Source organism: Xenopus laevis, chromosome 2S, assembly GCF_017654675.1.
Source record: "Xenopus laevis strain J_2021 chromosome 2S, Xenopus_laevis_v10.1, whole genome shotgun sequence".
In the NCBI taxonomy this organism is placed as follows: Eukaryota; Metazoa; Chordata; class Amphibia; order Anura; family Pipidae; genus Xenopus; species Xenopus laevis.
The window spans coordinates 16,585,003-16,657,091 of NC_054374.1; the positions used below are offsets into that span (position 1 = coordinate 16,585,003).

The window sequence follows — 72,089 nt, forward strand, 5'->3', positions numbered from 1 at the left end:
TAGAACAGGGAGAAAATGAAAGGTAAAGAAGGAATATAAATCTCCAGTGTAAATACTGTATATATGCACTGGTGCATTAATAAAACCTGCTCTGAATGTATATATGGCCCCTGATGCTATGTCTTTCAATATTAGGAGCCTTCAATAACTATTCAAAGGCCAAGTGCTTTCATATACTGTAGTTAAAGGAACTCCAAGGTGACTTCCTATATTCTTATAAAAAAAGATACATGGAGAATGGGGGTAATTCATGTAGACTCAGGGAGGAAGGGCAAGAGCATTAAGGGTCAGAAGAGCATGCACCTTAGTATTCATACAAAGAGCATTTGAGTCTGGCTCCATTCTGCGGACAGAAACATTTGTCCCGAGGTGAAGGGTGTGGCCTCAGTGGATGCAGGCCAGCCCTGCCCTTACCATAGGTCAGGTGGAAAGTACAGGGCTCTATTGCGTCCATTGCCAGCAAGTTAGGGGACAAGTAGGAAGCCTCCCCACCAAATGTAGGAGGTGCTGTTTTCATGGGGATGGCCACAGGTCACTGAGCTCCATTTCGAGGAGGCCATGGGGACCGAGATTTGCACACTGCCTTCCTAGTCATAAATGACCCCTTACATCTCCATACTTTAGTTTAGAATATAAGAGGTAGGTATTAAAAAGCAGCTCCCTCACCTATAAAATGTATCAGCCTTCTGTCTAATGGGTTTCTATGGTCCTAAACATCTATGATGACCTCGAATAGCCTAAAATATACAAGCAGCAATAACCAGTAGAGCAGATGGGCCCCAAATTAAGCTTTACCCCTGTCTAAGAGCAAAAGATAAAGATTTCATAGAGGAAGAACATATCATTAACGAAAAATATTATATTGTAAATATCTTTCATCCTGGTGTGATAAACACATTGTTTAAATATCACCATATATTTTAAGTTCCTGTATATTATTCATATACATCAGTTGTTAGTGCCCATATAATTTCACTGAAGCCGAGGCATGTTATTTAACATCAGATTAAGCCACAGACCTGTATCTGAGTGTAAATAATTATACACAAAGCAATAGCTGCCAAACATAACTGCAGGTGTGGGTCCGGGACAGGCAGCTACACTTAAAATGACATAAGTGGCTCCAGCGGACGGCAAAGCTTTTTCCATTAAAAGCGGAGGGTCACGGTGAACAGACGACTAAGGCACGGACAGAAAATAACACCCCTAGCCCAACAATTGAAGTGGCCGAAGTGATGGACCAGTTGTATGTGTCATTAGCAAAGAAAGAAAATGCTGCTCTGCGTTTGAACATAGCAATTTGCTGTACCGTTCCAGTAAAACTTCCGAAGGTGTTCTGGCTCATTGGAAGAACAGGCTGGAAAGTGTATGGATTTGATGGGTTAAATGGCTCCATTTACCTTCCTTTTCCTTCAAGCGATGAAAAAGCAAGCATCCTCACTTTATAACAGGTAGCCATGGAGTTCAAACTAAGGAGACGATATGGAAGTCTGAAATCCATGCACTTTATAAAGTCGTTGCTAATAGAACCTTCTCACAAACAGATGCCATAGATATCCAAGCCACTTATACCCTTAATGGGACTGCACAAGGCAAATCCATTATAGAAAATGACCTTGGAGTCCTTGTAGATGATAAACTTGGCTGTAGCAAGCAATGCCAGTCAGCAGCATCAAGGGCAAATCAGGTCTTGAGTTGTATTAAAAGGGGCATAGAGTCACGGGAGGAGGGGGTCATTCTTCCACTTTATAGAGCACTGGTAAGGCCCCAACTGTACAGTTTTGAGGGGAAACTTACTAGAGCGAAGTGACTAATTCTGGCAAAAATTCGCCAGTGTGACGTCATTTCTGCACTTTGCCGATTTACTAACGGTAGCTGGCGTAATTTTGCCAAGGAGATAGACTCTGGAGCAACTTCACACTCTAACGCCAGGCGAATTTTCGGTCTGGCGAAAGAGCGTTACTACGCAAATTTTTTAATTTTACTGACCGTTATCTCTATCGCCAGACTTGCTTTCGCCACCTCAGACCAAGCGAAGTGCAATAGAGTAGATAGGAGTTCTCAAAAAAAAAGTTGAAAAAAGTCCCAAAAAACGTGATAGACTGAAAAAGATTGTACATTTTTTTTTGGGGTACCCTCCTTCCCCAATACATTTGCTAACAAATGGCACCTAAACTATACTGTGGGTACATATGTAGGGCATTATAACAACTTTATTTTATTAAGTTCCCTGGCCTTGTGTAGTGTAATGTATTTGCTGCAGCATATACATCCATTGCACTTTAACTGCACGCTGTATGCTAATAAGCCAACGCTAGCCTAACTGCCTAATTTGGTACCCTGAGCGCAACTTCAGATCTTCATGAATTAGTGTCGTCCAAGAGAATTTACGCCTGGCGAATTGCTGTGATGTGCGCGAAGCCAGCGCTGGCAAATTTTAACCGGTTAGTGAATTTGCCCCTTGGTCTCCATCTCTCAAACAGGACATTATTGTATTAGAGAGGGTACAGAGAAGGGCAACTAAGCTGGTAAAAGGTATGGAAAATCTAAGCTATGAAGAAAGACTGGCCAAATTGGGGATGTTCAAGCTGGAGAAGAGGCGGTTAAGGGGTGATATGATAACTATGTATAAATATATAAGGGGATCATATAATAATCTCTCTAATGCTTTATTTACCAGTAGGTCTTTCCAGCTGACACAAGGTCACCCATTCCGATTAGAAAAAAAAGAGGTTTCTCCTAAATATTGGGAAGGGGTTTTTTACAGTGAGAGCTGTGAAGATGTGGAATTCTCTCCCTGAATCAGTTGTACAGGCTGATACATTAGATAGATTTAAGAAGGGGTTGGATGGTGTTTAGCAAGTGAGGGAATACAGGGTTATGGGAGATAGCTCATAGTACAAGTTGATCCAGGGACTGGTCCGATTGCTATTTTGGAGTCAGGAAGGAATTTTTTCCCCCTCTGAAGCAAATTGGAGAGTCTTCAGATGGGGTTTAATTGCCTTCCTCTGGATCAACTGGCAGGCAGGTTGAACTTGAGGTTGAACTTGATGGACGTGTGTCTTTTTTCAACCTAACTTACTATGTTACTATGAATAGCTTCTGATGAAGTAACTAGCATAGTCACAAAACGTGCCGAGCCGTGCACTCCCCTGCCCTATCTCCAGTTTTTGACATGTTACATGTTTTTAATACAAGACTCAATAAACTTGGATTTTAACCAATGCTCTTCATGAGACATACCATGTGACCGATCTGGAGATCCCCAAGTGTGCTTCTTATTGTGTTCCTTCACAGAATAGCTTTACAGGCTACAGACAATGTTTTTCATCTATGGATTGACAAAACTACAGACAATCGCTGGAGGGTGCAGAAAACCACATGGCATCCCCTGGGTCTCAGGGCTACAGAGATGATGTATTTATTTTGTGAGGCCCTTCTGAATCCCTTGGGTGGCTTTTTGCATCTTTACAGTCTCCATTGGTGCCAATGGCCATAACCATCTAGGAAAGTTTGAGCCTATGGTAGATCATTGAAATCGATGTCCCAACCTTGTTTGGTTCCTTAGTTTAGAAGATAACTGATGCACACAAAGATAGGACATAATGTAATAACCGCTGCCAAGGTTAAGTAACTCGTAGCAACCAATAGGATTTTCGTTTTCACATGGCACAAGTAGATTCCAAAACCACCTGACCAAATTCAATTCACCCCGTTGCTCGCAGGTCAGATTATATTAAAATGATGTCATACACAGGTCTATGGAACCCTTGACTAGGGGACAATTAAAATGTATTTGAGAACAGTATCTGATAAGTCCACTCTAAGCCATTTGAAGACCACCATCAAAATGTTCTATATTGCCCTAAAACTCCCTGCAAATAAGATACACTAAGGGGGTTTAGACTGTTTATGGCCAGCAGCTTTGAGAAACAAATTTTTGGCCAGGGAACCACAGAATGGCAGAACCACATTCAACAGATCTGCTCACAGGCTGGTTATTGAAGAGCATGGGAAGTAGCAGGGGAAGCAGTGCTGGTTGATTCCTGTTGCCAGGGACCTTTATAACACCCAGACACTAGTGGGGGGCTCAGGGGTCATTTTTTTAAATGAAGCCTGAGTGCATGCTTCAAGTCACTCAAGTGCACAAAAACAAAAAAAAGTAATTTAGGGTGCAATCCAAACTCTCCTTAAAAAACTAATAGTCCTTTGAAATGTAAAAATTTCTAAACCCCCAGCCAGAAGTCCTGTGCAGGTTGCAGGTCTATTTTCTTATACCCATACCCGCTACCCGTAACTTGAAACCCTCAATTTTGCTCCACTGATCCGCTTTCCGACTGGACCCACAATAGGCCAACTAACTCCCCGACCCTGGGACACTTTAAACTGGAAATGATGTCACTTTGGACTCCAGTACCAAATGTTGACAAAAATAGAAGAACAACTACCAGAACCACAGGGAAGCCCAGGGCTTCAGGGACTTTTTGCCCGAAACTTGACCACTTAGCGGGTATGCAGCGGGTAACGCGGTAACCTGCTGCAAGACTCTATTATAGGGGTAACGGTCTGCAGGAACTTCACCATAAGCCAAGGGAGAGTCCATTTTGTCCTCAAATCCCCCCTCCCACTAGAAGGCCTGCAGGGGCAAAGGTCCTCTTTTGTCACAAGGACCAATAAGATAAGTGTAAGGGCAAGTCTTCAACCCATGGGTTCTACAGTGGACTGTAGCAGGGCCAGTGTCAGGGGTAGTTACCTAATTACCAAACCCCCCCAATCATTAGGGCCACAATCCATAGGATAACACTATCCCATCTGTGAAAGTTTAGGTACCCCAAAAGCAGAAGGTCTGGGGCGCAAGCATCTCAGGCTTCAAGCTCTGAAGCTCAGGGGCCAACAAACCAAACGTGTGTTCAGTTTTAAAGCCTCAAACAGAGGATATATATTATGTAAGTGGATGGGCCAATAACACTATAATAGCAGACAGATATACAGTATTACTCAAGAGAAAAACATGCCTCCCAATATTTCATTTTTTTTCATAAGAGAAATTACGCGGGACATGCTTGTCTTTCTGCCTCCCGATGTTGTTCTTCCGTGACCTACGAGTAAAAAATTGTAAACATACTTTAACAAGTAAAATGACAAATATCTAATTACACTGCTGCCATGAAGCGTGCGCTCCAGCTCCCTGCCAAAAACTACACCCGAAGTTGAATATCTCACAAGGGTCTGATAGATATGTCAATTCAACAAGAATTTGCTCCCGTCCTGGCGCCTTCATTTCTGCTCAAATCACAGCGCCAATTATCACAGAAACGGAATGAAGCATTTTTTTCCCTGAATACTTTCCCCTGCATATTTAAAATGTAATTATGTAAAAAGCTATAAAAGAAAGGCTTCTAAATGACTTAAAGGGGAAGTATCACTTTCGGGCAAGGCTGTTGTTTTCCAGGCCGGCGTGTTTATCCGGCTCTATTTAAAGCATGCAGCTATTTTTCTGCATAATTCTACACACTGAATATTTTATATCCAAATTACTGCCCTGCTTGGTTTACAACATTTATAATTTAGCTTCGTTTTTTTGCAATTTAGATGCATTTTCTTCCTATACAATTCTAGCCATTAAATATTTTATATTCAAACTACTGCCGAGATTCTTACTTAGCATTTGGAACAATTTGTCTGTGATAACACAGGCCCTGGCCTGCAGTCAGTCCTTTAGAGAGGTGGTTCCCGTAACGATCTGAGCCAGAATATGAGACCCAAAAGATCCCAATGCAAACTTGACCAGAGCCATGTAGCATATGGGATCAACAAGTCCTTATGGGCAAGGGCCACTCCATTAAGCACTCAGATTATGTAACACTATACAGTGGTGTAACTAGACATTACAGGACCCCACAGCAAATTAATTATAGGGGCCCTAGCGAATCCAGAGATTGCTCTTTTTTTACCAATATTTATATTGAAATTGCTCATTATTTAGGCCCCTTGTACCTCATGGTCCCCCCTGCAAGCACAGGGTCTGCTTTCTCTATAGTTACGCCCCTGGCACTATGGGGAGCTCATTGACCATTTTGTTGTAACTTTATAAGGTATTAAGAGAAACTCTGCTTATGGATTAAGGTGTCCATAGTGGGTCGGAATGCTTTAACCTAACCAAGGAAATCCTTTGGCTGCATTATTTATAGCCAAACCCGACCCACATCCCTTTACCTTAGAGGTATACAGGGTATTAGCAAATGCATCATTGAAGAAGTGACTGGTTTTGGGCCGACCTGCACATCATCATGAAAACCTAAGGCCAGGAGTTATGGGCACGTCTGCAAATGTACATCTACTTTTAGTTGGGACTGAGTCACATTTGTCACTTCTGCTTTAGGAGCTGCAAAAGTGAGACATCAGAAGAGAAAGTTCCCAGCTCATAATGTTTTATGTAACCGGTGCGGATCAATGGTTATAATTTATTCATGGCTTCTATCATCACGTTTCCTCATTCCACTGGGACTGTTTGTCCTACAGACTAATAAAAATAAATAAAATGATTGCACTTCTAAGTCCCCTCTACACCTTTCCCCCTCCCCACCTCCAAACCATGCCATGCACTAAAAAGAACCAAAGTTCTACAGAAGGAGCTTGAAGTTATTTCCAGAAATATAAAAGTTGTGGAACTCCAGCTGATCCCTGCGTGTGGCTAGCACCATCACAGTACTCTGAAAAATCACCCACGGCTTTTTTATAATGCCCACAGAGAGAGGAATGGCCTTTGATGTTTTTCAGCCTTATATCTTGGGCATTTTAAGTCTTACAATAACTTTTGGCCGCATGTAAGGACGTATATATCTAAGGTACAGCATGAACCATTTGTCTAACACAAGTAGGTAATGTTCCAAATCTATGTACCACTTGGATTCCTAATAAGGGCACCATTTTGTGCCTAATGTATCTCCTGCTGGGATATCCATCGTATCACGGATGTATGCACCACTTGTATAATGAATGTATCATCTGCTTGCTTATTGAATGCATCTGCCTCTTGGCCACCTTTGTAAGTGCAGTCTGCCTATTAAATCTATCCATGGCTTGAGCTCCAAGATGTATGTGCCACTAGAGTAACTAATGCAAATGTACCACTTGTGCATCTAATACACTCTGAAGTCTAAATAAAATCAACAACCATGAGCAAATGGTACTGATAGCATGGGCGCAGGCTGGGGAGAGGGTTTGAAGGAGGTGCAGATGATTTGTACCCTCAACCCTCACCTCTTCATTGTGCTAGAGCTGGCTCCATAACTGCAAAGGTTGCATAGTCTGGACCATATAAGTTTTACAGCCCAATAGTCAGTGCGGCTATGAGTACAAAAAAAAACCAAAAAACAGTTTGCAGATGTTTAGTATATTTGGCACACCTACATCTTATGTATAATCAATAGCACAGATCATCTTACTAGTTTATGTGATCTTTTCCGCAATCTGTTCCAGACAGTGTGATGAGCCTGCATGAAACATTTTATAGTTAAAACGGAGTCACATTTCACTTGCCACATAACAATAATAGGTGAAAATTAGGCACCATCTTGAGAAGCCAAATTATTGGACATAAGGGCAAAGCAAGTTAACTGAAACAGTTCCGGATATAAGAATGGTATAGAACCTTAAGGTGGCCATACACAGGGAGATCCGCTCGTTTAGTGATGTCGCAAAACTAGAGAATCTCTCCCCGATATACCCACATTGATGTGGGCGATATTGGGCTGATCCGATAGTGGGCCCAACGATCGGATCACAATGCAGTCCATACGGGCAGTCGGATCGCGGGACTGCATCAACTGACAGATTTCTTAACCTGCCCGATCGAGATCTGGCCAACTTTCTGGTCTAGGATATGATCAGCTCCTCCCATAGAGAATAACAAGTTACATATATTAGGGGCCATTTGCGACCTGCAAGTGCAGTTTATCAAGTGATCCTTCAGGTGAAATCGGCATGTTCTTCATGTGCTTCAAAGTGTGCAATTGAAGCTAAAGTTTGCGTCACTGAGACAGCATCACTTTTGGCATCATAATGACACTTGCCGGATTCTTTAGACATTGCATCCATAGATGGAGGTCACAGTGGAAACTTCTGGAGTTACTTCAACCTTCAGCCCTTGTGTCAACAGATTCATTTGCACACAGTTTTCAGAACAAATGGGCACACAAGCAACTACGTGGAAGTGCAAGTGGCAACTGTAGATGCAAGAAGTAAACGGGATGTCGATGAAGGTTTTCAAACATCCATGTCATGGTATATCTAGTAGAAGTAAATCTAGAGCAACTGGACTTGCTGAATAATCATTGAAGACATATCACTACTCATCGGAGCAGCTTCTTCAGTTCAACTGACTGGTACGGGAAATCCTCAGCATATAAACTCGTCCAATAATCCAATCACAATGGTGCAGTAAATGGGATGTCTATGAAGGTTTTCATACATCCAGGTCATGGTATATCTAGCAGAAGTAAATCTAGAGCAACTGGACTTGCTGAGTAATCACTAAAGACATCTCACTACTCATCGGAGCAGATTCTTCTGTTCAGCAGACTGGTACGGGAAATCCTCGCCATATAAACTCGTCCAATAATACAATCACAATGGTGCAGTAAATGGGATGTCTTTGAGGGTTTTCATTCATCCAGGTCATGGTATATCTAGTACAAATAAACCTAGAGCAACTGGACTGTCTTAGTACTCATTGAAGATGTTTCGCTACTCATCCGAGCAGCTTCTTCAGTTCAGCTGGCTGGTACGGGAAATCCTCGGCATATAAACTCTTCCAATAATCCAATTACAATGGTACAGAGTAACTATCCAATGAGGTGACAAGTGAAACTCACAGTGGTTGTGAATGCTGTGTAGTTACGGTGATAGAATTACCACTGAGTCATGCAACTCAAACAGGCAGGTGTTACTTGTGAGAGTTGCAGGGTAAATAGGATTTTTATGAGCAATGGCTGTTGGTAAATTATTTGGTTGCAACTACTCTTGTGTTTGCAAATAACCCCTATTGTGCATCAGTCATTAAGACATAATTCTGTGGAACTGGACACCCTGGGGGATTCTGGGAGCTGTGGATAGTGGGGGGGATTTACCTGAAGGTCAGTTTAGATTTGGGGTAGAAACTATTTGGCTGGGTTAGGTTAGTGGGGGCTGATCTCAGCCTGCATAAAAAAATATGGGGGATAATCAGCCTCTACACTTTCTTATTTGCCTGCAACCGTAAAAAATCCCATCCATCCATGCACAGGCAAACACAGCGGATTGAGGCAACGAAGCGTGAGAATTTGCATTTCTTTGCCAAAATTCGATTTGTGTGCCTGCTCCCGGCGGACACAATTGTTCCAAATGCAGGTGAAGGAGAAAGCAGCCGCCATAGAAGAGGCTCATTCTCTGCCAGCTTTTTTAATGCCGGCCGGTATCAGCCCGTGTCCCTAACCAAGATGCCATTGCATTTACTATCCTAGTGAATATTTAATAATTCACAGTAAATACATGTTCTACTTGGCAGTTTTGCGCCTGACAAAGTGTGAACACAACTTTACAATGCAGTTCTCTGTTGCAAAAGGACAAAACATGGATTTGCTATATCCAGCGTAAAATTGTCGAATTGCAAAGCAAAGAAACACAGAATCACCACGTCTGAGAATTGAATAATTCAATAAGTGTACAATCCTATATAAAAGCATCTGGTTGCAGCAGAGTAGAAAACAGCACTTTGCTTAAATGCAGTGTCATCTGGGAATATCTCAACTGTACAATGGGCCTTTGTAATTACACCGAACAGAACACAAAGCAGATAACCGCTATTTGTAGGAACCCGACTTTGATCATATTAAATAGCACCACTTGAAGGTGCCATACAAAAATCAATGCAACCAACTGGGTTTTAAACCGTTCGATGAAGGTTTCAAATGTCCATTGTGTTTGCTCAATTCAGTTAGCCATGTAAATTTATATATATATATATATCAGGGGTTTTTTTCTTTCAGTAATGACAGTTATTTAATTTCCTGATACATATGTACCTCTTTTCTGTAACATGTGAATAAAGCATCTTGAATGATAAGTTTATTTGTGGTGATTGCAGAAAAATTACAGTGATGACATAATTATCAGAGAAGGTGGAACCAACTATGGGAACTTGTCCCGAGCATCTTATATACTTCAGCCATGAAGAACAGTTGCAAGAAGGAAAAATATATGGTACCAATCAAATATGTTTGTTGCTTGAGCAGGCAGTGCAACAAACTATTAATGGCAGTGTCTGGGAAGGGAATATGGCATAATGCCTATAGTAGCAGTGGGATAATAGTGTCTGGGAAGGGAGTGTGACTGTGGGATAGGAGGTATAGTAGGGAGAGATGGTGTCTATAGTAACAGTGGGATAATAGTCTCTGGGAAGGGAGTGTGACTGTGGGATAGCAGGTATAGTAGGGAGAGATGGTGCCTATAGTAACAGTGGGATAATAGTCTCTGGGAAGGGACTGTGACTGTGGGATAGCAGGTATAGTAGGGAGAGATGGTGCCTATAGTAACAGTGGATAATAGTCTCTGGGAAGGGAGTGTGACTGTGGGATAGCAGGTATAGTAGGGAGAGATGGTGTCTATAGTAACAGTGGATAATAGTCTCTGGGAAGGGAGTGTGACTGTGGGATAGCAGGTATAGTAGGGAGAGATGGTGCCTATAGTAACAGTGGATAATAGTCTCTGGGAAGGGAGTGTGACTGTGGGATAGCAGGTATAGTAGGGAGAGATGGTGTCTATAGTAACAGTGGATAATAGTCTCTGGGAGAGCTGGTTTATTCCTTACCTTTAAATGATATGGCAAAGACAGTCCATGGAATCTGCGCACTGGTTCTGATGGATGTTTGCAAGGGAACGAGCTGCTGTCACCTCATACTGCTGACAAAAACTTGTTCTTGGAATGTGAGGTCCTTCGGTGAGGTCTACAAAATCACATATCTAAGGAACATCATGAACACGTCACATAGATAGTCATACAATGGTTTTCATACAGCTTAGAATGTAAAATTGGAAGCTTATAAAAAATGGCAGGTGCCTTGACATTATCGAACATAAAAAACCAAGAGGGTTATTGTTAACGCTGGGTCGCAGGGCTTTCCCAAAGGCTATAAAGATGTATGACTTGGAGATTATACCTTCTGTACAGCAGCTGCTTTTCTTCAAGAAAAAAAAAACTGCCTTCCTATAACAACTTATGAAATGTAGAAATGATGGGACATTTCATACTGACAAAAGGCTAAGTGGCAAGCGAAATACTTACAAATAAGTGGCTTAGTATTCTGATGCCTTAATCCCTACCGGGAGCATAATGTACGGAAGATATTGCGGAGGGAGAAGGACAAGCCATTGCTTGGAATTCACTGAACTGCTGTTAATGTACAAATAAAGGCTGCTTCCCTGTGTGTGTGTGACAATTTTCCTTATTATCCCCCATTACAGAAGATGTTTCCAGTAAGACCCAGTGGAATTACCATGTCACTAGCTGTAGTAGCAATGGCCTGATAACACACAGAGACACGGCTGATACAAAGGAATAATACTGACCTGTGAACCGTCACTCGTCCCTGGGGGCTCTGCGCTGCTTTTTTCTTCAACCAGGATCAGTTTGTAACTATATGGGGGAAAAAACACATTGCCACTAGAATAAAACAAAAAACGATGTGCAAGCCCTACGTTCAAGGGAAAATTCTATTTAAACCAACCATTCTATTGTGCCCCATTCCAGTCTGGAATTATAAATGCTACTTCCCTGATTTTTTTTTAGACCCTTTACTATTCTTCTTCCTTTCAGAATTCCAGACTGCTGCTCCGGTTATTTAACCTTGGGCTGCAATTAGCAGGTAAGGTATGGAAACCTAAATTATGGAAAGATCCCTTATCTGGAAAACCCCAGATCCAGAGCATTCTGGATAACAGGTCCTCTACCTGTATAATGAATTTGAAACAACGGCACCACCTGTTGTTCACATCGGCCAACTGAATGCTGCAGAGAAGAGTCGTAGGGCATTTTCCTGGTCAGTTCTAAGCAATAGGGCCCATTTATGTCCGCTACTGCGGTCGTACTCGTGTAAATTTCCCTGGTGTCCGTAAAACCCCATGGGACAAATTTACTAAAGGGCGGAGTGACTAACTATGTCGAAAAGTCGTGACGTCAATTCGGAATTACTAACGGTCGCAGGCGTAACATCTCTAGTGAAGGAGATAGACTCTAGCGGTACTTCGCTTCCTAATACCTGCCGATTTTGCGCTCAGGCGAATGGACGTAACTATGCAAATTCACTAAGATGCAGATTTTACTGAACGTTACCTCTTGCGCCAGACTTGCCTTCGCCATACTAGACCAGGGGAAGTGCAATAGAGTAGATAGGACTTTCTCAGATTTCCCAAAAATTCCCAAAAAACGCTGGCGTCTTTTCCTTTTTTCAGGGTGATAGGATGGAAAAGAGCGTAAATTTTTTTTAGGGTAACCCACTTCCCCCCTACATTTCCTAACATGTGGCACATAAACTATACACTGGGCTCATGTGTAGGGCAATATAACAACTCTATTTTCTTTTATAAAGATTTCCCGGGCTTGTGTAATGTAATGTATTTGCTGCAAAATATACATCCATTCAACTTTAACTTCCCACCGTATGCAAATTAGGCAACGCTAGCGCAACTTCGATTTGCTTGGCGCAGTAACGCTAGTGAAACTTCACCAGCGTTCGCCGCCCTGGAGGCAACTTCGGATTTTAGTGAATTAGTGTTGTCCTGTGAATTAAACCCTAATAATGAATATGGCTAAAAGTGCATATTTTATATAGTGAACTTATTGCACCAGCCTAAAGTTTTTAGTTTCTCAATAGCAACAATGATCCAGGACTTCAAACTTGTCACAGGGGGTCACCATCTTGGAAAGTGTCTGTGACACTCACATGTTCAGTGGGCTCTGATTGGCTGTTGAGAAGCTAAGCTTAGGGCTCGTCACTAATTATCCAGCAGAAAATGAGCTTCCCCTGTAATATAAGCTGATGCTACAGGTTTGCTGATTATTAAATTCTGATGCTAATTGCACTGGTTTCTGTGCTGCCATGTAGTAATTATCTGTATTAATTACTAATCAGCCTTATATTGTGACATTTCTATTCTATGTGTACTGTATATTGTGAGTGGGTCCCTAAGCTCAGTAAGTGACAGCAGCACAGAGCATGTGCAGTGAATCAGCAGAAAAGAAGATGGGGAGCTACTGGGGCATCTTTGGAGACACAGATCTTTACTGCTAAAGGGCTGTGGTTGCCTTTAGCTGATACAGAAACCCAAAACATAATGTACAACATTTCTAGCTACTTCTTTAGTTAGGCTTTAGTTCTCCTTTAAACAAACGCTCAGTTGAAGAACTTGTCCATTACCGTATGTAATAGAAGTTTAGTTCTCTCTGCCCATGCAGTTTCCAAATAGCGAATATACTTGGCGCAGTAATACAACAGTTTCCAATATCCTAAACTGCGGAACCGATTAAGGATTAATTTCCGAAGCCTTGCAAAATCCAATCTTATAGATCGTGAGAACATTAGCAGTCATTTGTAGTTTAGGTGCAAATCGGTTGGTTCTATTCATGCATATTTGCATTACGGCTAATCATTCAGAAATGGCTGATAACACAAATTAGAAACCATCTGCAGCTCGGAATATTGGGGAGTAGCTGAAATGTGGACGTTGGAGCGTGCCGAGGATTGCCACGGTAAATTTGCCACTCGGCTAAAAGCTGCAAGAGTTTCATTCCGACGGCTTCTGCTGAATTGAGGCAGGCAGGAATCAGAGGGGGTTGTGAGGAAAGTCAGAACAGAGATAAATATTTCATATGGAAAGAAATACATTTTGTGTTCATTTCGCTTGGTTTTTGCTACATATCGTGTTAATCGCCCAGAGCGCTCGTGAGAAAATCAACTCCCTTCTATTTCAATTTTGTACAAAAAACGTAGTCAGGCATCTGCAGTTCTGCACCCAACCACCATAGACGCCAAATATAATGCAGGGAATTAGGGACTGTGCCAAGCGATAATTTGCAATAAGTCTTCTGACTATTATGCATCTTTACATCTGAAAATTCTAAATGATATCAGGCTGTGGGGTCACTGACCCCAGCAACCAGGTTAACAGAATAAAAAGGAAAATCAATCCAAAATGGTGAGACGTTATTGTTATTATTTTATAATACACAAAAGCCATGAATATCCTGTAAATTATATCCTTATAAACGGTGAGTTCTGATGTCATCAGTTATAAACGGTGAGTTCTGATGTCATTTCTGTCACATGACTCACTGAAACTTCGGCCTCGTGTTTTTATATGGTCATGAAACTCCTCGGTAACTTATAATATCCTTATATTTTACAAGAGGGGGTACTTTATTCACTATATTATTAACATGTAATTTTAAATCGCCAACATATTGCGCAGCGCTGTAAAATAAATGTGCCTATACAAAGAAATCACACAAAGTACATACATGGAACATACAGAGTCACATGAATAACAACCAGTGCTGGTACAAAAGGTGAGGGAGGCCAAAGAGCTTACAATCTAAAGGGGAAGGGAATGAGACACAATGTGTGGGAGTGGGTAAGATCAGAAATAAGCAAGGTGAGAGATGTAGCATATCGTATTACTTGGTAGCTAAACAGAGTGAGGTAGAGTCCTGCAGTGGATCAGGTACCCACGGGTACCAGCAAAAAAAGCAGGCACTCTGCGGAATGAGGGGAGGATTTTCAGGTGCGGGTATAGATGCGGGTTTGCGGGTCGTGGGTCTGCAGGTCGCAGGTCTCATCTTAATTTTTTATCTTATGTAATATTGTCTATATTTTACTCCTTTCTACAAAACTTGGTTCTGTCCCGCCTACTTTGATGACGTCACTTCCTGTTTGCAGCACCATCACTTCTTGTTTGATGGTGGTCGGCGGGTTGGGTTGCGAATAAGGTAGTTGCGGGTCCGAGTAGTGGAAAAAAAGTGGGTAAATATGCGGGTTGCAGTTCGGGTCGCGGGTTGCAGTTCGGGTCGCGGGCTGCAGGTTCGGGTCCAGGACTCTAGAGTGAGGGTAGACAAATAAGTATGTTTTAAGAGATCTTTTGAAAGCAGAAAGGTTGGGAGAAAGTCGGACAGACTGTGGGAGAGAATTCCAGAGGAGGGTGCAGCCCTTGCAAAGTCGTGAATGCGAGCATGTGAGGAGGTAACTAGAGAGGAGTTGAGGAGCAGGTCAGTAGAGGAGCATAGTAATCGGTTGGGTGAGTATCTAGAGTTGAGTTCAGAGATGTAGGAAGGGGCAGAGTTATGAAGTGCTTTAAATGTCAGGGTCATTAGTTTGAATTTTAACCTGAAAGGTAGCCAACTAGTCAATGCAGGGATTGGCAGAGTGGCAATTATAAGTTATATACAAATATCAGTGTTTACATCACTGCAGGTTATATTTTTTACCCATGATGCATCATACTTTCCCACAATTCCAGAGCAATTGCCTAATGCAAGTATGGCTGATTCATGGTTGATTCAAACATGAAGAGGACACAGTTGCTCTAAAAATCTTTGGTTTTTGGAGATCACCATTCTTGGCAAACAATGACAAAATGAGATTTGCAAGTAACTTTAAAGCATGGCATTGTTTATGCGCAACTGCCCCTTAAATTTCATGACCGCAAATGCCCGTGCAGGTTGTAAAGGACTCCTTATATGATCTCTATAATTCTAGCAGAGTCGCGCATCAGAAAGCAGACCTATAATGGACATAGAACACATGAAATCTATTGGTATAAAGGGATGAGAGTCTGCGAATCCTCCTCATATTTCATAAGGAGAATCTCAAAAGACCAGTAGATCTCACACCATAAACTAAATAATAATTCAATTGAAAATTAAGAGATAGCACAGAGCTCCACCTAGTGGCCGAAAACTAAAATGAAGAACGGTATAGAACATACAATTGAACAAAAATGTATATTTTTATTAGGGATGCACCAAATCCAAATGTATATGCAAATTAGGGGTGGGAAGGGGGAAAGAAATGTCCTTGTTTTGTGACAAAAAGTCACGCAATTTCCCTCCCAGTCCCTAATTTGCATATGCAAATTAGGATTTGGTTCGGCCAGGCAGAAGGATTCCGCTGAATCCGAATCCTGCTGAAAAAGGCCGAATCCTGGCCGAATCCCAAACTGAATCCTGGATTCGATGCATCCATAATTTTTATTTATATTTTATGTACACATAACTGTACAGCAGAACATTAATAGCACAAACAGGGGTCATTACAGTAATAAAGACAAAGAAATTCAAAGTAAACCGCATTAGAGATTAAAAACTAAGGGATCAAAAGTAGGGATGCACTGAGTTCACTATTTTAGATTCGGCCGAACACCCGAATCCTTTGCAAAAGATTAGGCCGAATACCGAACCGAATCCGGACCCTAATTTGCATATACAAATTAGGGGTGGGAAGGGGAAAACATTTTTTACTTCCTTGTTTTGTGACAAAAAGTCACACGATGCATATGCAAATTAGGATTTGGATTCGGTTTGGCAGGGCAGAATGATTCGGCCGAATCCTGCTGAAAAAGGCCGAATCCCGAAACGAATCCTGGATTCGTGCATCCCTAATTTTTATTTATATTTTATGTACACAGCACTGTACAGCAGAACATTAATAGCACAAACAGGGGTCATTATAGTAATAAAGACAAAGAAATGCAAAGTAAAGCTGCATTAGAGATTAAAAACGTGATTAAAAGTAGGGATGCACCGACTCCACTATTTTGGTTTTGGCCGAACCCCCGAAACCTTTGCAAAAGATTTGGCCAAATACCGAACCGAATCTTAATTTACATATGCAAATCCTGCTGAAAAAGGCAGAATCCTGGACGAATCCCAAACCGAATCCTGGATTCGGTGCATCCATAATTAAAAGACAAGAGCAAGGAGGTCCCCGCCCCAGAGATTACAATCTAAATCTATAACCAGAAAGACTAAGTTTGTGGTCGTGCTACTGTGATACTAAAATCTACAATAAGCATAGATATTGGTACGTATAGTTTATGTGTATGGAGGGGGTCAGTGTGTGTGTGTGTGTGTGTTTGGGCGCTGGGTTCATTTGGAGGGGTTGAAATTGATGACTTTTGTCTTTTTTCTAGGGATGCACCGAATCCTGGATTCGGCTCAGGATTCAGCCTTTTTGAGCAGGATTCGGATTCGTCCGAATCCTTTGGTCTGGCCAAACTGAATCCAAATTTCCTTCCCGCCACTAATTTGCATATGCAAATTAAGATTAGTTATTCGGCCACATCTTTCACAACGGTTTCAGGGATTCAGCCAAATCCCAGATTGTGGATTCGGTGCAACCCTACTTTTTTCAACCCAACTTAACTATGCAAGTCAGTACTAGCGTGTGTGTTAAAGAGGTGGGTCACCTTCAAACAACTAGTTGTTTTCAGATAGATCACCAAAAATAATGACTCGTTCCAAATACTTTCTATTTTCTATGTGTCACTGTTTTTCTAAAATTGAAGTGTAACATGCCAGTCTCTTTATGTAATATGGAGCATTATAAGCGCAGTTGCCTTTTATCCCCTGGCTCTGTAGAGAGCCATATTGTAAGTGCTACAGCTGCCTCTGAGTTGTGCGCCATGTTGCTAGCGAGCACAAGTCCCAGTTTGAAGGGCATCCCTGACATTATTCACTGTAATTCTCCAGGCAGGCTGGAAATGTAAAGGTTAGTATATGTGGCCATCAGTCAGAGCCTCCAGCGATCCAATTGTTCAGCCAAGAGCAAACTCCAAGGCCTTTCCACTTAGCAGCCATGTGTGGTATCAGATCAAATCTTTTAGGGATGAGAGGGAATGTCTGGAATATTTCATGTACTGACCCCAATGGGTGAGTGTGTTCCACACCAAAAAATACTATACCTCTGTTGGGCACCAGTCATCCAACCTGCTGTCCAGTACTACATCATTGGAGAACGCTCCTGAGATCACTGTATGGAACAAAATAAATACATTAGCATATAATACACCATATAGCTACCCTGCACCAGATCGCATTATACCATAATATCTTAATGTACAGGTCCATAATGCTTGGGACATGGGGTTTTCTGGATAGCGGATCTTTTTCCTAATTTGGATCTTCATACCTTAAAGGAGAAGGAAAGTCATTTAGCATTTACCAGTGCTCCTATCAGAGGAAACTGCACTGGCCTGGGGGTTATACCAGCGAGCACCAAGGAGTGATCCTCTTCCGGTTTCTTCTTTCTTCAAATTTCCCGGGGCAGACGCATGCGCAGTAGAATGAAAAAGCGACTTTTTAGTTAAAGTTCGCTCCGTGGTGCTCCCCAAACATGTGGCACCCCCAAATGCTAAACGAATTTCCTTCTCCTTTAAGTCTACTAGAAAATAATTTAAACATTAAGTAAACCCAATAGGCTGGTTTTGCTGCCAATAAGGATTAATTATATCTTAGTTGGGATCAAGTACAAGGTACTGTTTTGTTATTACAGAGAAGAAGGAAATCATTTTGGATTATTGGGTTAAAATAGAGTCTATGGGAGATTGCCTTTCTATAATTCGGATAACAGGTTTCCTGATACCGGATCCCATACCTGTATTTAGTTCAAGACAAGCATATCTGTACCCGCCCCATCTCTGAGTGGCTTTCTGCTGAGTAAATAAAAGCAGTGCTATGGGACGATTCTTCGTTTCGTAGTACATAGCCTGCATTTGACATATCATCTCCCTTTAATAAAAGTTTAGCTCTGCTAGGGATGCAAGTAAATATAGTGATAAGGGTTCAATACAGACCAGGGCACTATTTGGGCAATCTCCAATTGTTAGAATGAGGCTTCACAGACAGGTTAAGTGGTACCCTGTGTGTTAGGGTAGAGGCACACAATGCTATTTGGGGGAGATTAGTCTCCGAGTCCCAGCAACAAATTGCCTTTTCTTTGGGCGACTAATCTCCCTGCAATGCCTTCCTGCCGACTACAATCTAAATTGCAGGCGGGATGCCAATCGGATCGCTTCGTTTTCCAAAGTCGCCCGAAGTTGCCTGACAAGGAAACTTCGGCCGACTTCGGAAACTGAAGCGTTCATAGTGACATCCCGGCGGCGATTAGGATTCTAGCTAGCGGGTAGGCATTGTGGGGAGATTAGTCGCCCTGAAGAAGAGGCGACTAATCTCCCCCAAATAGCATTGTGTGTCTCTACCCTTAGAAGAATAAAGACTCTGTGGCCCTGGGGCAGGGAATGAAATACTGAACACAGTACACTGCTGTATAATATCACGGCTATACAAATAAAGAATAACAGTGGTGTTATTTTCATTAAATAATTGTAATAGCAGAGTGCCACCTGCAGGTCACATATGGTAACTGTCCTGCAAGTCTAGCTCCATCCTCGAGGGAAACTGCTTGTACTCGGATGCATTTATTGTATTTCAAAGAGTAATTCAGCAGCCTTTGATGATCAGTGTACAAAAAAGCACTCTTTTAATACAAATACTTTGAAATGAGAATGTCCAGCCTGCAGCCAGCCGGTTGTTGCTGAACTACCATTCCCAGCATCCCCTAAAAGTTCAGCAGCAGCAGGTTCAAACCAATTTACAGCTAAAAGTTCATCTGGTGGAAACACGACCATGAGGAGGGAAACCTTTTAGCAGCATATGCATGTCAAACACTTTTGTCAAATACTGTAAGTCATTTTGTCATTTGCTTTCCAGAAGGCTGCGCTCATCTTCCTAAGTACCGGAAAAAACAGCGCCATTAAAGTGAAATACAGTTATTATATAATAAAGCACTCGGGGGACAGCTACAAATCTAGGACAGCACAAACATAATTTATGGTGCGAGATTTACTAGATAGTATGAGAGGGTTTATTGCATCACTGACCTACTAAACACACTCAATTAAACTAATTGAATATAAAATTGTTTTATTGTCGGACTGAACTAAAAGCGCCGTTCTTGGAGGGGGGTGGAAGGATGAACGCGTTCCCAATTATCTGTTCTTCCCCACCGCTGAATGGTTGGTGCCGTTTCGTCGTAACAGAGTTAAAGGGAGTCTTGACACGTTAAAAGCGACGCGCTGATTGTATAGAAAGCATAAAACACACTAACTAAGCAGTTTTTATAGTGAGAAAGTGTGTTTGTTTTCTCACTGTCTGGCTGCCGTGATGGCTGTCGTAGCCCAAGGCTAGATCGCAGCAAAAATTTTTATATATAAACAATATTTATTATGTTTGCAATTTCTGAGTGGGGTGCGATAAAAAATGTATTTTTGGACACCCCTGTAAAGTAATGACACAGGGCACCTACATACAAAGGACACTGCAGAGAAGCTGGGTATGTGTGCTTGCAAGCGAAATACGCCACGGGACTCCAGAATTGGCGTTTTTCAGCAGAAACGCCAATCTGTCAAGAAACTACCAAATCAATAGATTATATGGGATCTGCACGTTTGAAACCACACTTTACGTAAATATGCAGCGTATTTTAAATATGGCGTCCAATTTCTCGCAAGATAAATGACGTAATTATGTTGCGTATTGACGATCATTCTGGCTCCATTTTGCATGTAAATAGCTTTTCTACTTGGCTTAAATTCTTCCGAGATGTTTTCCTCCAAAGCCAGCAAAATTATGGGGAACAAGAACAATGAGAAGTGCATGTTGGGAAAAGAAACCTACATGCTGAAAAACTCATGTTGACGGTCGCATGTGGTTTCAGTGGCGTATTTACGCCCGACGGAGCTTTTTTAAAAATACAATGTAAAAACGCCACGTCTGACCTTGCCCTTACCGCGGTCGCACACTCAAGAAGCCGCCAGCAGGTGTGAGGGCTGTATAGACGACGTGACAAGACCGAGCCGCAGCAAGCAGGATGAAGAGCCACATGAGGCTTCGGAGCCGCGGGTCGCCTAGCCCTGGCTTAAAGGCTAACCTTTTACCATCTATCTTATAGCATTACCCCTATAAAGCCAATCGAAAATACCTGCTCAAATAGTATATCCTGGTCCACCCATGAGTGACATACGCTCAGAGTAAAATGGGAATAAATTTTACAATTGCCATAATATTGTGATCAAAAGTCCTGGCTTAGATTGGACCAGCCGATTCGATTCGGCCAAATCCTGCTGAAAAAGGCTTGGATTCTGCCAATTCTAAAATAAACTGCTGAAGAATAAAAGATAGGGTATGACCAGAATAGTACACCATACACATTGGTTTTCTGTCTTCGGTTGGTCAAAGACTACTGCTGCTGTCCTGCACATTATCCCCGGATCACTAGCATGGGGTATGAAGCAGGTGTTCAGTGGGACTCAAAATGGAAGAGGAGACAACCTCCAAAACAGTGATCCACAACCAGTGGCTTAGGAGCAACATATTGCTCACCAAAAAGGAACTGCTTATTGTTTTTTGTCCCAATATGGCCAACAGAATTATTGTTCACAAAGCAATTAACTTGGCTGTAGCTGACACCCACAAGTGCCAACATGACCAAAATTACCCTGATACTTCATCTAAAATGACAAGTCATTAAGCGGAACACTCTGAATTCTAAAATGTGTCTCCAGAAGGAATGTCAATGCAAGAACTAATTGCTGGGTGATCAGAGGCAAACATAGATAACACTGTCAAGCACAACATCAAGGGAAGGGAGGCTCTTTTCTCCAAATACAACAATTACGGCTACCATGCTTGCTCTAAAGCACTTTAATGTATACCAGGACATCATGAGATTAAGTGATCTGTCCAGGGGTCACAAGTAGTCACCACAGGAAATCAAACAATGGTCAGTAGCATGGCACCCATTAAAGGCTGTTCATTTAACCCCTAAACCAACCCTCATCCTTATGCCAAGCATTTCAGCATAGGGATTTGCATCAGCTGAAATGGATTCTCTGGAGTCTGGCAAATATCAGTAGAATGCATCAGTTTAGACGGTAACGTTTGGTGGAGGAGGAATAGTGGTCTGGGGTTGGTTTCCATGGTGTAGGCCCTGGTTCCACTGAAGTACACTGTGCAATAAAATACTTAAAGGGATACTGTCATGGGAAAAAAACATTTTTCAAAATGAATCAGTTAATAGTGCTGCTCCAGCAGAATTATGCACTGAAATCCATTTCTCAAAAGAGCGAACAGATTTTTTTATATTCAATTTTGAAATCTGACATGGGGCTAGACATATTGCCAATTTCCCAGCTGCCCCAAGTCATGTGACTTGTGCTCTGATAAACTTCAATCACTCTTTACTGCTGTACTGCAAGTTGGAGTGATATCACCCCCTCCCTTTTCCCCCCCAGCAGCCAAACAAAAGAACAATGGAAAAGGTAACCAGATAGCAGCTCCCTAACACAAGATAACAGCTGCCTGGTAGATCTGAGAACAACACTCAATAGTAAAAACCCATGTCCCACTGAGACACATTCAGTTACATTGAGAAGGAAAAACAGCAGCCTTCCAAAAAGCATTTCTCTCCTAAAGTGCAGGCACAAGTTACATGACCAGGGACAACTGGGAAATTGACAAAATGTCTAGCCCCATGTCAGATTTCAAAATTGAATATAAAAAAATCTGTTTGCTCTTTTGAGAAATGGATTTCAGTGCAGAATTCTGCTGGAGTAGCGCTATTAACTGATGCGTTTTGAAAAAAAACATGTTTTCCGATGACAGTATACCTTTAACAATTCCATGCTTCCTACTTTGTGGCAACAGTTTTGGGAAGGACCTTTTCAGCACAATAATACCCCATGCACGAAGTGACATCCATACAAAACAGAGAAGGGAGTGGAAGAACTTGACTGGCCTGGACAGAACCCGGACATTCACCCAAATGAGCCCCTTTCGGACTGATCACCCAACATCCAGGTTCAGCCTCACTGACGCTCCTGTTTCACAAATTGCTGTGATATGCGAATCACTGGCTGGCATTGCAGGGGCTACTTACTGTTCACAGGGTTCCCAAGGTCTCCATTATGCACTGATATCCTACCTGAACATTACAAGGCATGTGAATGCTTACATCCCTTTAAAAGAAAAGAAATCTGTCGCCTGTTAATAGTAGGTATATTTTTACTGATGAATGAATGAGAAACCAACGAAGGGGTTTATTGTAAAATGGATAATGAACAGCTTTTAATCACTTTTAAATCCCCCTAAGTTCTGATTTATTGGCAATCCAAAAGTGATTCGCTGGGCATCGTAATGAGTTATTGACCATTTTACTTTTAAACATCTCTGAATTCTGAAACCTTGGACTTCAGGTGGAGATGAAAAAGAAATCACTGAGCGAACACAACCTTGAATTACTGAAGGGCTCTTGATTTTACTCTACGCTCTCGCCCAAGGCAATATTTTTAAGGAGGGAAATAAGACATTGCAGTCATTAGAGAATGTCTAATTTATTAAGCATTTTAAGCCTACAGTCCCTTCCAGACTAAAAGCTCAAGGATGCCAGATGAGCCTGGCAATGTGGCAGAACCCCATTCCAAGCTTGTAAATCTTTCATTAATTAAAAATGCATGGCGTTTCATTTCATAATTCTGCTTTTGCATCAGAGATCTCATCAATTCTTTATTAGATGCTGTTTATTGTTTTCATTACAGGGATACGGAGCAGTTTGCACCACGGGACCCTTGGAGGATTAGAAGTTTTCTTGTTCTGACTCATCTGTCTATTTAAGGTATCACTGTAACCATTAATGCATAATTAACTGATTATGTCCATCTAATGTCGACATATTACTTTCTATTATTTAAAAAAATTGCTCTGGTCCCATTTGCTGCTAATGTTATTTCTCCAAAAATAAACTCACCACTGTTTCCATCGGCTCCCGGATGGAACGTTAGGCCAGAGACAGGAATAGAATAGTAGCATGGAATATCTGCATATCTTAGTCAATTTGTTTATGCAGGTATGGGATCTGTAATGCGGAAACCCGTTATCTAGAAAGCTCCAAATTATGGAAACGCCGCACCCCCATAGACTCCATTTGATCCAAATAATGCAAATTTTTAAAAATGATTTCCTTTTTCTCTTTAATAATAAAGCAGTACCGTGTACATGGTCCAAACTAAGATATAATTCATCCTTATTGGAAGCGAAACAAGACCAATGTTTTTTTTTAATGTTTACATGATTTTCTTGTAGACTTAAAGGGATACTGTCATGGGAAAAAACATTTTTTCAAAATGAATCAGTTAATAGTGCTGCTCCAGCAGAATTCTGCACTGAAATCCATTTCTCAAAAGAGCAAACAGATTTTTTTATATTAAATTTTGAAATCTGACATGGGGCTAGACATATTGTCAATTTCCCAGCTACCCCAAGTCATGTGACTTGTGCTCTGATAAACTTCAATCACTCTTTACTGCTGTACTGCAAGTTGGAGTGATATCACCCCCCTCCCTTTTCCCCCCAGCAGCCAAACAAAAGAACAATGGGAAGGTAACCAGATAACAGCTCCCTAACACAAGATAACAGCTGCCTGGTAGATCTAAGAACAACACTCAATAGTAAAAACCCATGTCCCACTGAGACACATTCAGTTACATTGAGAAGGAAAAACAGCAGCCTGCCAGAAAGAATTTCTCTCCTAAAGTGCAGGCACAAGTCACATGACCAGGGGCAGCTGGGAAATTGACAAAATGTCTAGCCCCATGTCAGATTTCAAAATTGAATATAAAAAAATCTGTTTGCTCTTTTGAGAAATGGATTTCACTGCAGAATTCTGCTGGAGTAGCACTATTAACTGATGCGTTTTGAAAAAAACATGTTTTCCGATGACAGGATCCCTTTAAGTGCTAAGAACTATAAACAGTATAAAGACGATATATTACCTGGCATCTCAGTGGCTCTTATCAGATTCACCATTTACTCCTCTTTGAAAGCATTTTCCAAAACACAACCAAGCATCATGGCACATGAACGCCAGTATGCCTGGAAGAGAAGAAATATTTATCATATAATTCATCCGAGCCATTGGCCCATACAAGGTTATCACCATGATAACGATGAGATACCATCTACCAATCCGCAACCATTATGGCAACATCTATTCATTAATAAAGACTGATAAGTCTCTCTACACAGCATAAACTTTATGGAGCACTTAAAAAATAAAGTCAACTAACAGGATATATTTCCCATTTAAATCCTACAGTGTGTGTTGGTCTTGAGGCCTGAGTTGACCAAGTAATCCAATTGAAGGCTGTTACACGAGCTTGTGCATTTAATAAAGCCTACTTTTATACCAGGGATCAGGTTCATTTCAGAGAGCACGTGGATAGCTCCTGCAGGAGGGATTATCTCTTTGCTAGAATTTTCATTGTGGTTATAGATGGCATGGCCGGCATTGTCAGGGAAAGTTTGCTTACTACTGAAAACAAGGCAATATCAAGGAATCTACAGGGAACAATAACACACAGTGTTAAAGGGAACTAGAGCTAAAAGTACTGTACAAAGTACTCTTCTACAGAAAGAACATTCCCAAATACACAGCAGGGTAAGTTGTTACCCCACAGCCATCAAGGTTTACCTGACTGCATACCCCATAATCAAGGTTAAAGGGGATCTGTCACCCAGACATAAAAATCTGTATAATAAAAGTTATTTTTAAATTAAACATGAAATCCAAATTCTTTTTTTTATTAAAACATCCATACCGGTTATAAACTTGTTTAAAAGTCTCAGCTGTCAATCATATATTGCCTGCCCCACCTCTTTGCCTTAGGCATAGAATAAATTACTTTCACTTTCGATTCTGGACTTCCTAGATGTCATTGCACTCCCCATATTCTCCCTCCCTTCTCACAATCTAATTGTGTAGCCAGTGCATGGGCATCAGACAGTGGCGTAACTACCGGGGGGAGCAGGGGGTGCGATTGGGCCAGGGCCCGCACCCCCTCAGGGCCCCCCCGGCAGCTCAGGCGACACGATTCCCGGCCGTTTCCGGGTGTACGGAGGGGGGCGGGGGCCCTGCAGCGCGTCCAGCACCAGGGCCCGCCCCCTCTAGTTACGTCACTGGCATCAGATGCCCCATTCTGGCACATAAACAATATTTTGGCATAATGCAAAGCTTGCCTTAATAACAGTGTTAACAAAATGGCTGCTCCCTACTTGCTGTGATTGTGAATTCCAAGACAAAAAAAAAATAAGATTTAAATCATTTTTGCAAGTGCAAGTGAAGTTTATTTTGCTTGAGTAACATCATAAAATAGGATTTGGAATTATTTCTTAAGGTGACAGGTCCCCTTTAATATCAGTAAAGCTGTGCCTAGGAAATACAAGCCTTATTTAAGAAACACAGCTACATATAACATTTCGTTTGCAAATCAGAGGCAAAATATACAATGTATTATTAGGTCCAACTCTTGAACTTGCAAAGAAGGAAAACCAAAGAGTCCCCCAGGTAAAATGCCGACAACCTCAAGATGCTGCCCTTGAGCTCTGTAGGCATGACACATGCAAGATGCCCTGCAAATTGTATAAGTTTGATTAATATCTGTAGGAATCATAGTATTACAGTATGAACACATCTTCTTTGGCTTGCCCTGTCGAAAATGATACTTGACCTGTACTACTGAATACTATTTAATTCTATTTATACTGAAGATGCATCTGTTATTCTATACATGTTTTGTGTTTGTCCAAAAAATCTCTGTGAAGTACTAAAAAGTAGAAAAATCCATAGAAATACTATGGAAAGCAACAATTTCAATGGTCATATAGGAACCGAACACCACCAAGCAAATGGACAGCATAAACAAGCCTGGTGCCCTTGAAAAAGCCTTAGGTATATGTTTCTCAAATCCTAAAATCCATATTTCATTTCGAAACCTTTTATTATTCTTGGAGGTTAGTCAACCAAAGCAATCAGGATGTTTACAGTGACAATACAAATGGAGCAAGTTCCAGTTGGAAAGGCTGGTAAATGAATTCAGCAAATCTTCTGCCAAATTAATTTACTGGCATTCCTGTCCCATACCTCAGGGGAAACAGAGAGAGACAGACTACATCTGGTACTGTATTGGTTTATTTAGACTGAAGTGTGTGTAGTCAGAGAATCCAGTGATTTGCAGTGTGCATGCAGGTAGCATTTAATCACACAGCTAACAAGGTCGCCTTCCTTACCTGATTGCGTTGTTGCAATCAGTTGCCGTAAGGTTGGCCTGGATCAGGCCTGGACTGGGCGCGACTGTGCCATTAAGTATTGTGGTGCAATCAAGCATCCTTTCAAACTGCTTTCAAGCTGTCAATGGTAACCTGGCAATTGTTGGGCCACCAGTTGACCAAACCTATGTTTTTAAGTCTAAAGCTAAATGTACAGCATAGGATTCACTCGTTTGGCAAGCAAATAGATCTTTATCTTATTTCTCGCGTATCATGCCAAATCAACATGATCCAATAATCCCCCCACCTCCCCACTGGAAATGCAGACCCAATGGGAGAGAGCTGTATTAATGCACCTAAGTGGTTTTGCCGATGGGATTTTTTAACCTGCCTGATAGCAGGCTGCTTGGAGGGCAGCATACTGGAGCTAAGAAGCTGCTGACTCAGTCTGTATGGGTCGGATCGGCAACTTTTATTGCCTGAGGTTTCCAATCGACCATCCAAACAAAAAATTTAAGCTGGCCATAGAAGTGCAGATTTTAGCCTCGTATCCGAAGAATGATCGCAGGTCGCAATCTTCCAACCTGCAACTAACCATTCAGATTAAAGGAGAAGGAAAGGTTAAAACTAAGTAAGCCTTATCAGAAAGGTCCATCTAAATATACCAGTAAATCCCCGAAGTAATGCTGCTCTGAGTCCCCTGTCAAAAGAAACACTGCATTTCTTTCCTTCTATTGTGTACTCATGGGCTTCTGTATCAGACTTCCTGCCTTCAGCTTAAACCTCATTGCCCTGGGCAAGAGCATGCTCAGTTTGCTCCTCTTCCCCCGCCCCCTCCCTTCTCTACTGTAATCTGAGCCCAGAGCAGGGAGAGACTCAGGCAGGAAGTGATGTCACACCATGTTAATACTGCAGCTCCTATCCTAAACAAACAGAGAGTTTCTAGAGCTGTTTACTCAGGTATGGTAAAACATTCTACAGAATAAATATAGCATTCTAGCTTGCACTATTGCAGCTAATCTATTGACAATAAAATGCCTCTGTAGCTTTCCTTCTCCTTTAAATAAAGTAGTAAAAGAACAAATCAGATGATGTTCCACCTGTGACAGCAATTGTACGAGTTATGTCTGACAAATAGTAGTGACAGTCACCCATTGATATCATCAGATAGGCAATGGAGATGTTATCGTTAGCCGACAGCAATCTTCTAATCTGCCCAATCGATTGCCATGGTCGAAAAGTGTCGGGAAAAACTACACACGGTTCGAAAATCGGATGAAACTAATTTTTGTGAGACTTTATCTTTGCATCTATGGCCAGTCTTTGAACCATTGTCAAAGAGAACCGAAATGCTTTGATGTAGGCGTGTATACTTCTAACTATACAAAGTTGAAACAGGGCCAGTACTCAACTGGACGCTGGTTGGTGTGTCCCACTAATAAGCACTGTATTGGCATTCGGCCTGGGTGGGAAGAAGGTGGAGTGGTGGTTGCAAGACTTTACCTACAGGCTGATGCATTCAAGGAGCAGCCCGTGGTCCAAGGCTAGCATTCACAATCCGACTGGATATCCATGTTCCTTGTCCTTTAAAATAGTCTCATGCTTTTTTCAAATAGTCCCACGCATTTTTAAATACATATTTATAGATATCACAACATCCGAAGCAGTTTTAATTCGCTGGAAATGTCCCTTAATGCAAGCAACTGGCGGCAATAATAATATCCAGTGCACATATATATATATGTAAAATGGCAATTATGATAGATTAGCCTCTACAAGTGTGCAGATACGGTCGGTCACATAAGAAAGTCGACTGCAAGAGCTTGGATCGTGTGTTTTAATCTGAACGTCGCCTAACTCTTCTGCATGGCTTGGAAGTGCATGTTTTATTCATGGTGACAATGCATTACATTACTGGCACTTAGCCGTGTGATATTGCTATCTTCTCCTTTCATAGACATGAATGTGAGATAATGTTATATGCATAAAAATACCCTGTTTGCATTTCGCCGTTTGCCAGAGATCAATTAAGCCTCTGGTTCATCTGCTCTCAGTAGATTTTGATACATCTCCAACAAAACAATTGATTTGGTCTGAAAAGCCTTTTTTTCCCCCCTTGAGGCTGATTGCAGAGAATGGAGGTAATGCCGCCGAGTGTGAGACTTTCAATTATTTTTTTTTTTTCTGATCTTCAAAAAAATAAAAGCGAAAGCGTTAAACGTCATTGGCTGGAGCAACCAACCAAACGCCAATCTAATCCCAAACACTGGAGCTATGAATGTGGGAAATGGGGACCCCTGTTGTTCTTAACTGCTCTATACAAATCAAGGGCTCGCACGATTCCAATTTTATTAAAAAAAATTAAAAATAAAAAAAAATCAATATCCAATTATGAAGCAGCTGTTTCTTCTTTTCAGCAAACGTTCACATACCGCGGCTTTCAGCGATGCCTTTGCAGGATCAACTAAAGGACAAATAATGCACAAAATAAAAGGGATAGTACCATCCCAAAATTGCTTTTTTTAAAAAAATATATATTTTTTTCTAATTAAATAGAATCACACTTCACAATACTACATATTTTGACATTGCTGATATTTTTCTTTACTATGCATTACTAGTCACTTTGCTTATTAATCCTGTTCAAGGCCACTGCGCACACTGCATGTAAATTAAAAAATTTTATTGCAGCAGCCAAAACCTACCCAAGATCACGTAACTGACATGCATGGGAAGGCATACATGATATTTAGGCATACTAACACAGGTTTCCGCCTTCAAAATCCTGCAGTGTTATAAACAATGGGTTTCAGATGGAGTCGTTGAATGTTCTGTTAGGTCAACTTCACATGGGGCTGCTTTGGACACTTTAAGTAGCAAAAAAAAATGGCACTAACAAATAGCCTGTACCAGTGCCTGTAGGTCAAAAGGTTTATTGGGAAGCTGTTTCATCACAATTAAAAAAGACATGGTGCTGATAGTTCCTAAATCATCCATTGCATAAAAAAGAAGCACTAATATACGCAATGAGCACTCATAAACGCTCATATATGACCTCTGCAGTGCTTTTTGTACACTGTAGGAATTTAATCAAATGACAGAAGTGCCAATACCCAGCTTTTTCAAAGGAAGAGAGCAACACCCAGGGAAATTTCAAGCAGGTACTCGCCTTTTTTTTTTAATTAAAAGTAGGGTTCTTTCTTCTGCAACCAGAGCAGACTGGTCCACTGGAAGTCTGGATAACTAAGGAACCTGCTCTTTGTATACTACCACGGGTGATACTAGGAGGTATGATCCGAATAAATGGGGTATTACACTCATTGGTTTTTCCTTTTCTTATCCTCAGCTCTCTTAAATAAACAAGCTAGTCCTTCCTCTTCTTGGTTCCCACCTACTGGACACAGAGCTCACAGCTTCTGCCACAGTTGATGACTCGTCAGCCCCAATCTGAACTGGCTTTCCAGCTTCAGTGAACACAGCTCTTTTCTCTAATTCTCCACATTTGACAACATTCTCAGAAAAATAAAACTTTCTCCCAGCTTTTGTGGCAACTCTTCCCTCCCCAACTATTCTTATTAAGATGGAGTGAAGGCAGTGTCTGTATAAGAAGGGCATGGGAGATTCTCTGGCGTCCTTACCTCTCAACGCATCTCTTCCCGGCTGAGGGGGCAGGCACGTCCAGCGCTGATGCACGCATCTCGAAGCGATTCTGGCGTCGGTTCGCCTGCCGTCTGATGATGTGCATCATGATGCTCGCATTTCGAAGCAGCGTCATGACATAATCTTTCGGCACGGAATTAGATTTTTTTCGCCAAATTCCTTTTTGACAGTGCCCAAGCTGGCTTCTGTTTACAGATCCTGCCGAAGCGTTTCTACTGTTTTGAATTCCTGTTTTTTTTACTTCGATTCTTGCCACCTGCCTTGACCCTTTTTCCTGTTCTTCGACTGCGATTTGCCTTAACCTTGCCGGTACCTCGTTTCTGGACTTGTTACTATTTACGCACTAACTCCTTGTTGGTTCCGCAGCAGAAAGCCCAGGGCCCAAAAAGGGCGTCGGTGAATACCAGGAATCCACAGGGGTGCCCTGTGCAACTGAGTGTACTCACTGCTTCTAATGTTCCTAATAGATGAGTATGTTACAGTTTGGCTCTGACCGGGGGGGGGGGTGCCAGCTTCTGAGAGTTCAGCAAGAAGGGCAGGGTTTGGCATTAAAACGGAATCAGCGTAAAGGTAGAAATGACTGCGTACTTGGGAACATGAGAGTTTTATCAACATGAACTGTATGATGTACAACACGTAAATCCTTCCAAGAAGCCATGTTATCCAGCTCACAGCAGAAAAAAATAAGCAATGATAACATCACTGGCCACTTTACAGTCAAAAAACTGCCTGCTGCATTAAAACCTGCAGCACGACGGCTGCTCCCTGTACTCACAGAGAAAGAACAGCCATGGCCTGCGCCCACGGAGATGATTTACACTGCACCGTCCCATTGATCTTTGTGCATTTGTCTGCTCTATTGATCAAGGCAAAGCGTGAAAATGGCGTGCAGCAGCTTTGGATGCTCTCCTCTTGGCTCTATTGATGTTTCTCCGGCAGCCTTCATGACCTTCAGCAGAATCACTTTCGTTCTATTTCCAAAATGCTCTTTTAATGCTCTTAACAGGCTGCTTCAATTTTCATCGAAGTACCGGAAAGCTTTGACTTCAATTTCAGGCAAGTGATGCAAAAATTCAAATTTGGAATTCTAAAGTAAGTTGCTCCCTAGATTACTGTACCGGTGGCTTGAGAAATTAACCTCATTAACCCCATTGTGACTATTATTTCTAAATGGGGGTCACGGGGGGTGCTCAGAGTGGAAAACCAGTACAGGAGCTTAATGTAATGCTGCAGAACTGATCGTGGGTAACCAAGCCTAGAGGACCACAGCAGGGCATTAAGATGGAACCAATGGAAAGCGTGCCCTTTTACGTCAAACTGCACTTAAACGTAACTGCTAACTTGTTGCTATGGTTTAGTGGACCAAGACAGTTTGCCTCTGATGCCTCACAAACCCCAAAGATTTGTACCAGTAGTCAGAAATGGTTTATTTTACTTCTGGAGCATTTACACAAGGAACATAAATATGATGTGCTGGAACAAACAAAAAGGGCATTAACCCTGGATCTTCTAGTCTGAAAATATTCTTTATTCGCTGATGTACCCAGTGCACTATGCATTGCAAAACATTGGCTCCACTGACAACTCCTCCAATGCTACAGAATGCTGCAATGCAATTGGTCAGAAAGGTAGGAGGGACTGGTAAACCAATCAGATGTACAGGCAAATATATAGCACACCCAAACTCAGCACACTTGTAATCCTCTACCCATATAGTTTAAACTTTGCACCATACCCAAAAGGAATACCCACAGTGCATTGTTGCAATCTCATTGGTCATATAGGATAAAGAGATTGCAGATTGCAACAAAGCGATTTCCAAAATCTGCTGATAAATATTTTCTCCTTTGACATAAAGGGGGTTATTTATTGAAGTCCGAATGCCAAAAACTCAAAACAGAGTTGTTTTTTTACTATAAAATCCGAATTTTTAGTGGGAAAAAATTATTATATACCAAGGCTGCAAAAAGTCAGAATCTGAAAATCCGCCATCTCATACCTGCCAGGGTATATAAGTCAATGGTAGAGGTCCCTATCCTATGCTGGAATTCCAAGTATTTTGGACAAAAATCCGAAAAAATTCTGGCAAAAATCGAGCAAAGAGAGAAAAAAAACCCTAAAAAAACGTAGAAAGCAGATTTTCGCTCGATTTTATCGAGTTTTTCTCAGATCCAATAAAATCAAGCTTATAATAAATAAGGTCAAATTGTGGATTCTAGTTTGGTCTGACTTTTTTTTATTTAAATAGTCAGAAAAAATTGGATTTTGATACATAACCCCCATAATGTTAATGAGTAATTTTGCAATATTATGAAAATAGTGGAATCTGCTGAGTAGTTCTACAATAGTATGGAATGGTGAAATCTGATTGGTCAGATTAGATATGTGTCCAATGCTCGGGCATAGACTATGGAATGCAGATTGGTTAGATATAGAGCGAGCCAATGTTTTGTGGACTGAAAGAAGTCGTTTACCTTCAAGACCTGAAAATGAGTTGCATTCCATGTCCAAGAATTATTTGCAGTAACATGAAATAACACAAGACGGGGGCCTGAAATATGAATGCCCATTGCATTCGAGATTTATTATACCCTGATTAAAAAAAAATGTAAAATATTTTTTAATATCCTTGTGGATGAGAGGATGGTCCCTGAGAAGTCCAGATGCATCTGGTGATACCATGTCCAAACTTACATTGTTTTTTTATTGGTTTGGGCCTTCTTTATGCGTATTGGTGTATTGGCTTTATGGTGTATACTGTATATTAGCAGCATGGAGCAATAGTTGTGTAGAGCTTCAGGCGCCACTGTCCTGAAACTACCCAAGATACTGGAGGGCAGCCATGAAACTGCTCCCCATACTAAGACAAGGTTTTTGGGATTCATATACACGACCCAAAGAAAATAATTATAATTAATTATGCACCTTATTTCATTACTATTGTGTGTGTCTCTAAAGGAGATCACAGAGACCCACCATAAACATCTAGGTCCTGTCCCCTAGGTTAAGAATCACTGGTCCAAATCTTACCCAAAATATCCACTTACCTTATTTACTTCTTCTGGGTCTTTGTCTTTGAAAGTAAGAAACTGGATATTGCATGATTTAGTCAAATCCCAGACTTCCCCGTCGACAAGAGCCAAGACTGACTTTGTACAGTACCACTCGCTTAGATCTACAAAAAAACAAAATTGGGACCATCATTGCCTGTTGTACCTCTTCCCCAAAATGTATTCACAGGGTAAATGACTGCTCCGGTGATAGATACCCATACAAGCTTTCCCTCTGGATATTTTCATTTACTCAGCCTGTGTTCTATCCTCTCCATGTCATCCTCTTTGTCTATAAATAAGGCATCTGATGTTGTCTCCTTTATTGAGTTCCCCATTGATGACAATTACACCCAGTCGAACAAGTTGTAAATCAGACCGTTAAAGGGAAAGCGTCACCGGAAAACAAGCGATTGTTAAAAATTGATTTCCTCCGAGGGTGTCATGAATCAGGCAAGAAGTACAGCACAGAGAGGCAGGGAAAGCTCCACTAACGCTGCCTTCCCAGCCAAAGGCATTGTATTCCTAGCAGATCCTGGAACTAATAAATATCATTTTTATGATCATGTTAAATAGGGTCTATCTCACCCTTCTGCAGTCCTCTGGGCAACTCTGAGGTGATTCCAAAGTGGTGAGATAATTATATTTCTTCAAAATAAGCCCTTCTGTCTAATCCATAATAACCAATCATAATTCGGATTTGTAATTGCATCTGCATTACAATTATGAAGCTATTTGCTGGCTGATTGCTGTAGGTTAAAGGGGTGGTTCACATTTAAAGTGATACTGACACTAAAAAACTACTTTTTCTAAATATGAATGTACTTTAAAAAAGTTACCTATAGGTCATGTTGACCTTTTTTTCGCTGATTTTGTAAGTAATACTTGAAATTCCTGCCTGTCCCATCTCAGCCTGTCAGTTAGAGATTCTAACACTTAGGGGAAGGCCAGACATGGCGTTTTTGCAGCATTTTTAGGTTGCGTATTTAAAAAAGAACAGCCGGGCGTAAATACGCCACTGAAACCACATGCGACCTTCAACATGCGTTTTTCAGCACATAGGATTCTTTTCCCAACATGCACTTCTCTTTGTTCTCATTGAGAATTTGGACGCCATATTTAAAATACGCTGTGTATTTATGTAAAGTGTGGTTTCAAATGTGCAGATCCCATAGAGTCTACTGATGGTAGTTTCTTGACGTATTGGCGTTTCTGATAAAAAACGCCAATACTGGCGTCCTGTGGCGGATTTCAGCTTGCGTCTGTGTGAATTGCCATAGGGCGTTTTCCATTAGTTTCAGTGGTAATGCAGTTTATGCCTATTTACGCCTGGCTGTTCTTTTTTAAAAACGAAACGTAAAAACGCAGCAAAAACACCACATCTGGCCTTGCCCTAACGCTGCACAAATATGGCAGCCCCCTCATAGAGGAACATGGGGGTTCAAATGGGTAATGTAAAATCATCAAGCAGATACTTCTATGGCAAAATTATAAATAGCATGCAAAGACAATGTTATGATAATTGAGATACTGGTGTCAGTATCTCTTCAGGGCTGGGACACACTGGGCGATTTGGGGAGATGTAGTCGCCTGGCGACTAATCGCTGCGACTTTCCACGACCAATCTACCCCGAATGCCTCCCCTCGCTCTGCGCCTGGCTAAAATGAAAAATCGCCTGCGCTAATCACACGCGGCGATTCGTTTTCCGAAGTCGCCCGAAGTTTCCTCGTGAGGCAACTTCGGGCGACTTCGGAAAACAAATCGCCGTGTGTGATTAGCGCCGGCGACTTTTCATTTTATCCAGGTGCAGAGTGAGGGGAGGCATTCGGGGAGAAAAGTCGCTGCGATTAGTCGCCACGCGACTAAATCTCCCCAAATCGCCCAGTGTGTCCCAGCCCTTAAGTTAACTTTCAAAGCAAGTGGTATTTGTTTTCTCCAGGCACATATATTCCTTTATTAGGCATCCGATTAGGCAGCAGGTCCTTATTAAATGGGTGCAAATCAAGAAGCAATGCAGCACAGCACCCAACACAGTAAGGGCTCTTACACACGGGTGTTTTTTCCTGTGCTCCCTTGCGTTGCGCTTTCTTCCGTTCAGCCGCAGGGGAGCGCAGGAGTAGACACACTCAGTTATTGTGAAGGGGGCTGTACTCACACAAACGCCAAACGCAGGTGGGACGCAGCGTGTTGCATGTTACATGCGTTCAGCGCATACATGCATCTGTGTGAGTATGCGTTTAAATTCCCTTAAAGCTTTTCTCCTCTTTATCCAAAGTATGAGACATTTTTACATAAACTCGCAGCCTGTATATAAACTGAAGCAGCTGCCAGCCAATCAGAAATGCGTGTGTCTGCTCACCTTGCATCCAATAATGGCAGGCAGGTAAGTCTCCATTAGCACCATCATCATCCGAAATAAAGGTTAATTCTCCTAGTAAATCTCCTGTTCATTAACAGATAGCTTATCCTGAATGGTATCAAGCAGCCCAACACTCACTAATACAGATAGAGAGAAAGACTAAAACACTCCCACTCCATAAACATTATAAATTCAGCCATATAAAATCGTCCAGCAGTAATAAAATGGGCAGATATCAGCTCTCCCTCAATTCCTACGCGGCTGGCGTGATTCCCAGAAGTAAAACATAAACACAACAAGAGGAGACACCTCTATAGAATGTCGTACGATAGAGACATCTCTGAGATATAGATATACAAGTATGGGATCTCTTATCCAGAATACTCGGGACCTGGGGCTTGCAGGATAACAGATCTTTCTATAGTTTGGATCTTCATAAGTCTACTAGAAAATCATATAAACATTAAATAAACCCAATAGGCTGGTTTTGCTTCCAATAAGGATTAATTATATCTTAGTTGGGATTAAGTACAAACTACTGTTTTATTATTACAGAGAAAACATTTTAAAAATTTGTAGTATTTGAATAATATGGAGTCTATGGGAGACAGTCTTTCCGTAATTCGGAGCTCTTTCCATTTTATTCAAAGTTCTGAAACCCAAAAAACAAAAGTTTTCCTAATGAAAGTAAAGGTAATTCTAAGCAACTTCATTTATTAGAGGACATGTCAAGCCTAATAATGCTTAGCATGTACAGGCAAGGGGATCAATTATCCCGAAACATATTATCCAAAAAGCTCCAAGTTAACGAAAGCTCTCCCATAGACTCCATATTATCCAAAAATCCAAATTTTAAAAAATTATTTCCTTTTTCTCTAAACTGAACAGTACCTTGTACGTGATCCAAACTAAGATATAATTAATCCTTATTGGAGGCAAAACCAGCCTATTGGGTTTATTTAATGTTTACATGATTTTCTAGTAGACTTAAGGTATGAAGATCCAAATTACAGAAAGATCCATTATCCAGAAAATCCCAGGTCCTGAGCATTCTAGACAACAGGTCCCATAGCTGTATTTAGTTAGAGTTTACCCAAACCACATCATATTCAAACGCACAAGTGGATTAAAGGGGTGGCTCACCTTTAAAATTAACTTTTAGTATGTTATAGAATAGACAATTCTAAGATTCTTTTCAGTTGGTCTTCCTTATTTATTTTTTAGAGTTTTTTAAATATTTGTCTTCTTCTAAATCTATAAAAACGAATCGCATCTAAATATAAACAAATCTACTGTAAGATTAAGGTCACACTGGGAGATTCGGGGAGATTAAGTTGCCTGGCGACTAATGGCCTCTTGTTTGGGGTGACTAATCTCCCCAAACTGCTTCCCCCTGTCTTCCGCCTGCTAGAATGAAAAATTGCAGGAAACTTCGAGCGACTTCGGAAAACGGATCGCCTCGAGTGCCATGCCGCAGGCGATTTTTCATCCTAGCAGGCGGAAGCAGTTCGGGGAGATTAGTCACCCCATAGAAGAGGAGATTAGTCGCCGGGCGACTTTAACTCCACCCGAATCTCCCAGTGTGACCTTACCCTAAGGCTACAAATGTATTGTTAGAGCTACTATTTATTACCCATCATTAAAGGGGTATGCCCTCTCCTATTCATTCATTTTCCAGTCTCTTATTCAAATCAATGCATGGTTGCTAGGGTTATTTGGACCCTAGGAACCAAATTGCTGAAACTGCAATGCTGCTGAACACACAGCTACATAAATGAAAAACCACCTACGCACAAGATTCAATGTGACGCCATAGAAAATATAATGAACCACAAACCTTAATAAAAAGAGATTAGAATTCATATGAGTGTTCTTTGACCTGTATAAAGGCATTTAGCCTGCAACTGTGTGTGTGTGTGTGTGTGTATATATATATATATATATATATATAGTCACGGAACTCCAAATCTTTCATTCGTTTCAGGCCCCCTTCAGTCTGCCATTCAAACCACTCCCTGGTTGGTAGGGTTAGTGACCCTAGCAACTAGGTTATCAGTTGAAATGTCAAACCTAAAAGCTATGAAACAACAAAATACAAAGCTAAATCAAAATATTACAATCTACATCATGCTGAAAGCTAATTTTAAGGTATAGATTCCCCCCCTGAAATTTCCAGGCGCTGATTTAATTACATCTTCCTTTAATGAAATCTGAAAAGCGTCAGCCTCATCCGACTGTTTGTTTTGACAGGCCAAATAATAGGAACTAAAGCAGCAGGATTTTAAATGTTATTATTAAAAAGGGAAAAAAAATTACCAGCTGAATAAAGACACAAGTCTAATTTGTAATTAGACCTTTTTGCTGATGGTTATAATGAGGGGCGTTGGGCCCTTCAAACGAACGCTGGAATCGAGAGCAAATTCATACACGGAAGGAAGGGGTGCCAAACGGTAATGAAGCTCACATCTGGGGAGGGAGAAACATCAATGGTTGAGATCTCAGCATAAAAACCCCTCCGGGCTAAATAGCAGAAAGGGGATTTTAATAGACCTTTATACATCACGAAAACAATGAGAAATAGAGAGAGAGAGCGGGACTGCAGCTCTCTCTCCACAACAGCAGGAATCCACAACAATTAAAAACATATATAAATGTTGCTGCACGTGTGCAATGCACTTAGCCTTGTCATTATCATGTACTTAAAAGTACAGGTACGGACCTATTATCCAGAATGCTCGGGACCTGGGGTTTTCCGGATAACAGATCCTTCTGTAATTTGGCTCCTCATACCTTAACTATGAAGATATGTAACCAGTGTATGCTGTGTTTAAATACGTTAAGTGAGCTTACCGATGTGCACGGTGGGCCCGGTGGGACCTTCAGCAAGGGGAGCAAACGCTGGAGAAAAGAGGCTGGCACAAGCCTAGATCCACAAAGTAGTAAAGCCGGAGTCAGATTGTAAAAGGTTAAAAATGCTTACATTTTATTCTCCATAATTAAGAACCAAGGCCTAACGCGTTTCGTGTCTACCAGGGACAATTTAGCCTATGACTAAGTGTCCCTGGTAGACATGAAAAGCGTTAGGCCTTCGTTCTTAATTATGGAGAATAAAATGTAAACATTTTTTACCTTTTACAATCTGACTCCGGCTTTACTACTTCGTGGGTCCAGGCTCGTGCCAACCTCTTTTTTCCGTTGTTTCCTCATACCTTAGGTCTACTAAAAAAGCATTTAAATATTAAATAAGCCCAACAGGATTGTTTAAACTCCAATAAGGAATCGTTACATGTTAGCTTGGAACAAGTACAAGGTTCTGTTTTATTATTACAGAGAAAAAGGAAATAATTTTGCAAAATTTGCATTATTTGGATAAAATGGAGTGTAATGGGAGACAACCTAGCCGTAAATTCAGAGCTTTCTGGATAATGGGTTTCCGGATAACGGATTCCATACATGAACCAGCATATTCCACAGTGCCGCACAGTAGAAGGATGTTCATATCTCTTCAGGATGCAACTGTTACAACACAAAGGAGCATAAGAGGTAAAAAGTACTTGCACCCCCAGGAATGCTAAGCTCTGCACCCCATGCCGTATTGAAAATCTTGTGCGAGGATCAGCCCAAAGCCCAGGGGAGTTCTGTTCGTAGGACAGAGTAGAGACCCTAGAGAAGCAATGGAGTCTATATAGCCAGTATGTCTAGTGTTAAACAGTGCACAGAGTTAATCTATTCACCAGTCTTTATCTATACCATCTGAATTATGTTCCCAGGCCAGTGGCTCAGCATACACAAGATCTGGGCGAGTGTATGGCTGAGACATTTGTATGTGCATGATGCACCAGCTGGTAAGGGAGATGGAAAATAATACGGAATCAAGAGAACACACAAGTGGAGCGAGCTGAGAAACCAAGTTAAAGGAAAACTATACCCCCCCAAACAATGTAGGTCTCTATAAAAAGATATTGCCTAAAAAAGCTCATATGTTAAACCCTGCTTCATGTAAATAAACCATTTTCATCATAATATACTTTTCTATTAGTATGTGCCATTGGGTAATTATAAATAGAAAATTGCCATTTTAAAAAATAAGGGCCGCCCCCAAGGATCGTATGATTCACAGTGCACACAAACTATACATGTTAGGTCACATGAGCCAATTAACAGAGAGAGTTGTGTCTTTTGCTCCCACACTTCTTCCTGTTACAGTTAGGGGCAGATTTATCAAGGGTCGAATGAAAAAACTTCGAATTCGAATATCGAATTTGAAGTTTTTTCAAAAAACTTGGCAATCCTGTGGTCGATTTTAGCGATCGATCGAACGATTTTCATTCGACCTCTAAAGACTTAGAAAATGGTTGTAGAAGGTCCCCATAGGCTAACATAGAACTTCGGCAGGTTTAATTTGGCGAAGTATTGAAGTCGAAGTTTTTTTAAAGAGACAGTACTTCGATTATCGAATGGTCGAATATTCAATCTATTTTTACTTTGAAACAAATTAGAAGTAAATTCAAGTCGTAGTATCCTGTTCAATGGTCGAGGTATCCAAAAAATTACTTTGAATTTAGAATTTTTTTACTTTGAAAATTCCCTCGAATTCACTTCGACCCTTGATAAATCTGCCCCTTAGAGTTGAAGTATTTCTGGTCAGGTGATCTCTGAGGCAGCACAGAGACCATCACAAAATGGTGGCTCAAGGCAAGAGATGTAAAAGGGCAATATTTACTTAAATATATTTACCAGTTTGGTAAGATTCTTTAATATGTCACTTAATATGATATTAACTGTAGCTTAAATATTCATTTTGAGGGTATAGTTTTGCTTTAAGTGGAGCCCCAATGAAAAGAGATGCCCCATACATGGCTTTTTTCCTGACCTGAACCAAACACTCACCCCTTAAGGGGTTGTTCCCCTTCAACTAATTGTTTTCACATAAATCACCAGAAATAACAACTTTTTCCAATTACTTTCTAATTTCTATGTGTCACCGTTTTTCTAATATTGAAGTGTAAAGTGTCATTTTGTACCTTCTAAAGCAACTCTGGGAAAGGGGGGTCGCCGACCCCCCAAAACTGTTCTGAATAGATGCATTTAATGGATACATTTTTTATTTTTCCCTGGATTTCATTAAAGCTGTTGGAATTGATACAATAGTTGCTAAAATTCCAGAGATGCTGCTGAAAAATGTATCAACTCAATGTTGCAAAATTGTAACAGTTTAGAATCTGCATCTGAATTACTGAGCTGCCAGACTCAAACACCACAGACAGGAACATTCAACTTTAAACTTTTGGAAAAACAGTAAAAATAAATAATGGAAAGTAATTGAAAAAAAGTTTATTTCTGGGGAACAATCTGAAAACAACTGAACTGGAAAAAAGTGTTTGGAAGGTGAACAACCCCTTTAACTTTTAGCATGATGTAAGGAGTGATATTCTGAGACAATTTGCTTTTTATTTTTTATTATTTGCAATTTTTGAGTTATTTAGCTTTTTATTCAGCAGCTCTCCAGTTTGCAGTTTTAGCAATCTCTTTGCTAGGTTCAAACTCACCCTAGCAACCATGCATTGATTTCAATAAGAGACTGGAAGATGAATAGGGGAGGACCTGAATATAAAGATGAGTAATGAAAAGTAGCAATAACACTACATGTGTAGCCTTCCAGAGTATTTGGTTTAGATGGGATCAGTGACCCTCATTTCAAAGCTGGAAAGAGTCAGAAGAAAAGGCAAATAAATAAAAAACTATAAAAAAAATACATCATGAAGACCAATTGAAAAGATGCTTAAAATTGGCCATTGTATAACATATTAAACATTTACATAAAGGTGAACCATCCATTTAAAACAAAACCCCAGCTGCTCCCCAAGATATGCCATCCCTTTTGGGGCTTGTAAACTGCATCTACGTGTGTCTTCCCCCGTGGTGGTGGCCCTGTACAAAGCTCCTTAGCCAAATGTACCCGTCCCTACTTTCCTTTCCTTTCAGTATGTTCACTGGCCCTTAAAACACCTGGTTGTGTTATGACCCTTTGTTTCCCCTTTAGGGCTAGTCCACACGAGGAGATTCGGGGAGATTTTGTCGTCTGGCGACTAATCGCCTCGTCTTTTGAACGAATATCTCCCCGAATTGCCTCAGCATTTTTCCCCATAGGTTGCAATGAAAAGTCGCCTGCGCTAATGCACACGCGGTGATGCGTTTTCAATAGTCGCCCAAAGTCGCCTCAGTGACATTCGGGTGACTATAGAAAACGCATCGCCGCGTGTGCATTAGCGCAGGCGACTTTTCATTCTAGCCTATGGGGGAAACCGCTGAGGCAGTTCGGGGAGATAGTCGCTCAAAAGACGAGGCGATTAGTCGTCAGGCGACAAAATCTCCCCAAATCTCTTTGTGTGGCCTTACCCTTAAAAAGAAATACATTCGCAATTTAAACACTCCTATTTATGATCATGACTCTAAAAGATGTAATGAATGATACTTTTCCAATAAATAAGGAACTGCTCACCATCTTTCACAAACAATGATTAAAACAGCTATTTCTTCATCCCCACCCTAAATTTAGCTTTTTATGTGCGATGCTGCTGCTTGTTTATGCCAGACACTTAGTGATGCTCTCGGCCATTTACAACGAGTCCGCGGAAGCCTCTGCTCTCACACAGTTTCAGGCACCTGGACATTTTTGGACCAGTTTAAATGGCATAATTTATGGGAGCGCTGAGAGCGAAGTGACATGACTGGAAATTAAAATGAGTCTATGGAAACCGAATGCAAATTCAACGTGAGGTTTCAAGGGAGCTGCAGCAACAAGCTGAGGGCATACGATTTACTCCGTGTATAAAAAGTACAGAAGGGTTTTACTAATGCCCCATAAAGGGACTGCTGGGAATTCATCAGCATTCCAACAGTTGGAATATTTCTATATATGCTCCCCCCAGTGTGCTACTAGTATTAACACTGAACTCAGACCCAGACCCCATGAAGGCTACCATGCATATCAGTTCCTCTTCTGGAATGAACTCCAAGCATACTGGGTATTGCAGTAAATCAGAGCAACTAACGAAGCTGAAGGTAGCCATATATGTTATGCTGATGGACCATACCAAAATGCTAACCACCTAGTTCTTCATTGCTCCCAACTGGTATTTCAGCAACCTACCTGCTGATGGGAGATGCCTAACTGTCTGTCCTTCCACCCCTGGTCCACTCAGTTTGATCCACTCCAATCCCCACTTTTATGACACTCGAATTACCTTAAAGGGGAAGTAAAGTCTAAAATAGAAGAAGGCTAGAAATGCTGTGTTTTGTATACTAAACATAAACTTACTGCACCACAAGCCTAATCAAACAAATAATTTATGCTTTCAAAGTTGGCCACAGGGGGTCATCATCTTGTAATTTTGTTATACATCTTTGCAAGACCAAGACTGTGCACATGCTCAGTGTGGTCTGGGCTGCTTAGGGATCATCATAAATTATCAAAACAGCACAAGTCAAATAATATCTGTCAAAAGCCAATACAGCAAGACTGATTAATAATCAGAATATACAGACTGCACTGGGTCCTGTGTTGTCATGTAATCTAATGTGGATTTTATAGTTTTTGTATTGTTTAATACAATCTTTCTCCAACTCTGCAGTACCAGTAGCTGCAGCAAAATAATCCTCCAAATAGAATCCCAGTTTATCTGTTTAAATCTGGCTCCATGATTTTTGTCCCTGCAGTTGGAGTTGGAAAGAGTAAAGGGGATGTAAAGGCAAAAATAAAATCCAATATAAATATCTACACAGTCACCGACTGCTCTACAGGAAAACAAAGAAAGCTGCTTGAGTTCTCAGTGGCTGGGAAGAAAGACGGGGGCTCCCCCTGCTGTTCATAAGTATGATTGTTTCCCTGCAGGGCAGTTAGGGACCATCTGACAATTCCTATCCACAGCAGTAAATGAAGGGAGAATTTCACTGCATACAGTCAGGTTTCTTATAAAAACGGTACACATTTTTTAATTAAAGCATATTGGTGATATATTGGTTTCTTTTTCATTAAAGAAAGTAAAAATGGGATTTTATTTTTTTGCCTTTACATGCCCTTTAAAACTTCAGGGCTAGGGCTTGAGCATGCTCAGTTTGCTCCTTTCTCCCCCTCCCTCTTCCCCTCCCTGCTGTAATCTGAGCCCAGAGCTATGAGTGAGCAGGGAGAGACTCGAGCAGGAAGTGATTTCACACTAAGCTAATATGGCAGCTGCTAACCAAAACAAATAGAGAGAGAGTGTCTAGAGCTGTTTACTCAGGTATGATAAAGCAGTCTGCATAATAAATAAAGTGTTATAGCTTGCACTATTGTGGCTAATCTATTGGCAATAAACTGCCTCGGTAGCTTTCCTTCTCTTTTAATAGCACAGCCTCCCACGTGGTCTAATAATTGAATGCCTTTGGTAAGAGAGCAGGTAAACCCAATTCAAACATAAAGATGTATAATTAACGCAAGCCCGTATATTTAACCACGCAGGCTCTGTAGGAATTCGGCTTACTTTTCACATTTCAGACATAATGATAAAAATATCAGTGGCTGATTTACGGAGACTTAATGTTTTTATATTGCGTCTGTACAGATCAGTCGTAAATGCTGCTTTATAACCGTCTTTCCTGCACAGCGAAGGCATTTATTAGTGCCTTTCCATAAAATCCTCTCGCAAATAATCCCCAAAGGGCAGGAAGACTTGGGTGCTCGCAACTGATTGAAGTGATTGCAATTAAAGAAGCGAGCGGAGCAGGTTTACTATAGGTTAACGAAAATTAAATTACATTTGTAATTGCATTTTTTTTCTGCTAATGTTCATTTAATTAATCGCTGCTACCTATTTAATTTGGAATTATTAACAAAACGCTGGTTAATTGAACTATAAACACGTAACATGAAGGGGGATATGTTCGGCTGCAGCTGAATTACTACGGGTCACTGAATCAATAGAATTCCTATGTACCTGAGGTTAAGAAAGGGGCAACATTGGGGACCCAGCATTGAACTGGTTTTATAATAAGAAGAGGGTTATGTGAATTAAACTAGGAATTACAGATCCAAGCCTGGACACTTGGCCTCCCTAAAAGTTCCTGGACCGGCTGCAGGATATCTGTATTTGTGTCACAAGGTGAGAGAGCCCATGAACAAGTTTTGGACCACAAAGGAGGCTCCTGAAGCTCTAGTACAGATGAGATCCGTTATCTGAAAACCCGATATCCAGAAAGCTCCGAATTAAAGAAAGGCTTTCTTTCACAGACTCCATTTTATCCAAATAATCCAAATTTTTAAAAATGATTTCCATTTTCTCTGTAATAATAAAACAGTAGCTTGTACTTGATCCAAACTAAGATATGATTAATCCTTATTGGAAGCAAAACCAGTCTATTGGGTTTATTTAATGTTTACATGATTTTATAGTAGACTTTAGGTATGAAGATCCAAATTATGGAAAGATCCGTTATCTGGAAAACTGCAGGTCCCGAGCATTCTGGATAACAGGTCCCATACCTGTATATGAAAAGTACTAGGATATACTGTAGGTTCGTAAACCTACTGGAGGTTTCCCCACAATAGGAAGCAGCTGAGGCAAATACTTGCATCCTATCTTGGATACGTCTGCAACTATATCAGGGAACCTTTTAAAAAAGAAGGAACCGTAAAATCAAGTGGCTTAGTCTCCTAGTTGCTTACTTGTTGTTCTAGGTTTGTCCTTCTCTTTTTCAAAAAAGTCCAGGGTACTTTTTAACTGAGCGTTCTGTCGCCATTTTGTTTTTCTTTTTTCCCCAGGTGCACCTTAAGCAACTTCTAGTAGGGCACATGTGCAAATTATCAATCTGGGGTAACAAAATTAGGGGGTGCCTAACAACTTGGCTGCATTGGCTCAGGTACCTGCAGAATTTCGGGCAAAAAGTCCAGATTCCCTGACCATGAGGACAATCCACGGGTAACCCTATAAGGTATGAGACTGATCTCCTCAGCGAGTGGATGGCAAGTTCTTTTCCCCTTACTCATCTAATCTGGCGTCACTTCTGTGTTCAATGGTCCAAGGTTGGAAGGTAAAATAACTATTCGTCAGGGTTGGGTCAGGGGACATAATGGGTTGTGGGTCAGGGCTGGGCACTGGTCTTGCCGACCCAAAACATGCAGGATTCTATCTCCCTGGATAGCTACAAATGTGCCAAGATCAAAAATGGTTCAGCACAAAGTATACATAACCCCCAAGGCTTTTAGCAGAGATACCCAAAGGATGAGGCTGGCCCTCCTAGGGCCCCAGGTAAACACGTTTAAAGTCAAAGTTCACTTGCTATTCTGCATATGGAAACCCTAGAGCCAGGTAACAATTATATTACCCATACGTAATCTTATTATAAGGTAATGGGGCTTGAACCCCAACCAGTCCAAAAACCACCAAGACCTACAATTAACCTTTCAGGCCTGGACACAGCACTACACCGTACTAGGCAAAGCTTTACAGGGAAAATAAAAGCCAAAACACAGAATCTATGGCACGTTATCACAATCTCCACACTTTAAAGGTCACATCAGGAGAAAGTCCCGAGACAACATGCAAGATTAGAGTAAATGAAACTAAAAATACTTTGGGTTCAATTAATGAATCAGAGTCGCAGCATCCAATTATTCCTTGCATATAAACCAACAGAATACACACCAGTGTGGCCACTTTCCTATTATACACATAATTTACTGCGTTCTCCAAGCAAATGTTTCCTTCTTGTCGGAGGAACACAGGACTCGGGAGAAGCCTGCAGGTTACTGGGGTAATTAGCAAAACTTGCTCATTACTTCTAATGGCTTCCCAGTGCCTGAAAGAAAAACAAAACAAAAAAAAAAAATCCTAAATGCTTTGGGGCAACAATTTAAATGGACATAAAAGTTTAATTGCTCATTTCAGGTGGAATTATTTTATCCCGTGACCCGTAGGCAAACGCTTTCCCGGAATCTGTCACATGAAACAGAACAATAATATAAATTCATGTAATGCTGCTGGATTGAAGGCGCTTTGATGGGAGAAGCTGTCGGTACCCCAACCTCTGTACACGTCAGCTGTCTTATCACCCCCTTAGGGAAAGGCAATTATCTTTGTGCAAAACTAAATGGCCAACTCCCCGTGGGCTGATATGCAAACTATCTGCATTTACGTTCTCCTATGGGTTTTATTATTATTCATATTCTTTATTTATATGGCATTGACCTATTCTGCAGCGCTTTACAGAGATTATATAAATCAGTCCCCTACCCAGAGGAGCTTACAGTTTACAGACCTTACACATTCACACATTAGACAGTGCTCAATCCAAGAGGGGGGTACCACGTAGGCATCCCTCACCCACCCCCTAGCTGCTCCTTCTGATGCTTACCCAGAGGCACAAGTTCTTCTTAAAGGTGAAGGAAAGGTTGAATAATGTGGAGGTGCCAAATGTGAGGCACCCTTCCCTATGATTATAATCACCTAGCCGATTCCCCAGGCTGGTGCTTCTGAGAAATGTACCAGCCTGGAGGACACCAAAAAAGTGATCCTGTTCTTCCGCTGCTTCTTTCTTCAATGGCTTCTGGTCGCAGCATGAGTAATTGCGTGAAAAAGTGGGCTTTATTGTTAAAAAGATCGCTCAGTGGATCTTCATATTGGATCTTCATATCTTAAGTATGTGTCAGGACCTACCCTGGTGGTCTAGTGGGCAGCGGGGTCCTCCGCCGCTCCTTTGGCATGGAAGCCCGCTGTGCAGCTCCTTCTTACTTCCTGGTGCCGGCTTCCCCTAAGGCACGCGCACGTCTGTTTCTTAAAGGCGCAGTGACGCTGGCGTGTGACGTCAGCGTGCAATGATGCCAAATTCAAACGATTAAAATGGGTATTCAGTATTCAGCTAATTGCCTGTTGTTAGGTTCTATTTAGAAGTTCCTAGGTGTTATTCCACGTGAAGCCTGACTGATCTATTGTGTTTTGACCCTTGCCTGCCTGATTTACTACTCTGACCTCTCCAATCCAACCTTTGCCTGTCCACTGACTATTCTACTCGCTCTATCCTGATTCCGGCCTGTCTGACCATTCTATCTGCTTGTGCTGGCCCGGCCTGCCTGCTCCACGCTGTGTTGTCTGCTCTCCTGTCTTGTTTTTCCATTCCAGTAGCCTGGTAAGACAATCGTGCCCCTTTGCTCGTTCAGAATCGTTAGCTTTGCTCCTCTCTCTGTTAAGACCTGGCGGCATCCAATTAGCCGAGGGCTCCTCCCGAGGTGAAAGGCGGCGGTTAAAGGCAGAAGTGAGAGCCGAGACCAGGGAGCTTAGTTGGGTTCTGGATATAGGGTGCCGAACGTGACTGTATGTAAACATTAAATAAACCCAATAGGCTGGTTTTGCTCCCAATAAGGATCAATTATATCTTAGTTTGGATCAAGTTCATTGTACTGTTTTATTATTACAGAGAAAAGGGAAATCATTTTTTAAAATATGGATTATTTGGATAAAATGGAGTCTATGGGAGATGGCCTTTCCGTAATTTGGAGCTTCCTGGATAATGGATTTCCGGATAACAGAAATCGATTTACTTGACTAGCAGCCATTGCTTTCATGTTCTGAATTGAGTCCTGCTGCTCATATTGACACGGAGGAATCCTGGAGCTACCTCCACCTCCGGGCCAGGCTGTAGAGTTTCTGATGAATTCCTCTTGTTCACGCATCACTTGAATGCCGAACACTGGCTCTCAACTGGACTTTGAAAATATTTAGCACCATTGCATTCGATTCTTGTAGCCTCATATACATGTACCCATAGACTGGGGTGAACTGTGAGTATTCTCTCTCTCTCATTATTTTTGCTTTTTTTATTTTTGGATTTTGGGAGGACTTATATTTTCATTGGCATTTTGCACCATTTTCTTTATATGTTGTTTTATTGTAAAGCCAAATGAGTTATGCCCTTTTGTTTCAAAATGATGGCTTGGACACTTGGGGGCAGAATGCCATTAAAGGCTGTGGCTCCCTATGTAGAATAACCTATACAGGTATAGTAGAACTAGTCCTTATCTCTGGTAACAACCTTTGGAGTCTAATCTTACTGTAAGAAGTGGCAATAACACAATAATGTTGCGAGTAATTTACAAAGCTCATTGTTCTGGTTTATACAGGCCAATAAACGGGGAAGTTAAAATATTAAGTCCTTCCCTCTCTGTGCCAAACACATTTCTTTTTCTTTCTATTACAAAGCCTGACAATTAACCCCAGTTATAACAATTCTAACTGGCACTTGGCAGCCATTATAGGTAACCTTGGAAGAATATATGAAACATCCATTAAAGGTAGAAAAAAAGAACTATCTATAGTTACGATAACACGACAAAGGGAAAGCAGGAAAGTGCTGCCAGGAACCAGACGGAGGATAATAAGCACTAGACTATCATTTAAGGAATACTAAGCTTAAAGGGCAAGCTTTCACACGTCTGTATACAAATTGTTTTCATAATAAGGAAATTATGGAAAAGGGGATAAATCAAGGCTGGATTTTTGATTCACCAACCTGAGAAGAAGGGTCACTAGTATTGTGAGTATCAGTTATCTGATCAAAGCCCCAAATGGTCAGTTCTCACCACTGGAGCCTTAGATGGCACATCATTTGTCCAGAAAGCTTTGCAAAAGTGAATAGATACAGTGAAACCTCGATTTTAAATACCCTGGTTTGTAGTTTTCCCGCATTTTACATTTTAAATTTTAATTGGTGCATTTCCCTGATTTTAAGTAATGCTTTCCTGGATTTTACATCAAAATTTTGTCCTGATGTGCCCAAAAAATGCTTTTTTCCCTCTATGAATATTATTATTTATGAAATAAAGAGGTTTAAAATAGTAGTCAGATGTATATTTTGCCATGGTGCTGCCTGTAAATGGTCAATTCCAATTAGTCTGCCCCTATACAGTCCTGCACCTATTGCTTTAGGTTGTGCATGTGACTAACAGAGTCTTGCACGTGCCCCCATAGTGTAACATTAACTCTGCAATGTTTAATGCAATTGTATCTCAAAGTAAAATGGTTTCCTGTGCTTTCCCTGATTTTACATTTTCCCGGGTTTTACATAATTTTTTCCTGGTCCCCTGAAAAATGTAAAATAGGGGTTCTACTGTACTATGAATTTCAGAGGTAATGCTGGCAATACATGCGCATATGGGAGGGCAGTTTGGTTAATATAAGCCTAACTGCCCCAAATAGAGTCCTGCAGCAGGTCGGGTACCTGCGGGTTACCCGCAAACAAATTGGGCACCCTGCGGAATGAGGGGGGGGGGGATTTCAGATATAGATGCGGGTCTGCGGGCAGGGCCGGACTGGGGGTTAAAAGTAGCCCAGGCAAAAAAAATCAAAGCAGCCCACACGTAAACACGTGATGGTCTGACTTGTACACATCCACTGCCTTTTTCACTTAATTGTAATTCATATAAAATATGTTATAAATTCTGCAGCCTTGTGCCTTTATATGGTCACAGAACAACCCCTCAGTGACGTCTAATATCCTTATCATTTACAGTAGGGGGTACATTATCCCTTATAATACATGAGTGATACTCAGAGTTCCCTGTATAACTCAGCCTGCAGCCTTGTGCCTTTATATGGTCACAGAACAACCCCTCAGTGACTTCTAATATCCTTATCATTTACAGTAGGGGGTACATTATCCCTTATAATACATGAGTGATACTCAGAGTTCCCTGTATAACTCAGCCTGCAGCCTTGTGCCTTTATATGGTCACAGAACCCCTCAGTGACTTCTAATATCCTTATCATTTACAGTAGGGGGTACATTATCCCTTATAATACATGAGTGATACTCAAGAGTTCCCTGTAAAACTCAGCCTGCAGCCTTGTGCCTTTATATGGTCACAGAACAACCCCTCAGTGACTTATAATATCCTTATCATTTACAGTAGGGGGTACCCTAAATCATTATGGTTAATATGGAACAGGCCCCCATTACTGGATTCTTTATGAAATAAAGATCAAGGAATTAAATCTTATGTTTTTACACTGGTTCCTGTGGTTCTTGCCTGATTGCACTGATCGCTGACCTGTATATTGAACTTGGCATTTACCCCCCCCCCACACACACACACCTGACCTGACCCCTGACCTTTATATTGGACTAAAGGTCCAATGGGGCTTTGCCTCAGGCAATCACCAATGTTTGGGGACCTCTTTTATTATCTCAAGTCATATTTGTCCATAAAAATATGGATCTACAATGAGCACTGAGAAAAGAGATTACACAACTTCGTCTTGCAAACCATTTTAAAACTAAACAGAGAATAAAACATACCTTCTTAACAAGATGAATTTAAAAATAAAATATTTTATGCCAAATTTTCTAGAATAAAGGTCCCAGTGCAGTTGCAGATTTTCTTTTTGTTTTACATTTGCAGATACATCCATATGCTTCTGGCTGCTCGCTTTGCACTAATAAAAGATGATAATGCAAGTACATATTATATGCAGCCTGACTAACTTTCTCCTGTCAGTCATGTCATGACTGTGTGTCGCATGGCGGGAAGGATAGTTCACTACAAGAGTCCTCTGCACTCAACCCATTATCAATATATTTAAGACAGCGACATTTTGTGCATACTGCTACTGAAAAATGCCTTACCCTTTAAATAAAACAGGGATAGTTTGTCCATATATTGCAATATATTTAAGCTGGCCAACTACGTCACAGTCATCCCATATCTGGCCAGTCCTACGCTTAATTGTTATCTGATTCATTAAGAATTCAATTGCTTCATTATACATTTTACAAAGGGACTTGGTTTTACCTGCAACTTACTAGCTGCTTTCAAAGTAAAACTCCCAAACTTGGCTGCCCTTTTATTAGACACCAGTGGGATCACCTGACTATAGCTGAGAAGGGTGGGAGCTACAACATGGAGCTGGTCACTGTTCCTGTATAAAGGATAGTTCAGCAGGTAACGGTCCTCAGGGTCCATTCCTGCGTCATGCGTCCAATCCTGGTGTGCGCAGCCATGACGCTATATAGCCATTTGGACCAGACCATGTTAAAAAATGAATGGGGGTGTACTGGACCACACAAGGAAGGTTATTAATGGGGTTGTACAGGATCTCACAAACAAAGACAGGAGGGTTTCAGGGCGCAGGGCCCAATTGGCCTAAGGCCGGCCCTGGACATGTCCATCTCCTGGATTTTGCCAATGGGAGGTTGGATATTAGTGATTAGCGAGCAACATTCTTGTGCCAGCAGGATTAGTGGACAAATGTACCAGTGTAGAGCTACAACAGGTAGGCGGGCGGGACTCTAGCCCCAATATCATCACATGGATGGGCATTGCTTAAGCCCATCCAGACAGGATCTACTGCCCCAGCGAATGACAGCTTGTCCAGAGTTCGAGGGCCCACAGTTTATTGCCAGTTCCTTTAAGATTCATTTACTCGAGCCATAAATGAACTGCCGAGCTTTTCATTTGGGTAACTGTTACTAAGCACTTTATTTATAAATGCATACTGGAGCATTTTCTGCTGTTTTTGGCCATTTAACAGGACTTTTTTCAAGATAATGCCCAATGAACAAACATTTTATCTCACAAATATATATTATGTATATATATATATATATATATATATATATATATATATATAAATAAATATATATTAACACTAAGCTAGTGGTAAGGATATGTAGTCCCTGTATTGACATGACCTATGGTAATTTTTGGCCCTTTCAGCTGCAGTTAAAATACAATTCCCACCATGCCATTTATAGTTACACAGCAACACGAGGGCGACAGCTTGTCCAGCCCTGCCCAAAATAATTAAGATTAAGCAGAAATGCAAGAAAAAAAAAGAGTTGATGTTGTTTTTGCATATTTCAATATTTTGGTCAGGTTTTTTTTATAAATTCTGCTTTTATTACACCCAGAAAATGATATGCCGGTCACATACAGCCGATATAAAAACCATGGAAGGCAAGCTCCCTCTAGTGTTATTTCCTTGTCATTACTGTAAATATTCTGCATTAGTTAATGAACAGAATAGTGAATATAGCATACAATCATGTCCGTTTCTATGGCCAAACTATGATACCTGCATGGAGCTTTCTCAATACTAGGTTTCCAGATATCAGATCCTATATCTGTATGAACAAGTAATTTATATAGTAGGGACATAATCTGCAGTGCTGTTTGATAGGAGCAGGTAAAAAGGGCGCTGCTCATTAGAACTTGCCCTTACATGCCACTGTCTTTTTATTATAGAATTAATTAAAAGAATATCAAGCAAGAATTATTTTTTTCTTATTTGTTCAGTGTTTCTAGCAACCTGGATAACATGTTTCTGGATAAAGAACTCATACCTGTGCAATTATCAGTTTATCAACCCACACAGTAAATTCTCTATACAAGACTCAATTGTTTTTGGGGGGCATAGCAAATTGTTGGGGTGTTCTAGTTCAGCAAAGCCAAAATATTGTATGAATTGTCCCTGATGGTAGCTGTAGAAAGGTAGGATTTACACTGCTATTTTTCGCTCCCAATACTCTAATATAAGGTAACCTGGACACTCAGGGGCCCATTCACCAAGCTCGAGTGAAGGAATAGAGGAAAATAGAGGAAAAATAGTTCGATTTTCGAATGTTTTTTTTGGCTACTTCAACCATCGAATTGGCTATTTCGACCTTCGACTACAACCTTCGAATCGAAGGATTCAAACTAAAAATCGTTCGAATATTCGACCATTTGATAATCGAAGTACTGTCTCTTTAAGAAAAAACTTCGACCCCCTAGTTCGCCACCTAAAAGCTACCGAACTCAATGTTAGCCTATGAGGAAGGTCCCCATAGGCTTGGCTAACTTTTTTTGGTCGAAGGATAATCCTTCGATCGTTGGATTAAAATCCTTCGAATCGTTCGATTCGAAGGATTTAATCGTTCGATCAAACGATTATTCCTTTGATCGTTCGATCGAAGTATTTGCGCAAAATCCTTCGACTTCGATATTCAAAGTCAAAGGATTTTCATTCCCCAGTCGAATATCGAGGGTTAATTAACCCTCGATATTCGAACCTTGATGAATTTGCCCCTCAGTATCAGTTAAAAAACTCTCCCTCCAACCATGTTGCCTATAACAAACAATACTGTTCTTAAAATGATCCCCTATGCCTAAATGAATCTCTGTGACAGCAAACGATTTCCCCTGGCCTGAAACGGTCTATAATTAAAAACAAGTTATTCAAAAATATGGCACTTAAAGGGGACCTGTCACCCAAAAAAATCATTCAAAATCCTATTTTATCAAGTTAGTCAAGCACAATGAACTTTAATTACACTATATAAATGATTTGTTTCCTTCAGTCTGGGAATTCATAATTATAGCAAGCAGGCAGGAGCCATTTTGTGGACACTGTTATTAAGGGTAGGGACACACTGGGCGATTTGGAGAGTTTTAGTCGCCTGGCGACTAATCGCCGCGACTTTTCTCCCCGAATGCCTCCCCTCGCTCTGCGCCTGGCTAAAATGAAAAATCGCCTGCGCTAATCACATGCGGCGATTCGTTTTCCGAAGTCGCCCGAAGTTTCCTCGTGAGGCAACTTCGGGCGACTTCGGAAAACGAATCGCCGCGTGTGATTAGCGCAGGCGATTTTTCATTTTAGCCAGGCGCAGAGCGAGGGGAGGCATTCGGGAAGAAAAGTCGCAGCGATTAGTCGCCAGGCGACTAAATCTCCCCAAATCGCCCAGTGTGTCCCTACCCTAAGACAAGCCTTGTATCATCTCAGAATCTTGTTTGTGCACCAGAATAGGGGACCTGATGTCCATCCCCATGTCCTGGCTACACAATTAAATGGTAAAGAGAACGGGGGAATGTGAGGAGAGCAGTGACATCTAGGAAGTGCTGAATGGAAAGTGAAAGTAATTGTCTGTCCCCCCTCTAGGCCTAAGGCATAGAGGAGGGACAGACAATATTTGATTGACAGCTGAGATTTTTAAATGAGCTTATAACAGCTATGAATGCTTTAATAAAAAATAAAAATTGGATTTCATATTTAATTTAAAACGGACTTTTATTATACAGCTTTGTGTGTCTGGATGACAGGTCCACTTTAAAGGAATTGTTCAGTGTGAAAACGGGTGGGGGCACATGGGTCATAACGGTTTGCTTTTGATTCTGAGCTGAAAATCAATTACAAATTCACTGAACAGTTATGTCTAGGGATGCACCGAATCCAGGATTCGGTTCGGGATTCGGCCTTTTTCAGCAGGAATCGGATTCGCCCGAATCCTTCTGCCTGGCCGAACCAAATTTGCATTTGCATTTGCATTTGCAAATTAGGGGCAGGGAGACTTTTTGTTACAAAACAAGGAAATAAAAAATGTTTTCCCCTTCCCACCCCCAATTTGCCGATGCAAATAAGGATTCGCATTCAGTTGTATATCCGGCCGAATCTTTTGCGAAGGATTCGGCCGAATCTAAAATAGTGGATTCGGTGCATACCTAGTTCAGCCCCCCTTATAGTCGCTGATTCATTTTGAGGTTATAGAGTTGGAAAGTCCAACAGTCTAAAGAATAATGCAATTAAAAAACAACAGAAATGGCCAAAAAAAAAAAAAACGTACAGTATACTTATAGTGAACGTAAAGTGATACAGACACAAAAAAACTACATTAAAAGTTTCCTATAGGTTTATTTTTTGTAAGTTATTGTTAGTTGCAGTTTCTAAACCTGACTGTCCCATCTCAGCCTGTCAGTTAGGACTCCTGCTGCACAAATATGGCAGCCCCCTCGAACAGGAACATGGGGCATCAGACAGGTAATCAGGGCCGTGTTCATATATAGGCCCCCGAGGGCCTGGGCCTATTTTTTTCGTTTTTGTTTTTTTAAACCCTCCCCATCCTCCGCCTCAGATTTCCATAGGAAATCCGGTGACGGAGCTAAGGGGGTGAGGGGCAGGGGGGCCGCGGAAGAATGCGGAAATGACGTCACGCGCACTGACGTCACTTCTGCTGAATACGTCTTGTGACGTCAGGGTGTATGACATCATTGTGCCAGACTGTGACATCAGTGTGCATGGCGCGTAATGTCAGCGCACACGACGTAAGGGGTGTGTTTAGGTCCAATGCCATTGAACCTAAATACAGCCCTGCAGTTAATGTAAAATCATTGTGCAAATACTTTATGGCAAAGTTATAAGTAGCTTTCAAAGGTAATATTCTGATCTTAAAGAAAAGTTTAATTTCTAGTGTCAGTACGCCTTTAAAGGTGAAGCTGTTTTTTCTAATAAACCAAGTTGCCCATGGGTTCATAGGCCCCTCATTACACCCCTGGGGAGGGGGGGCACATAAATGAACTTGGGTACAGAGCTGAGAAATATGCTGGCGCTATACAAATAAATGGTAATATTGGGGTTTATACTATAAGCAGGGCATGGGGCACCAGGCAAATTAGGAACCCCCCAAAACTAAAGGCTGTCATAAGGCTTCTGGGATGAACTGTAACAGGGGCTGGAGTAGTAAAATACAAGTGACAATACAAATATATATATACTGTAGCTATGAGATGCTGGGGACCCAATAAATGGCATTCCTAATCCTCAATAACTGTCTGATTGGGGATAGTAGTTACTAAGCCTGGGGCAGATACCCTGCACTTACTCCCACCAGCCACACGCACGGCGCATCTTCCTGCCACATTCAGGCTCATCCTGCTCCTCGGCAGCAACTATTTTCCACCATTCAGAGTCAGTGCATTACACATGAGCACGTTTGTCCTCCCCCAAATCCTTCCCCCACCAACAGGGAAATGGAAACGCCGCTACCTCGGTTCCCTACCAGCAACGCGGCGCAAAGGCACCAGATGGCGCGCTCCCTCTGTGAATCGGAAACGCAGCATCAAGCGTCACGTGACAAAGCACGCACATCATGGCCGCCATGATTGGAAAGGGCAAAGAAACTCATAAATATCTCTGAAATTAACCATCTTTTCCTCAATGCATTTGGCTATTAAACCGGTGTTGGATATATATGTTGCCTATACCTGTATTACACAGAGTGAGGGACAACATTTTGTAGGGAAACAAACACTAGCCCTTTCTCAGTTAGTATTTTACATACCTCCCAACATTTTGGAAGTAAAAAGAGGGACAAAAAAAAAAATTTCCGCACGTAGAGCAGCAATCTTTTGACCACACCCCTTTCTGTGGCCACTCCCCCTAATTACCATGTATGTTTTACAAAATTTGGCAGGTTATGAAAGTTTGAAAATATTTCTCCTTATCTAAACTGTGTTTTTGTGTCTCAAAATTGTGACAAAGTATCTTATTTGCACCTGTTAGCTGTTCTGGGCTCTCTGCTAAAAGCCAATTAAGTGAGAAACTTTGTTTCTTTTTCTGGCAGTTCAGTGCAGAGAAAAGAGGGACTTTCCAGTACAAATGAGGGACTGCGGGTTGAGCTGTCAAAAGAGGGACTGTCCCTCTGAAAAAGGGACAGTTGGGAGGTATGTTTTATCCCCACCTCACACCAGGTTTCTGCAATCATGAGACTTCAGTATAGTAGGGTTGCCACCTTTTCTGGAAAAAAATATCGGCTTTTCCTATGTATTAATATTTTTTCCCTATTAATAACTAGGGTTGCCACCTGGCCGGTATTTTACCGGCCTGGCCGGTAAAAATGATGGTTGATCCCATCAATGATGGTTGATCCCAATATTATTAATAGGGAAAAAAGCTAAATATTGAGGAAGGCCGGTATTTTTTTCCAGAAAAGGTGGCAACCCTATTAATAACATTGGGATCAACCATCATTTTTACCGGCCAGGTCAACCCTATATATACGCCTGACTCCCCTTGACCCCAGTGCTTGTTGATCTTCCTCTGACCTGGTGTATATTTGTTCTTATGTATGTATACGTATATACTTTATTTTTAAAACGCTGTTAAGGTGCAGCAGCGCTGTACAGTGCATAAAAGTACCATACATATAAAAGTATACACGGGGGAGACAAATCACATAATATAGTTGTTGGGGAAATATCCAAAGACCAGAGATCACTTGAGGTACAAAGGGTTAACTAAGTTTATTATCTATATAATAAACATACACGAGCTACGTGGGTCCTGTACTCAAGTGAGACAGAACTGAGAACAAAGGATTGACCAGACATTATATACCCTCTGGTACACAAATATTCATGAGAAGGGAGGTAAAAGAGTAAAAGGGGAGTTTTAGGAATTAATGAGAGATAGACGTCATAATGGGATAATTGGTCTTTGGTTGTTATGAGAAAAGTAAGGGAGTAACACAGTGTGTCAGGCTCAGGGCCTTTCCACCTGGGTACAGAAAGATAAACAATACAGGATGTTGATAAGAACCCACTCAGTTGGCACACAATCTCAGAGTAGTCTTGAAACGGCTTCTAGAAGGGCATAATTGGCAGTATGAAACTGTTATAGTCCACCACCGGGGGGGGGGGGTTTAGGAATGTGAGGACCAAGCATGGTTTGCAAACCTTTTCCCTCCACATAGTGAATAAAGTACCCCCTCTTGAAAAATATAAGGATATTATAAATTACAGAGGAGTTTCATGACCATATAAGAACACACGGCCGAAGGTCATGGAACTCCGAGTTTACTTCTAATATCCTCATATTTTGCAATTGGGGGTACTTTATTTGTTATAATACACAATTTTCAGTGAGTGATGCGATAGAAATGACATCAGAACTCATGTTTATAAGGATATAATTCATGGCTTTTGTGTATTATAAATATATACAGAATCGTAGGACAAGAGCTTAAGTGCTATGTGGTAAGAGACAAAGGGGCAAATTTACTATAGGGCGAAGTGGCTACCGCTAGCGAAAATTCACCAGCGTGACGTCATTTTGCCACTTCGCCAATTTACTAACAGTGTCCCTGGCAAAAAGAAGTTGCACTCCGGCGAAGGGGCAAAACTACGCAATTTTATTAAGTTTTTTTTTTTTTCTGAACGTTACCTCTTTCGCCAGATTAGAAAGGAGTTTGAGTTTGAGTAGATAGGAGTTTGAGAAAAAAAAAAGTTGAACATTTTTCTAAGTCCCCAAAAAACACTGGCGTTTTTTACTTTTTAAAGGCTGAAAAATATCGAAAAAATTTTTTTAGGATGCCCACCTTCCCCCCTACATTTGATAACATATGGCACCTTAACTATACTGTGGGCACATGTGTAGGGTATTAGAAAACCTCTGTATAATTTTATTAAGTTTCCCTGGGCTTCTGTAGTGTTCTGTATTTGCTGCAGCATACATGTCCATTTAAACTTAAATTTCACGCTGTATGCAAATTAGCCTTCGCTAGCGTAACTTCGAAACCGCTGATATTAACATCGAAAACGATCTGTTACTTGTGCGCAACTTCGGATCTTCGTGAATTTGTGCTGCCTGGCGGATCTACGAGTGATGAAGACAACGTGCTGGCAATACTTCGAAGGTAAGTAAATTTCCCCAATAGTGGGAAGGAGGTCCCTGCCCCGTAGAGCTTACAGTCTAAGTATGAGACCTTCTGATACTGCCCTTGTTCTGACCTTCTGGATTTATATCCTACCAGCCTTTCTCAACCTTGTTTATACAACTTCAGTAGAACTCTTACTGTCAGGTAGAGCCACAGGTGAGTGATTAGCAGGTAGGGGCCTATGTTTAACACAGTTAAAGAGAGGTTTTGACTTGTTGGTAGGCTGAAAAGATATTGTTACAGAGAAGTATGATTTGTTGACAAAGATGAAGGCATTATAATAGGGAAGACAAGATAAAAGAATATGTAAGTCCTTACACTGGGCCAGTGATCAGAAGCAGGCAACAAACAATAACAATTCTGTAAACTAGCAGAAGGTATTGGCAAGTATAGTCCAGTAGGCAGGCCAAGGTCAGGGGCAGGCTGAAGACAAAGGAAAGTCCAGTAAACAGGAGGTCAATACCAGAAGTTCAGACAGTAGTCAGGCAAGGATGGAAACAGGAGCACAGGAATCAGGGCACAGAAACAGGGAACCAAGTGGGGACTCAGGAACAATGGAATCACGGAATGCACGGGAATCACTGGAACAAGAATATCGTTAGATCTGGCTTCAATTATCAAGCACTCGGAACTTGCATAGTGTAGGCTTATAAAGGTCCTTAATTGACATATTGAGAACACTTGATGCTAAAGGGGTGGTTTACCTTTAAGTTAACTTTTAGTTTGTTTTAGAACCTTCTTCTTCTGACTCTTTCCAGCTTTCAAATGAGGGCCACTGACCCCATCTAACAAACAAATGCCCTGTTAGGCTACAAATTTAGTGTTATTGCTACTTTTTTATTACTCAGCTTTCTAATCAGGCCTCTCCTATTCATATTCCAGTCTCTTATTCAAATCAATGCATGGTTGCTAGGGTAATTTGTACCCTATCAATTTGATTGCTGGAATTGCAAACTGGAGAGCTGTTGAATAAAAAGCTAAATAACTCAAAAACCACAAATAATAAAAAATGAAAACCAACTGCAAATTGTCTCAGAATATCACACTCTGCATCATACTAAAAGTTAATTTAAAAGTGAACAACCCAGATTGAGTCTGAAAAAAACCCAGTGGCTGAGAAGGCTAGTACAGACAAAGTTCAGCACACTAACTGGGGTTTGATTCCAGGCAGTTCATGTCCTTGAATTTTAGGTGTTTTGCCTGCCCTGACCATTAGCCTGTTCATGGCTATTCTGGGCTCCTCTTGTCACACTCATCAACTAGCCCTGAACCCAGCCTGGGACATTATCAATGATTGTGGAGATTTGTGAGGGAACCATCTCTTATCTTATGTGCTCATTGATTAAACTGCAAAGCACATAAACGGTGTCAATTTTGTGTCCATAAATCCCAATGCAGAGATTAGTAGTATAAATCCTGCACACTTATAATACCTCTATGTCCCACACTTCAGAAGCTTCTGTGCTCATATCGTCTAGCCATCTGAGCTACTTGTGTTTTTATAGCCAATAGGTGAAGTGCTGCAACTTCATGTCTTTAAATAAGCCCCTTGATGTTTGTGTTAATATGTTAAATAGGCTGTCGCGTTCTGAGAAATGACTTAAACATTAGAACTAGATGCCTGTTCTGTGTCACACTGTATACAATAGAGCTCACTCTATGTTTATGCTGCAGCTAGTGGAAGGGCTTACTTTGATTGATAAGGAGGCATGCCGCTTACTTCCATAATTATAGAACAGAGGGAACTTTATTTGGTGGTGGAAAAACCATAATGGAATGTAATTTTAGTTCATGCACATCCCAAGAAAGGTTTGGTCTTTGTCCTGTAATTACCAGTACATTGTAGTTCTCTGATCTTATGGGGATCCGGTATAGCTCAGACTTCATATTATCTTTATCATAGAGGCAACTGTTGATCTGTTTAAACTAAACATGAGTAGAAAAAGGAAAGCATTTTTTTGCCAATAGATTAGCTACAATAGTGCAAGCCATAACATTATATTTATTCTGTAGAATGCTTTACCATACCTGAGTAAACAGCTCTAGAAGCTCTCTGTTTGTTTAGGATAGAAGCTGCCATTTTAGCTTGGTGTGCCATCACTTTCTGCCTGATTCTCTCCCTGCTCACTCATAGCTCTGGGCTCAGATTACAGCATGGAAGGTGGAAGAGTGAGGGGGAGATGGAGAGAGGAGCAAACTGAGCATGCTCAAGCCCTAGCCCTGGAGGTTTAAGCTGAAAACAGGAAGTCTGATACAGAAGCCCATGTATACACAATAAAATAGGGATGCACCGAATCCAGGATTCGTTCGGGATTCGGCCTTTTTCAGCAGGATTCGGATTCAGCCGAATCCTTCTGCCTGGCCAAACCAAATCTGAATCCTAATTTGGAAAATCGTGTGACTTATTGTCACAAAACAAGGAAGTAAAAATAGTTTTCCCCTTCCCACCCCAAATTCGGTTCGGTATTCAGCCGAATCTTTCGCAAAGGATTCCGGGGATCTGAATCCAAAATAGTGGATTCGATGCATCCCTACAATAAAAGGAAAGAAATATGGTTTGTCTTTTGACAGAGGACTCCGAGCAGCACTACTTTGAGGGTTTACTGGTATATTTATATAGACTTACTTAATTTAAGCCTTTCCTTCTCCTTTAAGGGGTTGGCCATATTAATCCCTTTTTCTAAATATGATTTACCACCCATTCATCTGTCTGACATTAACCAAAAGGCATATTTAATTGTTTAAAATGAATCATCATTCAACGACTCTTCCTTCTCCTTTGCTGATTGCTTCCTCTACCTTCTTTACTGCTTTCTAGAAACAGTATTAAAGGAAAAGTAACACCAAAAAATGTCTTAAAGGAATGTACTCATAATTATATATAATATAATGTACTTATATTATAAAGGAATTATATATCAGTTAAGTTTAGATTTGGATGAAGGGCCACATTGATGTTCCAGATACTCCTGAAGATAAGCAGTGGTTCTTATCAATAAATACACAGAGCAGTAGCTTGTGGGAGTCCAAACCTTTAGGGCAAATGGGATGACATATAGTTGGAATGTGGGCAGCATCATTGCTTTTTTACAAAGCCACAGCCACAGTGAGCCACAGCCAGATGAAAAAGAGTTGGGGAGCAACACAAGAATGAAAAAAGTTCCTGGGGTGCCAAATAAGGGCTGCTATTGGCCATTTGGTAGCCCCTATGTGGACTGATAGCCTACAGGAGACTCTGTTTGGCAATACATCTGGTTTTATGTAACCAAAACTTGCATCCAAGCCTGGAATATTGTGGCCACTGGGAGCAAAATCCAAGGGGTTTGTGAGCAACATGTTAATTGCAAGCCACTGGTTTGGGATCACTGATTTGGGATTTGGGTGAAGGCGTATTTGCTATTCTTGATATTGTTGTAACTATGACTGAATATTAACTATGGGTATTATATTATTTTTGTTCCATTTCTTCCTTATTACAAAACTTCACTAGATGTACAAAGAATGTATGGCAAATAAGTCTTGCTTAAGGCAGTCGGATGAACACGACCTAGCTCAGGGGTGCCCAAAAGGTAGATTGGGATCTACCAGTAGACCTTTACCTGGTGATCAGTAGATCTCAAGACACTGTCAACAAACAGCTCATCCTCCTGTTTCATTCTTTTCATTCAGATATTTATTATGTTATGGTTACATAATAGTTGAATAATAATTTCCATGGAGCAGTATGCTAACAATTATTTTATGGATGTAGATCAAAATGGGACAAAATCACTAAAATTGGACCTCACGTTAGTAAAGTATGGGCACTCCTGACCTAGGTGTTTGGGAGCTTGAATTAACATAAACTAGTATCAGACTACAACCATTTCCACTAAATATAGCAGCAGTTATTCATAGTGTCCCATACAAATGGATTGACGAGCTCCTCTAAGAATATAAACATGGTCTAAAAGCTTTTATATGTTGAAAATGTACACATGGTTTTCTTATAGGTTTCCTTATAGGTTCCTTAAGGTTTCCTTATAGGGTTGTGTTACATTATAGCAAAAATCTTATCATTCTCTTGATTGTGGCAGACCCGGAGCTGGTCCACGGTCCATGGTAATCTGGGCTAATGAAAACAACTGTGAGCTTTGCTTCTTTCTTCCTGATAAATGATCACTTTTTTTTTTAGCCTCTTGTGTGTTTTTTTAAATGTATATACAAAATCAAACTTTACAAATGATATATCCTGTAAGTTTGTAGGTGAAACAGATTTCTTTCTTGTTCCTTGTGGACTGTGCTCTTGGAAACATAACATGGCTTTGCTTATGCAAATGAAATGTTTATTTAATTTTTAAACATATGAAACAGTATATCTAAAGTTGTCACCCCTTTATGAATGGATAAGTACAGTATGTATTCCCAGTAAAAACGGATCATGGTACATACAGGAAAGTAGAGGCCCACTGTAATGAAGGGACTGGGCTGGTAGGATACCGGGAAAAAATCCGATGGGCCCGCTGACCCAGACCCACTTCCCATGATGCTCCCTGACCTTCGCTACTGGCCCTGATCGTGTTGCATCAAGAAGAAAAAAAGGTAAGTGGGGGATGGGGTGGGCTAGCATAGGAGGGGTTGTGGCTGTGGAGGGGGGCCATGGGGGAGGAGGCGGGCACTAACGTGGAAACCCTGATGGGCAGCAGACCCCCAGTCCAACGCTGTGAAGGGATACAGAAGATGGAGCTGCACTATTCTGCATAATCATGCCAAGGTACAGGGATACTTTTTCCACTGCGTTACTAAGGAGGGAGAAAGCATTGAGGGGGGCCAAAGAACGGAAGGCAATGGGGATTTTTGATTAACGGGGGATTTAGTTCTCCTTTAATTGCCAATAGAATTCCCAAGAATTGGCACAGCATGAGGCTGAGGGTGGCTCAACACAATAGAGGCCCTGGTGGAATGGGGAGTTCCAGAGAACGGTGCTACAAGAAAGATGTTCTCGAGGCATAAGTTAAAGATGTGGTTCACCTTTAATGGAAAACTAAACCCTTCCCCATCAAAAGCCCCCCCCCACACACACACACACATTTTCTGGCAATGACCCCCTTCCCTCTCCCTCCCTACAATATGCATTAGTAAAAAAAATACCCTTTAAAAAAATCTGACCCTTATACAAAGAATTTAGCGAGCAGGAAGTTAGTTTATTTTCAATAATGTAACCCGAAACACAACTTTTTAAAGCATACATCTTTTGTATCTGAAATAGTTGAATGCACTGGCACATTCTTGTTTTTTACATAATATGTCTCATTTAATGGCGGTGTCTCCAGGGCCGGATTTACATAGTGGGCACCCCTAGGCCCACTGCTGTTCGACGCCCCTGTCCCCTCCCTTTATTAGTGCAAATTTTCATCATCTGGACTGGAACAATGGGGATTGGCGCAAGCAGGGGCGTAACTACAGAGGAAGCAGACCCTGCGGCTGCAGGGGGGGCCCAGGAGGTACAGGGGGCCCCATGAGGCTCTCATTGATGAGCAATTTGAACATATATTTGTAAAACAGGACAAACACTGGATATGTTGGGGGCCCTAAAATTAATTTGCTGTGGGGCCCAGCAACATCTAGTTACGCCACTGGGCGCAAGGGAAATTTAAAAACCGATTGTATCTCCAGCGCATCCCCAGTGTTTTTGAACCAATGTGGGTGTGGTTGGGCAGCATGCTGCCCCCCTAAATTCCTGCCACCCTAGGCCTGGGCCTAGGTGGCCTTTCCACAAATCCGGGCCTGGGTGTCTCTAGTGTTTCAGTCTGGCAGCTCGGTGATCCAGGGGCACATTCTGAACTGTTACAATTTGCTCCATTAGTTGATCCATTTCTCAGCAGTATCTGTGCAAAATTGTATCAATTCTAACAGATGCCTTTAAAGGATAAGTAAACCTTTAAAATAAATGCAGAATTGATGAGAGTGCTATTCTAAGAACTTTTGTCATTTACATTCATTATTTATTTTGTCTTTATTCCAAGATATTAAGGGATGCGTGTGCTGTTAATATGAATGAATTTTGTTACAACAGCGCCACCTGCTGGTCAGTTTCAATTCACCCTTTGGGGCCAATCAGTTGTGTGTGCCGTGAAAAAAGTTTGGGTTAAGTTAACCTTTAAACCCTTATAGAGTCCAAGTTATAATATGAGGGCTTCAATCACTCAGTATCCTATTTGCCAAAAACAGACAGCACCAGTTCATTCAGCCAAATTTCCTACTCACAACTTTACACCTTTTCAGATGCTTATCAGTTAATTAATTTTCTTCCCACATGGATCCTTAGCAGCACTCTATCAATGGATTAAAACAGAACTGTATCACCCATAGCGTAAAAAAAAAACCTTTTAATATTTATAAAATCATGTAATGTACTTATACTGTGCTTTAAAACAATCACTTCCCAGTCTCAACATTTACATGGTTTTGATGTTCAGTCCATAAGAGATCCCTTTTCTCCACAAGGGACTGAATATTATTTTTGACCCAGCTTCCCTATGTACCCTTCTAGAAAATACAAATACTGGAATTGATGCGCTTGTTCTTATAGTAATAAAGCTGAATATTTGGCTGATGCACATGGCTCAGAGAAACACTCTTAAAGACAAGGAAAGTTAAACTAAAGAAGTAGCTAGAAATGTTGTACATTATGTTTTAGGCTTCTGTACCAGCCCAAGGCAACCACAGTCCTTTAATAGTAAAGATCTGTGTCTCCAAAGATGCCCCAGTAGCTCCCCATCTTATTTTCTGCTGATTCACTGCACATGCTCTGTGCTGCTGTCCCTTACTGAGCTTAGGGACCCACTCACAATATACAGTACACATAGAATAGAAATGTCACAATATAAGGCTGATTAGTAATTAATACAGATAATTACTACATGGCAGCACAGAAACCAGTGCAATTAGCATCAGAATTTAATAATCAGCAAACCTGTATCATCAGCTTATATTATAGGGGAAGCTCATTTTCTGCTGGATAATTAGTGACGAGCCCTAAGCTTAGCTTCTCAACAGCCAATCAGAGCCCACTGAGCATGTGAGTGTCACAGACACTTTCCAAGATGGTGACCCCCTGTGACAAGTTTGAAGTCCTGGATCATTGCTGCTATTGACAAGCTGAAACTTTAGGCTGATGCAATAAGTTCAGTATATAAAACATGGCATTTTTAGTCCTCTTCATTTTTAGGGTTTCCTTCTCCTTTAAGTGCATTTTACTCCAGGTAGCTCGAACAAGGTTTTGAGGGAATGGGAGGCTTCAGAAACATTATTTAATCAAATGCATGAGGATGCAATAAGTTGATCACACTCTCTTGAGCTATATCCTCTTTAGAAAAACACATAGTTAGTGAAAAGTTCTATATATATAAAAACCTAGATAAATAAGGTAGAAATAATTCTAGAGGGCTCATGTATCAGTGCTAAAGGCACAAGTGCTGAAGTAATAAGAGGTGCAATATTGTGCCTCTCAGAACCCATACAGAACACTTATGTGCAGCTTTGGACTGGACTGGACCACCTGGAGAAGGATGGGGGGTTGCTGGGGCAGGTGGGGTGGCCAGTGGTGGTGGTGCCCTGTGGGTCAGGTCATCCAGTGGGTCCTTGGGTCTCTAGTCCAAGCTGTACAAGCTACACTCTACCTCTTGACCCGATTATAAATGCAGCACAACACAACTAATCAAGAACAACAAATCAAGAAAAAAACTCTTGACACCATTCTGCAAGTGCAACCTGAATGTAGTACAGGTGAGTGCAGTGGCATAAGTAGATATTATGGGGCCCCACCCCCAAAATGTCTAGTGGTTGACCTGTTTTACCAAAATTTACTGAAATTGTATATGAATTAGGTTCCCTATACCTCCTGAATCCCCCCGCTTCCTCTTTAGTTTATCCCCTGGTTGAATGAAAATAAAAAAGAACAGTTTTCACTTTGCACAATTTTTGTTGTAGATTGCCCTGCCTTGATAAATGAGCCCTACCATCTCCAAGGCATTAGTTGTATCTGAAAATCAATACTTCCTTGATGGAAAGTAACATTATTCCTCAGCACATTATTTCCATATGATTAAATGCTACTGAGAAATAACGATACACTCCCTATCAGTCCTCGGGATAATCTATCGTTGTCGACTTCAAAATGTTTTTATGACAGGTTGTTGGGAAAGCGATAAAACAAATATTTTCTTATACGTGGAATAAATACGTTGGATATGGTGTAAACCAGTGATTCCCAAACAGTAGCTCCTGAGCAACATGATGCTCTCCAACCCCTTGGATGTTGCTCTCCTCTCAGTGGCCTCAAAGCAGGTGCTTATTTTTGAATTCCAGCCTTGGAAACGAGTTTTAATTCCATAAACACTAAGTATAGTAACAAGTAGAGCCTCTGGTAGGCTGCCAGTCCACATAGGGGCTAACCAATAGCCAATCACAGCCCTTATTTGTTACCCCAATGGACTTTTTCATGCTTGCCAAATCTTTTTACATTTGAATGTGGCTCATGGGTAAAAAAGGTTGGGGAACCCTTGTGTAAACAGTAGAAACAAGGACAACTGCATAAGCATGTCTCTGCAACTGTATGAACTTAAAATACAATATCCTATACTCCTATACCTGAACTACAACTCCCAGCATCCTCCGGCCAGTCTTAAAGAGATTGCAGCTTAGTCATTTAGGAGATTATTGCAACACCAGCTTGAGGGCGGCAGACTTGACATCTATTACTAATCCATTCACGTCTTCATATCTTTGCATGTAAACTGCATTATTAGACTGCAAATATAAAAGAACTTGTTAATGGATCTGCAGTAAAGGTGACACCCCAGACAATTGGCTCGTCTTTATTTACTCTCTCCAAGGCCTTCGTTATGTCTATAAATCAATACTTTTCTCTAAAAGCCATCATCAATCAGGTGTGAGCAGCGAGCTCCACTTCTGCACGGAGGTAGCATTGTAATGCAGCCCACTCTAGCATAACACATGTTCTTTCTATGAGTTCAATATGATTAAAGGGGAAATGTCCTCGGAAGGATAATTGTATTGCAATCTGTTATGTTCCCCTTTCCCTTTTGTTTCTCCCTCCTCTTTATAATAGATTGTAAGCTCTTCAGGGCAGGCACCTCATACTAGCTGTACAGTTTAGTCTCTCTGTCACCTTGTAAAGCACTGTGTATTTGTGGGGCTGTAAATACAACGCAGTGTGTATACAAACTGTTTTCAGTATACACATAGTAAAAGACAAGTAAATACTCTTAAGGTAAGGGCACACGCTGCTATTTCGGGAGAGTAGTCGTCCAGCGACAAATCGCTTCTTCTTCAGGCGACTAATCTCCCTGAACTGCCTTCCGCCGTCTAGAATGCAAATCACCGGCGGGATGGCACTTGGAGCGCTTCGTTTTCCGCAGTCGCCCAAAGTTGCCTCATGAGGGTTGCTGGTATTTAACTACCCTAGATAGTAAATCACCGCTAGGGCCAGGGTCAAGTCAATATTAAATTAATTATTTAGCTTCAATGTAATTGTGGGTACATTTGTAATTCCTCTACCTTCCCTCACCTCCACTAATATTTCTCATAGCATATCATTTCAAGCCTGTCTATGACCACATACTTTATAGCTTCCTTAGTCAGCCCCAATCCACTGTCCCTACTGCCAGAATTTACTCACAAGCAGCCAGGACTTTCTTCAGAGATCTAGAGACCCCATACTACAAATGGCCCCAATTATTAAAGGGACTCTGTAGCGATTTTTATGATGTCGTTTTTATTTCTAAATTACACTGTTTACACTGCAAATAATGCACTCTACTATGTAAAATTTCATTCCTAACCCAACCAGTGCATTTTTTTTTGTTGTAACATTCAGCACCGGACTTCGTGGGTGGGCACCCCGAGCCCTTGTGGTCCTGGTGCCCAGCCTCGCGTTCCTGTTGCTCGTCCGTATACCCCCTGAGAGCGCCCATGCCCGCCTGCACGTCTACACCAGAACTTCGCTCCCCAGTGCTCCCTGGAAAGAGGCTGGGCGGCATGCTGCCCCTAAAACTAAGATTTTTACTATTGAGTGCTGTTCTTATATCTACCAGGGAGCTGTTATCTGTTTACCTTCCCATTGTTCTGCTGATGGGCTCCGGGGGGGGGAGTTGACTGAAGTTTATCAGAGTCACATGACTGGAGGCACCTGGAAAACTGACAAGAAGTCAAGCCCAATTTCAGATTTCAAAATTAAATATAAAAAATCCATGCAAATCCATGCACATCTGTGCCCCTGATCCATCCCAGTCATGCCCAAAACGACAACTATGTCCAAGCAAAATGCTGCCCACTCCTGCAATCCCCACCTCAGGGCCGGACCAGGCCAGCTGGGCGCCCCAGGCAACCCGGACATTTGTGTTGTCTCAACCCCTGTGTATGTGCACAGACGAGGGCGCACATGCACGCAAACTATTGTAGGCAGGCATTCATGTGCTTTGCAGTTGAAGTGTGGAGCTCGCTCAGCTGGACTAGGGGTAGGCAACATAGAAGGAAAGTAGTGTCTGGCACTCCCCAAGCTTTGCATCCTAGGCACATGCCACTTCTGCCTACTCCTAGTTCTGGTCCTGCCCCGCCCCCTTTGCAAACATTAAAATACATTTTTACATCTCTTTGGGCCCCTCTGCCATGGGACACCTGACTGTAGCCCTGCCCACCGCCACCATTAAAAAGTTGTCTGAAATCATCCAAAACAGGCAAAGCAGGGAGGGTGGTCGGGGGTTTTGCCTGGGTGGAATGGATGGGTACCTGTGGACAGAATAGGGGGGTGGCTGCTCACACTTTATAATACAACCAGGGTGGCATCTGTACCGTCACTCAATTATCTGCCCCCTCATTTATCTGCCCCTTTCTCTAACCTGTGTCATTCCTTCTATTCCCCCCTCCTTATGTGCCATTCTCTCCTCTGTTCCATTTATTGTTGATGTGTTTTACTGGGCTCTGTTTACTAGATCAGTGTACCCCAAACTGCAATTAAATGTTAAAGTACATATTTTGTTGCAATATGAAGTTAAAGACCAATGAAACAAAGCCATATATCTGATAAATCCTGTACACATTGGGCCAATTTCAGTTTGATGGGAAATTGGGCCAAATTCAGTGGGAAAATGCAAATGCCAGATTGATAAATATGATAATTTTCCAAATTCTGACTGTATTAATCCATGGGTGTGATCCTCCTCCAAGGGTTCTGCATAGACCTCTACTGAGGGTTTAACAGTCGGATCATCCCACCTCACCTTGAGTGGTCAAATTAGGCAAAGATCTGTTTGTCTGTCAACCTAGATAAATAAGTGAACCATAGCAATAGCTACTTACTGCAGCATTGTCTAACCAGCCACCGACTCACTCATAGGCGAAAGGTGATTTTAGTGTTTGGGGAGGCTAATTAAACACATTTTCTTAGCAGAAGCCTAAATAGCTTCCCATGGCAAATTGCATGTATAAAACCCCAAAACAGATGGCAGGATAAATGCAGTGTAAATGCAATGTCAACGGAGAACTTCTGTGTCCACTTTTCAGGAGGGTTTGGGACACGAAGAGCGCGCCGAAAGACAGTAGAGAATTATGTCTACTGAAACTGCCAAAGAAAGTAGACACTTCAAACTGGCACATTAGGAAAGGCAAGTACTTACCTGTGGTATCCTGAGCCAAATCAAAGATTGGGTTGAGAAGTGACTGCACAAGGAACCTGCTAGTTTCAGGAGCAATTTCTCATACACAGATCAGATCACTTTGGATCATTATTGATCAGTGCAACCAATTCATGGACAATCTCTAGACTGTAAAAAAGGCTATCGACGTCCTTAAGAGTAACATGTGGAAGATGCTGAAGAACTATGCAAATGCTGAATGGTCCACAAGGTAAAGTCATTTATCCATACCTCCCAACATTTTGGAAATAAAAAGAGGGACAAAAAAAGTTGTGTATTTCTGTGGCCACACACCTCTAATTACCATGTTCATTTTCCAAAATTTGGCAGGTTGTGAAAGTTTGAACATATTTCTGTGGTTCGGGGAGATGTAGTCACCTGGCGACCTCTTCTTCGGGCTACTAATCTCCCGAAAAGCCTTCTCTCCAGCTAGAACCTAAATCACCGGCGGGATGGCACTTGGAGCGTATCATTTTCCGAAGTCGCCCGGCATTGCCTCACGAGGAAACGAAGTGCTCCGAGTGCCATCCCACCTGCAATTTACATTATAGCCTGCTGGAAGGCATTGCGGGGAGATAAGTCGTCCGAAGAAGAGGCAATTTGTCACTGGATGACCAATCTCCCCAAATTTCCAAGTGTATCT

At 41.3% G+C, this 72,089-nt stretch overlaps 1 pseudogene; it reads right to left on the bottom strand.

Moving 5' to 3' along the window:
• Positions 1-14,455: 14,455 nt before the first annotated feature.
• LOC108708863 lies at positions 14,456-57,096 on the bottom strand (annotated as a pseudogene).
• Between the last annotated feature and the right edge of the window lie 14,993 nt (positions 57,097-72,089).